The 55,432-nt window shown below is 39.2% G+C and overlaps 2 protein-coding genes across 3 annotated transcripts; both read left to right on the top strand.

Annotated features, from left to right (window-relative positions):
* Window positions 1–1,259: 1,259 nt before the first annotated feature.
* NUP42 (nucleoporin 42) lies at window positions 1,260–8,906 on the top strand. The gene is made up of 7 exons (XM_081932988.1): window positions 1,260–1,530; window positions 3,250–3,445; window positions 3,918–4,012; window positions 5,170–5,246; window positions 5,346–5,432; window positions 6,951–7,026; window positions 7,810–8,906. Exons 1-7 carry the CDS (start codon window positions 1,407–1,409, stop codon window positions 8,316–8,318), a joined length of 1,164 nt encoding a protein of 387 aa, XP_081789114.1. The 5' UTR covers window positions 1,260–1,406; the 3' UTR covers window positions 8,319–8,906.
* Window positions 8,907–17,672: 8,766 nt separating this feature from the next.
* On the top strand, window positions 17,673–55,208 carry GPNMB (glycoprotein nmb). Of its 2 annotated transcripts, XM_081933742.1 has the most exons (12): window positions 17,673–17,771; window positions 19,795–19,873; window positions 25,228–25,380; window positions 31,236–31,379; window positions 31,786–31,959; window positions 41,655–41,813; window positions 42,177–42,482; window positions 45,678–45,812; window positions 47,109–47,211; window positions 48,240–48,445; window positions 53,021–53,114; window positions 54,557–55,208. In XM_081933742.1, exons 2-12 carry the CDS (start codon window positions 19,795–19,797, stop codon window positions 54,708–54,710), a joined length of 1,707 nt encoding a protein of 568 aa, XP_081789868.1. In that variant the 5' UTR covers window positions 17,673–17,771; the 3' UTR covers window positions 54,711–55,208. The 2 variants fall into 2 exon arrangements, with proteins under 2 accessions (XP_081789868.1, XP_081789867.1); XM_081933741.1 differs by lacking the exon at window positions 17,673–17,771 and having other exon boundaries at window positions 19,674–19,873.
* The last annotated feature ends 224 nt before the right edge of the window (window positions 55,209–55,432 follow it).

Genomic DNA, 55,432 nt, shown 5'->3' with positions numbered 1-55,432 from the left:
ATACCATTTTTTTATTTAGTGTTTTGTCAGGAATATTGTTTCTGGTTGCTGCTTCAACTGTTTTCAATCTGTATTCTGTAAAACTGATACAGTACTATGCTGTGATGTTTGAAATCAAATATTAAAATAATTTGGCATAGGTTATCTTTGAATTTATGGTTTGTCTATTGAAGTAAAAAAACTCTTCAAAATAGTAGAGTAACACCCCCCCCCCCATCTTTATTGTCTTTTTTTGTAAAGTTATTTTTATCTTCTAGAAAAATGTTTTGTGACTGACCATATCCTTCAGGCACATACTTTGGTGCAGGAATCTAGTAATTCACTCATGCTAAGCTGAATGATTTTGGGCCAGTTACTTTCTCTCATCCCAACCTACCTCACAAGGTTGTTATGAAGAAAGTAGAGGAGGAAGGTATCTTCAGCTGTTGTTAGGACATAATTATAATTTAACTGTATGTTTAGAAAATAAAACCCTAACAAAAGTCATAAAGATAATAAAATACTGAAACATCACCATGACTTTTTTATATTGAACTAATTTTTAAATGTCATTGCTTTGGTAAGAAAAAGGAATTAGTAGTGCAAATTTTAAAATATGAAATAAGAAACTAAGAAAACAAAAAGGGAAACATTTATTTATAGTAAACAACTCAATAAAAACAGTTAAAACAGACCAGTCTTTCAATTTTGTTACTCAAAAGGAAGAACACAAATCAATCCAAGATTGCACTATTTCAGACTTACAATGTTTCTACAATAATAAAAACATTTTTGTTGCACCCAACGTTCAATACAAATCATTGCTCTTCCTTTATTTGTAACTTCCAAATTTAATTAAATATATGCAACGATTTCTATATCATAACCCTTGTAACCAACTACCATGTGTTTGGTTGCTAAGCTTGTTCAACAAATCACATTAAAATTTTTGGCCAGTTTATGATTGAGCATGTGTGAAATATACGTCTTTCTTCCCCATTTCCCCAAGCCTTCTAATTTCAAAATATAAAATAAAGTGGGATTGATATTAGCGGCACAATACGGAAACTTCCTGCTGTATCTATATTTGCTGAATTCCGCCTTCAGAGGCACATTAAATTCTTACCACCATATATTTGGATGCCTGTTTTTTTTTAATTAATCGTAACGAGAAATCTAAAATCCGATTTAAAAAAAACAATTACTTTTTAAGATGTTGGAGGGCAAACTGCCAGTGCATTTACTTCCGCCAAAGGTAGACTTGTCGTCATTACGTCATCACTAGGCGCCCTAATTGCTGCGTGCCCAGGCACGGCGAAGCCGTACTATAAATGCTGCGTAGCCCTAGGTAAAATCTTACGGAGCGGATACGGTAGTGGAAGCAAAGCGGGAAACTTGTACCGGCGGTGGTGAGACGTTGCCTTCCCATGGCTCACAATTCTGGTTCGGTTTGCTCTTACTACTTGCAGGGCAACTGCCGTTTCGGTGATAGATGCTGGTATGAGCATCCACGCGGTGGCAGAGCCAGCCAGGCCTTTGGCCAAAACTCAGGTGAGGAGGGAATTTGGGTTCTCCATTAGCCTCTTAAAGATTGCCACTTGAGGTTTCTAGGGTTTCTTCCCGCGGGGAACGTGGCTGCATAATGGACTTGCTAGGTAGAGAAAGGTCCGCCTTTGGCTGACAAGAGTGTTGGTTTTTAACTTGGTTTGCTTGTATTTCGTTCTTAAACCCCCCGCCCCAGACTCTTTTACAGTGACAAGTTGAAACCAAACTTGGCAGTATTTTTTTTTAAAATTAGGATGCTTGGTCTAATTTATTTACTGCTCTCCTTGCGAAAGAATCCCATAGCAGTTAACAAAGTTAAAACAGACTTCAAGAAATATTGAAATTCATTAAATAAGATTAAAACAAGGTGCGTTACAAAAGCAGTGTTAATGGGCAACACAGCCTCTTTCTGTAATAGTTACTATTCAGGCAATGTGTTTGAAGTTATTCTACTCATCATGAAATAAATGTGTTAGTCTTCTATGGATTTCAGTGGGATCTGCTTTAAGTAGAACTAAATTCATCCCACCTAAGTATCCTGTTCATTTAGGTTTCTTCCACTTCAGCTGCCAGAGCAACTTTAATTTGCAATTTTTGAGAAAAATCACCTGGTTTCAAAAATACTGAGATGCTATTAAAGTTTATTGGGCTTTTGGACACCCAGAGATTAAACAATTAAAGGCTGTTTCCATTTAGTGTAAACGATAGTTTATACAGATTGCTTTTCATCAGCTGTTGAAACACTGGCTCAATATGGTCTCATATTGCATAATGCAGATTCTCAGAATTTTAAAGTCCAGCACAGATAAAGATGCAAGGTCAGACTGCCTACCAAATGGCCAGCACCTGTGCTGCTATTGTCCTGTCTCTTTAAGGCGTCTCCCAAGCTAGCACAGTAATTGTTAGTTATAAAAACTGAGCAAAGATGCAGCTGGGTATGGTGTGGGGGAGGTGTGTGTGTACCTAAAGCAGCTTCTAAGCAGATAGAAATACTGTTCTTTATCAGTATTTGGAGGAGCAAGAGGGAAAGAGTGGAGCAGTGAATACTAGCCTTTGAGTGCTGTGTACTGAAATCTCCTGACTTGGATATATATATATATAAAAGAGCCCATGTCAAAATTGTAATTGGAATACCCAAAAGTTGAGATATCTAACCATATGTGTAGATGTGGCTTAAACTAAAGGAGTTCAATAAACACTCCGCAAAAAAATGTTTTGGCTAAAAAGGGGCTGTGAAAAGAGAATGGAGCTTGCCTCTCACAGGGCTCAGACTGCAGGAATCGACATGCATCCTGGCTGCAGAAACTAGACCTCTTATCAGAGTTTACACCAAATTAACATGAAAAAAACAGAAGGTCAGATAGACTGGAATGCGAAAGAGAGGCAAGAAGAGAACAGTGTAGGGCACTGATAGACCTCCTTAAAAGGATACAGACACCAGAAGGGTCACATTACAGGAATAAAGATGATCACAGTTGTAAAGTAATATGGTGGGATAGAAATATCTTAATTTTCAATGTAAAATAAGTATGATAAAGAGTACAAAACTTGTAATATTATGGATGATGTTGTCTAGGAATCTACATTTGAGTTATTTTCTATAGATTTTGGATTTATGCCCGTCTTTCTAAGCCCGTTTCTGTTACTTAATTCTGTGATATAGATTAAATTATTTCTACTGCAAAGAAGATAAATGTTTGATACACTGTGCTCTCTTTCATTCAGCCCCCAGCAGAAGAGGAGCACGGGGTGGACAGCAACATTATTCTGTTAGCTTGCAGGCATTTAATTACTCAAAATCATCTAAGTGGAAAAACAACAAAGATCCCAGATCCTCAAATTTTTCTCAGAATAGATTTGCTGCCTTAGATTCAAGTGAACATGTGAATAATGATACTCCACCTGAAGAAGAAAACCTTAAGTAAGTGGCATTTTTCCTTTAATTACTGTGAGATTTAAATATTCAGTTAAAACAACAATCCTAAACTCAATGTCTTCAGTTCTTTGCCATGGTTATTTATACAGTTCATTGAACTGAGTATTATAATTGCATACAGAATATGCAAACTGACTTGTAGACATTTTATAGGTATTCCTAGAGGCCCTTGGGACAAAGGCACTTTCCTACTGGTAGGGTTTCTTGATAGTAGAGCATCACTCCCATCACAATTTACTGTCAGTTGTCTAACTAATTTTAGATCACGTTCCATTGTTTGCATTTGGCAAGAAAAAGGATTGTGGTTAGTGTTTCATAAAATTAACTATGCTTTTTACTATGCTCAGTAAGTCTTGATTTGTCTCTGTGTTTAAAAACAGTGAAACCTTAAAATTAGCTTGGTTTGATTTTACATCAGTTTAGTATGGGTTACAACTTTCCATTATCATTTATTCAGTGAAATAATAATGAAAGACATGGAGATTTGGGAATCTTCTGGACAATGGATGTTTTCCTCCTATTCACCAATGAAAGAAAAACCTAATATTTCAGGTACAAATTACTCTATTGTCAGGTCTCATTGGATGAGACATTGCACATATCTGTGTAGCTAAGGCACTATGCATTAAGTGGGATATTTACACTTATTTTTATTTATTAAATTTATTTGCTGCCTATCTTGCAATAAGGCAATTCTGGGTGGCTTACAATGTAATAAAACAGTATTACTAAATATTAAAACAGTAAGTATAACATTAAATTAAGAATTAGCTAGATGGCAGGAATATACAATGGGGTGAAGGTGGATTAAATTCTATTTAATCCAATAACCACTACAGAAAGGAACACCCACATCCAGGCCTCAGGCTAACTAGCCAGGTTCTAAGGCCTTGTTGGAAGGCTGAGAGAATGGGGAGTGGATCTCCCTTCAGTGAGTGCAATGTTCCAGATGGTAAGAGCCACAGCAGAAAAGTGTCTTCTGGACTCCGCCACGCAAAATTCCTTGACCAACTTTTAAAAGGCCTTAAATGTATTTGGGACAAAACACTTCTGTTTGCAATGGAGAATATTTTAAATCTTAAAGATCTACATCTCCATGTCTCCTGATTCTCCTCCTGCAAATGTCTCTATTTCTGGATGGTGCCCACACAAACACACACTGTGTGGCCAGACTCTTACGCTCCATTGGAGGCTAGATACCTTGGGAGCTGTTCATAGGAGAAAATGGAAAGCATATGAGGTCAATCAGTTATTTTCCTTCAAATTACAATTGTCTGGTGACTATAGAAATCTGTCATTATAAAATGTATTTAAAAATCAGTCTAAAATAATTTGGACAAGGTACCTTTATTCTAATATGGGATCAGATTTAGGAGACATCCATGTGTGATATCCAGATCTCAAGTAGGCATTTCAGATCCAGAGTTTGCAATTGATTGACCACACTTTTTAGAGAGAGAAAAATCAACACCAGAAGACAGCAAGAGTTGTGAATGGCAATAGGGGTCACTTGCTGGAAGACTGGGCTAAATTTTTGCCTTGGTTGTACAGGGGCTTAAGAGACAAAATGAATGTATGTTAATTTGCTAATGAATTATTTGCCAATGAGTCTTTCTAAACCACAAATTGTATCTGTATGTATAGTTACTAGCCTTGCATTATGGGGATAAAATATTTCCCTTTCTGGTCTTTGATTGTTATCCTTACAGGTTTCTCTGACTTTCTGCCAGAAGAGTTGCGTCTTGTGTATTATAACTGTAAAGCAAACAATAACACACAAGTTTATGTAAGTGTCTATATTGTTTAATGTAGAAGGCTGAAGCACTTTTTAGAAAATTATTTGAAATGTGAAGCAGTAGTGAATAATCTTTCTTCCTCTTTTCAGATCAATTCAGTCCAGCAGCTGGTTAATCAGTGGAAAAGTAGATTGCATGAATTGAAGAATGCAACTCCCTCTACTAAAACGACAATGGTTAGTACAACTGGAAAGTATTTATTTTTTAAGAATGTTTTTATATTTTTGGTCCTGATTTTCAAACCAGTAATAACTATGGGCATTGTTAGCTTAATAATACTTGGAACTAACAGAGGAAAGCTTCAGCAATAAGAGGGATTGAGTTTACTGTAACTTGCTGTTCAGTTACCTGGGTTTAATTGGCAGCCTTTATAAACACATTTTAAATTGTAGGCAAAATTTTAGGTTATCTTTTCAGCATTTATTTTACTTAAAGGCATTTGGAGAATTATATATAAAAATAACTAGTGGCATAGAAATATAATAAATAATCAGATGGAATCTACCAAGTTTTTTTCTGCTGCAAATCTGTACAAGTTATATCCAAGGCAGATAAATGCTTGTCTGAGTTTTCATTCTGAGCTACTACCAAGAACAATCAAGTAAGATAGGTCTCTCTGGACTTTTAGGCAAAGGTTTACCAGTAAATGAAGGCTTGAACATCACATTCCCTCCATATAAATGTTGCTCCAGAGGTTTCAAAATTGGACTAGATTTCCAGTTTCTCGAATGTGAAGTGTTGCCTCACCTTCAGGCAGGGGGTAGACGCCTGAGGTCTTATTCAGCTTTCCTGCCTAGGTCTCTGAGAAAAAGTGCCTTTTCCCCCTGCCTTCCTGCCGACAAATTTATAAAAGAATTTTTTCTTCCTTCTTGATCTTAAAAGATGACAATTGCCAAATTGGAAAATAAAGGAGAACTATGCCCTTGTTTCAACAGAAACTTGGAATTTCTCTGGAGTTGAGGCCAGGAAAAAAATGCAACTTGCTGCTAAAGTAAATAAAAGTGAAATAAGATTTTACAACCATGTGACAAACCCTTTGCACTTATTCCTTTCCCTTTTAGTATTAAACTGACTACGGGCCTCACAGTTTATGGATTGCAATTTTAGTAGAGTACACTATGTGCAATTGAGAAACTGGCAATTTTATCATAGATTTTATCTGTTTATTTTATTCTAGAATTTTTAATTGTATATTTACTGTGTGTTTTTATTCTGGTCTCTGGTCTATGACTGTAATAAATTGAAACAATGTAAGTAGGAAATATGGATAATAAAAATTGATAATAAAAATCATTTTAATATAACTAGTTCTCACTTAGTAACCACAATTGAGCCCAGAATTTTAGTTGAAAGTCATTGTCATTAAGAGAGTCACCACATGGTTGTTAAGTGAATACATCCTCCCAAATGAATTGTTTTTGCCAGAAACAAGTAAAACACTTACAAATTGCAGTCACATGACAGTTGGAAGCTGCAATCAGTTATAAATAGGATCTGGTTGCCAAGTAGCTTTAAAAGTGGTCACATGGCCGGGGGGGGGGGGGAATGCAGCCATCATAATTAAGGGTAAGTTGTAACTTTTTGGGGTCCATCATAACTGAACAATCATTAAACATACCAGTATGCATTTCAAAATATTTAATCTGAAGCCGTAAAACAATATGAGAAATATAGAACATATGTTTGTTTTAAAGGAATTGAAGAATGTGTCTAGTCACCAATATCCTTCATTTGGGTTTGGACAACAGCAGACGCCACCTAGAACATCAAGTAAGGGATTTGTTTTGGCTGATCCATTTTACTGCATACTTCATTTTGATTACCGTATTTTTCGGAGTATAGGATGCACTTTTTTCCCTCAAAAAAGAGGCTGAAAATCTGGGTGCGTCTTATACACTGAATACAGTATTTTTTGCCTCCCGAAACCCCACTCTCTTCACCAAAATGGCCGTGCAGAGCCTGTAGGTGGCTTTCAGAGAGCTCCTGGGGGCTGGGAAGGGCAGAAATGAGGGGAAAACGGGCCGTTTTTTGCTCATTTTTTGCGAGTCCCCACCCCACAGGAGAACTCTACAAACCTCCTAAAGGCTATTCATGCCCTTTTTTTGACAAAAAATGAGCCCGTTTTCGTGAAAAAAGGTGCCATTTTTGGTTCGTTTGGGGGGTACATCTCCCAGGAGCATTCTACAAGCCTCCTAAAGACTATTTATGCCCCTTTTTTTTTTTTGGACAAAAAAAACGGCCACATTTTTGCAAGAAACAAGCCAATTTTGCTCATTGGGGGGGTACCCCACCTAGGAGCACTCTACAAGCCTCCTAAGGGCTATTCATGCCCTTTTTTAAAAAAGAAAAAAGGGGCCGTTTTCACAATAAACGGGCCGTTTTCTGGAGCTCTGCAGAGTGGAAAACCTTTTTTTTTTTTAAATTGCCTCTTTAAAACCTTGATGCATCTTATACTCCGAAAAATACAGTATCTTAGATTCCCCTTTAGTGCAGTTTTCTTTTTCTTAATATTGCATCTCTTCTTACAACTTTTTCTACATGCTATAATTGCAGGCTTTCCTACAGATGCATGGAATACTGTTCAGACCTTTTCTTTCAAACCTCCTGAACCTGCTGCTGGAAGCTTCGCTGATATCCAAGGTGCTGCACTTCCTTCAGCTGCTCCTCCTACAGTTGGCTTTAATAATATGGCAGATTCTTCAGCAAGTTCCTTTTCATTTAATATGGCTACAACATCAGATGGAGTACCTACACTTTCTGGATTTGGAAAAACCCCTTTTGCAAATTTTTTACCAGACATCACACCTGCAACAGGATTTGGAAAAGCAACTGCACCTCCTGTTTTCAGTTCTTCATATACACTCTTTGGAGAACCAGTACCATCTCTTGCCAGTAATATTGCAGTAACATCCCCAGCAATTCCAACTTTTGGCTCTTCAGAAGAATTATTCACTTCCCAGCTTCGACTGTCTACAGAAGAACTAAGACAGTTCAAAGGTATAAAATTCATTTTGGGGAAAGTCCCATTAAGACCGCCACCCATGGAATTTCTTAATATGTAGCACATGGCTGCAGGTGCTCTTTCTACTTGTTTTTTTTTTACATTTGTTAACATGTATACTATGACCAAATCCTTGGACTAAGTTTAATTTTTTTTATGGGTCACCACCAATGCTTCAGAATTATTGGATTTATTTTTACTAATGAATATTCTTACTAATAGAAAAATTGAAATGTTTAGTTTGAAAACAAACATTATGTTGAAAATAATAGTTATTTGACATTCATTGTTCAAACATCAGAACTCTGAATATAAATTTAGTAATAAGCCTTACTAATGTCCAAAGTATTGTATTTTCTTTGGCTACTACCTGTGCAGTTGCCTTTAGTAATCTGCCAGATTTATTAGCAGGTTTCTTTTCATTTAATGGTACATCTAATGTGGCTACAACATCAGATGGATTTGGAACACCTGTATTTTTTGGACATGGAAAACCTTTTTTGTGCTGCCTAGATTATATAATATTAGTCAGGCTTATTACTATTCTTCGTGATATAGCTATATGAGTATAAATGATAAATTTGCAGAGGGTTAGTAAGGCAGCTCTATTCAATGCAAAGAAAGAAAAATAAAATCACTACCGTTCAAATGTGTCCTGGTGTCCTTCATACTATTTGCATGCATCTGGTTGCATATTAGAATGTCCTATGAAAGGAAAGTTCAGAGCTAGTGAAGTGCTTTGCACCCTAAAAGATTGGGGAGTATCTAAATAGCTACCCCCTTCAGTATAAATAGAATGCCTTGACTTGCTAAAAATAGGGCAAAAGCTGGAAAGTGATTATATGCTGTTGTCCTTTATCTGTTTCCATGTGATTCCTTTGAAATTGCAACACTTAATGTTTGCTACTATGACCACTATGGAATAGTGGCTAAGGCAGTGATGGCTAACCTTTTCTGGACCAAGCCCCCAAAGCAGGGAGCACGCGCCTGAACCCCCAAAATGCAATGTGTGCACACGCATATGCTGTGCCCCTTCATGCATGCATGTGCCGTGCCCATGTATCTCCTGCATGCACCCCACGCATGTGTGTGTGCCCCCCTGTGCACACTCCTCCCCAACGCATGCGCACATGCCCTCCCTGCACGCACACACCGTGCATGCACAACAGAGACCCAACAGTCAGCTGGCCGCCGGAAGGCACACACGCATGCGTGGCAGAGCTGAACTGCAGTGATGGCTTGTTTACCCACAGAGAGGGCACTGCATGCCACTTGTGGCATGCATGCCATAGGTTCATCATCAGGGGGCTAAGGTGTTAGCTTTATTCAGGAAAATGCAGGCAAATTTCTAATGGAGCTTACTGTCAGCTTACACTGACTAACTCATGGCCAATCTCACTCAACTCACTTAGCTTACTATGTTACATATGTTGTTATGGTATGAAAATTAAGGGATACCATCTCAGCAACGTAGTGCAATATGAGTACAGTATACATAAACTAAGAATACTGTGGTTTATATGTCATTGTCTTGAACAGTATTTAAAATTACCTTTTTTTTCTTCCGTTCAATTGTGTCCAGTTCTCAGATACTGCCTGAACAAGTCTTCCTTTTTGGGGGGGGCAAGGATTTTCAGAAGTGGTTTGCCATTGTTTCCTTTCAGCATGTTCCATGCTAATCCTACATGTTTTAGGATACTGTATATCAGATATAGAAACTGTCATCTAGGGAGTGATTTATTGTTCTATAGCAATTTTCTCCAAGAGACTTGTTAAATTACATTTTCCAATATGTTAACTAGTAGAGAGGGCTCAGAGGGCTTGTTGTCTAACTCAAAATAATGGCATGTGGGGAGAACCCTGGGAGATGGGCAAAGAGATGCTATCTAGGAAAGGGTCAAATAAGAGACAGCATCGCCTGCAATTTATAATGGTTGGAGCAAGAGGCTCAGAAGTTAGCAATAGCCCTTAGATGTATATACTGTTCCCCATAGTACTTTACAGCCCCCTCTGAGAGGTTTATATGGTCAGCATTTTGCCCCCAACAATCTGGGTCCTCATTTTACCAACCTCGATGGAAGGTTGAGTCAACTTAAGCCGATCAGAATTGAACTGCTATGGGCTGAATTAACCTGCAATAGTTCATTCTAACCACTGTGTCACCATAGCAGCTAAAGTTCTCGGTGTGTAAATGCAGAGTGATGGCAGGAGAATTGTACTTTCAGAATTGCAAGATTCTGTTAATAATAGCTTTACCAGCTTATTTAGTCATGTCGTTTATCTGGTCTACCTGGTAAAACTCAACTAGAAGGCAAGAAATTTGGGAAACAGTTCTGCAAAGTTAATCACTTTAAATACATCTTTAAAATTGCTGCTAAAATATTGCGACAGCATGAATAGGCATTTTTATTATTTAACACACTCTTTTCCTGTCAGCAAGCTAGTCACATTTCTAGAAATAATTTATGAATTTTTCTTCTAGATCACATGAAACATAGTCCCAGCATGTGCTCTGTCATATGCTCAAGGTAATTAGATTACTTCTGATTACACAGTAGAATCTCAATGGCCTAGACACATTTTTTCTCTTTTGTACTTCTGCCAATATCCTAAAGAAATTGGTTTTTAAAAAGTCAGATGAGAAAAAGACAGTGTTAAGAGCAATTGTTCCACAGTGAGAGGGCACAAACATCCAAAACACTATAATGGATGGCATTGTGATCAATTTTGTACAGGCTACACAGGCACAGAATATAGATGGTAAATGTAAAGGGCCAAACAATTTGGTTAAATTGTTCATTATAATAAATAGTCCACTATCAGTATTTTACAGTTATATTTATTGAATAAAGCTGCTAGTTATGGGGAGAGCTGCTGACAAGCTCAACGGTTAAAGACATTGAGCTTGTCAGCTGGAGAGGTGACAGTCCAGGTTCGAGATCTGAGATACACACAATGGGGTGAGCTTCCATTCCTGCCCTAACTCTTGCCCACTTGGCAGTTAGAAAGCATTCAAATGCAAGTAGATTAACAGATACTTATTTATTTATTTATTTATTTTATTATTCACATTTATAGACCGCCCCCTCTCCCGGAAAGGACTCGGGGCGGTGTACAGTCATTAAAATATGTTATAAAATACATACATAAAACAGTTAAACAATTAAATACGTAGGTGAAGGAGGTTGTAAGACTGTAATAGAATAATACAGTAAATAATAATACCACTTCAATGGGAAGATATGAGCATTCTGGGCACCGTAGTCATGCTGGCCATATGATCAGAGAAATTTTCTTTGGACAATGCTGGCTCCCATGATCAAGAAACAAAGATCATCATGTCTTAGAGCAGGGGTGTCAAACTTGCATCGTCATGATGCTATCATGTAACGTATTGTGACTTTTTCCTCTGCTAAACTGGGCATGGGAGTGGCCAGTGCATGACGCATCCGGCCCGCGGCCCGCAAGTTTGATCACCCTGTCCTTGAGTCTGATACGACTGACAGGGAAACCTTTATTTTTCCCATTTAATCTTCCAAAAATAAGATCTATAAAACTATTTTTGGTTTCAAAGGTTCAAGATGCAACAGACTGCTATAATTAAAGTAGCTTTTTCAGTGCCTTTGTAACTTCAGACATGGTTGCATATCAAGGATTACATGTATAGCATTTAAAACAATTTACAGAGCATTTTTATGCTTAGAGGTCCATGATATTGAATCTTTCCTTTTTCTAACTAGAAAAAAAAGTTATAAATAATACTTATTGCTCTGTTCTGAAACTTTGCATGAATCTATAAGATGAAAATTATGATAATGGTGAACAATCATCACCATGTAGTCAATAAATGGTGTGGCATTCAATTGAGTATAGGATAGCTTGTTTTTTCTCTAAAGCTGAGTGATCTAAAACAGACACTCCAATATATAAAAGTACATCTTTCTTTTGAAAATATTTTTAAAGGCAAGGTACATAGAATACAGAGAGTCCTTAACTTACAGTCATTAATTTAATGACCCTTACAATGGCACTGAAAAAAGGGACTTATGATTTTTTTCAAACTTATGACCATCGCAGAATCCTTATGGCACATGATCAAAATTCAGATGCTTGGCAACTGGCTTATGATGATTGCAATATCCCACAGACATATGATCACCATTTGCGACTTTCTGACAAGTAAAGTCATGGGGAAGCCAGATTCATTTTACAACTGTGTTACTAACAAAACAAGTACAGTTATTCACTTAACAATAGTTGCAAGAAAAGTTGTAAAATGGGACAAAACGCTCTTAGCAATTGTCTCGCTTAGCTATGGAAATTTTGGCTCAGTCAAGGACTGCCTGTATAAAGCCTGCTACAGCTTATCCGTAGATTCTCAAACTTCCTCAGAAATGTATTAAACAAATTGTTCAGTTGGTATCTATTTACAGCATTTTCTCAAACAGTGGGAAATGACTATGGCAATTTTCGCCATGAAACATACATACCAAAAATGCCTTTGTGTCCGAAGAAGCATTAAATCATGGCTTTTTAAGAGAGAGTAGCAAATAATTTTTTTTCATGTTCAACGCTTTGAAAAGTTAATCCCATTAGTTCTATAAAACACATTACTTAAACTAAAATAATTCTTTCTGCCAACATGTGAGCCTCTTCCTTCTATAAATATACTACCTCTTTTACAAAAGGAAAAGGGGAGAAAAATTTTGTAAAGTGTAAATGATGAGCCAAAAGATATTTTTTCTTTAATAACTATTTTTTAAATGTAGAATATTTTTTTTCAGAAATGAATAGATTAATCTTCTGTTTTCCTTAATCAGAACAGCAAACAAGGCCTTCCCCCACAAGTGTTTGATCAATCTGTTACAGTTGGTTGCAGTTGAAAACATGAGATTAAGTTCTATTTAGTGCACTGGAACTTCGGAGGAGGTAGGGACAGAACTGAACTTTTTAACATAGTCTTAACAAAAATTGGCTTTTTGAGACTTGTGTGAAGCTGTAAAATGATATGTAACATAGCAGGAAAAAATGACAGAGAAAGGACTTGTGAAAGGAAATTTCTTTCCCTCCTTTCCATTATTTCATACATGAAACCAAAATGATTTAAATTTAACCAATTAACACTCTCAAATAGGGTACTAAAAAGCTCATTCATTAAAGTTAACACTAGCTTGGTAAATCAAATAACTAATTTCTCAATCTGTATGGGCAATATTGGCCAGAAAGTTAGAGTGTTTTAATCCCAACATATTTGGAAGGCACCAGATAAGGTGAGGATTTTATTGAAGATTTATAGGACTCTTATAAATTTGCCCCTAAAAAGCTTTTGTCTGCTTGTGAATTCAAAACCAATTGATTACATCTGCTTATTTTCGCTACCTCATCCTCCCCTCTCCTCATGATTTTAGGGTTAAAGCTAGGTACAAGGCTAGACAATATCAAATGTCAAGTGATTGACATTGTGCAAATTTATGAACTTATTGTATAATCACAAGAAGACTATTGCATTAACTGATTAGGCAAAAAAATGGATTTACATTTGTGGAAGACAAAAAAAATGAACAAAAGCCATTTGCAATCCTAATCTGGGGGATTTGAAGCTTGACTATTTTAAAAACACTCAAAAGAAACCATGATGCTTTAATATATCTCAAGTGGTAAACAGAAATGTGCAGCCCATTAGTTTTTTTACAGTCATTATTTAAATGAATGTTTCTTTATCAGTGCATAATTACAAACTATACATTAATGATGATTATACATTTTATGGTTTCATTACTTACTCTCACGCCTTATTTGAGACTAAAGTATTATTTCATTGTTCAGTTTTGTTATCTATATTTATAAAAACACAAGAGGAAAACAGACAATATTACAAGAAGATGGGGGGGGGGGGAGAATGAAAACTTTCATCTTTCACAACCTTTTTATTTTGCTATCTCCTTTTCTACTCCACTTGGGTTTTCTCCAGTTTGCCCTTGTAGGAGTTTTAAACATTATGTAATTGAGTCATATATCTCAACTCTGCCCATCCAGAAGGTGGAATATCTTCTAGGCCAAAACATAAATATTGAAATATGGCAAAGAGCTGCGTCTCCATACATGTTTGAGACTACAATTCCCAGAATTTCCCTCTAGGCTAAGTTACCTTGGAATTTTGGGAATTGCAGTCAATTTATTTGCAGGATTTGAGAAGAGTCCAGGCAGGAACCAGTAACAAATTTAATTTGTAATTTTCAGATTGTAATACTTCTGTGTTCTACCCAGCATAATATGAAGTGAATCTAATAATAAGTGGCTGAATTGTCTAGTAACTTTAGACAATTTGGACAAAAAGTGCAAGAAGAATTTCATTATTTAATACAGTTTGAAATGGAATTCAATTTTATTAGCAAATTTGTCTATTTGGTACTTGTCCTCACCTCTGCCCCTTGTTAAACTATTTTTCCTTTTATTATTATTATTTTGCTTTTAATTTGATTTTAATGGATGCTGTTTGTTCACACTGAACATTTTTAACTAATAATAAGCATTGCTGTTGTTTTTCCTAACAAATTTAATGAAATAATATTTTCCTACTTTTGTCTATTTTTGTAAAGTATTCATTTACATAATAGATACATTTAAATTTGTACTTTAATATAAAAAAGCTTTTTAAAGCTGTAGAATAGGCTGTGAATATTGCTTTATTTTATACATGATTCATCTGCTTCTGGCTTTAAATTCTTATCCACAGTATTAATATTTCTTCTATTAAAATATCTGTTTTTACTACATACAGGTAGTTCTCGACTTGCAAGCATTTGTTTAGTGACCAACTATTGCAGCATCCCTGGTCGGTGATCAAGATTTGGCTGTTTGACAACTGACATGTATTTTTGATAGTTGAAGTGTCCCAGGGTCATGTGATCACTTTTTGCGACCTTTGGCAAAGCACTGTGAGTGCTTTTGTTGGCAGTGGTCTTAGCAACTCTGCAAGAATTCCATCAACTCCTCAAACTTTGCAGTTTGGCAACTGGTTGAATGCTTCCTCCTCCAGGAGATCTAGTTCCATTTCTGGTAGGTCAGCTTCTCTTCTTATAGCTTGCCTTGTTTTTCATTTGTGTAAAGTTGTTCTGCATATTCCTGCCATCTTTCTCTGATTGCTTGTTGGTCATATAATTCCTGATGAATACATCCTCTGATCATAGCCTTTCTTGGTAGCCTCATATTGCAACAAACAACGACATACATTCAACTTTGCAGATACTAAGATTGTGGGACGAGCAGGCAGAAAAACAACCATGGAAGTGACTGAATCCTGGGAAATAGGATGCTCATCAATCAACAGGAATGCTGATTTATCCCACTTTATAAATTACTTGATAAAGGCAAGAGCTTGGCAGCACAAGGAAACGACGACTTAATAGCCAGCCCTCAATACGCCAGTCTACATCTAAAAACTTTTGCACAACAGGCACCATATAAATAACCTAAGGTTCCCAATTTCTTGTGGATGGGGGTACATCATGAATCTGAAAGTTCTGAAGACAAAATCTTTGGTCCTGTGACCAACCCAGATTGGATCCTGCAAACTTGTGACTGAAGTTTGGCTTCTAATTATAATAATGAGTTGCTATGGCTTTGCAGTTAGATGTTCCAGTGCTTGGGACAGAAATATTGAAATATTAAACTGTATGATTGCATGAATACTTTTTTAACTCCAACACTGGAGAGTCATATACAGGTGAAACTCGAAAAATTAGAATATTGTGCAAAAGTTCATTTATTTCAGTAATGCAACTTAAAAGGTGAAACTAATATATGAGATAAGACTCATTACATGCAAAGCAAGATAGTTCAAGCCGTGATTTGTCATAATTGTGATGGTTATGGCTTGCAGCTCATGAAAACCCCAAATTCACAATCTCAGAAAATTAGAATATTACATGCAATCAATAAAACAAGGATAGTATGTAGAACAATATTGGACCTCTGAAAATTATAAGCATGCATATGTAGTCAGTACTTGGTTTGGGCCCCTTTTGCAGCAATTACTGCCTCAATGCGGCGTGGCATGGAAGCTATCAGCCTGTGGCACTGCTGAGGTGTTATGGAAGACCAGGATGCTTCAATAGCGGCCTTCAGCTCTCCTGCATTGTTCGGTCTCATGTCTCATCTTTCTCTTGGCAATGCCCCATAGATTCTCTATGGGGTTCAGGTCAGGCGGGTTTGCTGGTCAATCAAGCACAGTAATCCTGCAGTCATTGAACCAGGTTTTGGTAATTTGGCAGTGTGGGCAGGTGCCAAATCCTATTGGAAAATGAAGTCAGCATTCCCATAAAGCTCGTCTGCGGAAGGAAGCATGAAGTGCTCCAAAATCCCTGGTAGACGGCTGCATTGACCCTGGACTTAATGAAGCACAGTGGACCAACACCAGCAGATGACATGGCTCCCCAAATCAACACAGACTTTGGAAACTTCACACTGGACTTCAAGCATCTTGCAGTGTGTGCCTCTCCATTCTTCCTCCATACTCTGGGTCCTTGGTTTCCAAATGAGATGCAAAAGTTGCTCTCATCAGAAAAGAGGACTTTGGACCACTGAGCAACAGACCAGGTCTGTTTTTCTTTACCTCAGGTAAGACGCTTCTGATGATGTTTGTTGTTCAGGACTGGCTTGACAAGAGTCTGTGTGTGGTGGCTCCTGATGCACTGTCTCCAGCCTCAGTCCACTCCTTGTGAAAGTCCCCAACACTTTTGAATGGCCTTTTCCTGACAGTCCTCTCCAGGGTGTGGTCATCCCTGCTGCTTGTGCACCTTTTTCTTCCACACTTTTCCCTTCCACATAACTTTCTATTAATGTGCTTTGATACAGCACTTTGGGAACATCCAATTTATTTTGCAATTATCTTTTGAGGCTTCCTCTCCTTATGGAGGGTGTCAATGATGGTTTTCTGCATAACTGTCAGGTCAGCAGACTTTCCCATGATTGTGATTCCTACTGAACCAGACCGAGAGACCATTTAAAGGCTCAGGAACCCTTTGCAGGTGTTATGGCTTAATGAGCTGATTAGAGTGGGACACTTTGAGCCTAGAATATTACCCCTTTTCACAATATTCTAATTTTCTGAGATTGTGGATTTGGAGTTTTCATGAGCTGTAAGCCATAATCATCACAATTATGACAAATCACGGCTTGAACTATCTTGCTTTGCATGTCTATCTCATATATTAGTTTCACCTTTTAGGTTGCATTACTGGAATAAATGAACTTTTGCACGATATTCTAATTTTTTGACTTTCACCTGTATTATTGCCGAACCTCTAAGAATCTTGTAAAAAGTCCTGCATCAACTGTTTTTCAGTATCTTTCGAAACATCTTAATAAGATTTATGCAACCTAATAATTTGTGTGGTGACATACTAGATGTGTTGTCCAGCATGAAGTCTGATGCCTATTGGGAATATCTGGAGAAGACACAAGTTACAGAGGACCCATCTGGACATGACAAAACAAATCATTTGATAACAAAGTAGGTGACACAAGATTGACTTGTTTTATTCAGAAGGATAAATACCTTATTTCAGGGTTATTTTCAGAGATGGGGTAGAAGAAAACTTTTGCTAATCAAATTTAACTCTGTCAAGCTATCACGTTGACTCATGTTTTGCTCCCACATGTCAGGATTTTTTGTTGTTAAGCTTATAAAGGGAGCCAATTTCCTTTCCCTTCTTTGGAAAGAGGAGGCCTTTTGTATTTAATAGTTAAGCTAGTAGTGTGTGCCATGTGACAAATAGCATTCAAAGACAGTGAAGAAAGAGGCATAATTTTTAGCCTTCTTCAGTCTAATAGAACTCTGATAAGTTGGACTCTCGGAATTTTCCCAGCAGGCTTTGCCTGTGCCAGCTGTCAGCTGATGGGATTTGTAATTCAGCACACCTACAGACAATAAACTGGATGATTCCCAGGGTAAAAGAGTGAGTCACTTGCCAATCATGTGAATGCCATCTAAACGTCTGAAGAAAGTATGCTTTATGTATGGGAAAGCATAGGAAACAGCTGACCATATACAGTTTCAAATTTGTGACATGCCACCACATTTTTTTTTTACAATTCTTAGTGAGCATATGTCCCTCCCCAATTTATGCCACAAGCTAATGATGATTTCTAATACAACACTAAAGGTAGCCCTGCTGAGCATTTAAGAGTGTTTCCTGTCTGAGAATGGTTTTTTTAAGCAACATGACAATGTTCAATAGACCGGAGTTAGCAGATTAAAATTAGTTAAAGTGGTGTCTCACAATTTTGTGTCATGATTTGTGATCCTGAATCTAGTATGGCATTTGGCTGGGTATTGTAGGGAAACTGGGTGATCTACTTAAGCTTTTAAACTTTATTAGACCTTGCAGCATTTTTGTGTAAAATCTACCCACGGGTCTCATGAAATGAAAATAACATCTGTTTCTAAAAAAGTAGGTGAGACACTGAGAAAGAGAAGGTACACATGAAGGCATGGTCAGAACACAAAGACAAATTCATATTCCAATGGTATGCTTCTCTTGGGTAGCAATTCTCAAAACATTTTGTTCGAAGAATCCTTTACATTCTTAAAAATGGTTGAAGACTCCAAAAACTTTGGTTGTGTGTGTTACATTTATCAGTATTTACTATATTAGAAAATAATGGTGAGACATTTTAAAATATTTATTAGACTTTACAGATCTCTGTAAGGGCAGGAACCCCAAAAGATCCTCAGACCACACTTTGATAACTGATGCTCAAGGGCAAGAGGGGTATAACTTTGTTTAAGGGCCTGCTTAGCTTTTGCATGGCTTAGTAGCTGCATTCCCAAAAAATCAGAATCAATTTTCAAAATTTTGAGTGGAACGTTCAGTTTTAAGGCACGCATTTTCCCCCTCAAATCTTTTGTCCACTACAAATGCTTGATTCATGTCCTGCTTGCCTTAAGGATGTTTGTATAAACTGCAAAACTAGGGTCAACATTGTGGTCCTGTGCTACATGACTAATATATAATGTGCTTGAATTGTATTTGGTCCCGGAGTATGTAACCCCATCTTGATAGTCCTAATTTTACTGTTACAGAACTCTTGGAAGCACTTGTAATTCTCAGCTACTCTCTTTTGTATAGACACCATTCCTGGAAGGTGTAGAACCTGCCCATCTTTGAATAATTAAAATATTAGCAGACAATACATGATTATGGCTATTCTGTTAAAGATGCGAAAGTGTGCTAGAAATGCATGAAAGGTAAAGCAGAGCTGCATAAAAATCCCAGTGAATATTAAAAGTGAGAGGAATGACTCATAAGCACATGAGCTGCAGGGGGGGTGGGAGGAGAAGGGAGGCAGAAAAAACAAAATCATGCATCTCTTCTTAATCCAGGCCCATCACATGATGAGCCCCAAGATCTTAATTTAACCAGAGGAAGAGAGGAGGGAATTGTTATTCCAGTCTTACTTTGAAGAGTTGAGAGGAACATCAAGTCAAGTTGTACAAGTCCTGTAGTGTGGTTGTCTTTCTCTGTCTATTCAAGATGAAGTGGATTTGCCTATTCTTCCTCCTTGGATACCTGTTTGTTGGTGAACATGTTCTGAGTGCTACAGCTTCCAAACGTGAGTTCCTTGCTTTTTCCATTTCTCCTCCTCCATATGAAAACTGGCTGTAGAATTGCAACTTCTGGGTGGGGGAATCAGATATAGAAATGATAGCATATTTGCCTTTAATTTATACTTCTAAAAGCACTATGTAGGAATCAAGTGAAATTGGGGGATGAGGGATTCTGCTTAAGAAAGTAGAGATTTCCCAAATTTAAAGAAAAACAAGTGTGAAAATTTTGTTCTGTTTGTACTGTACTGCACCACAAGATGGTCTGTAATTCTACACACGTTTATGTAGAAGATCTTATTAAGATCAGGAGGGACATTTCATCAGAAACCTGTAAGGATTACAAGATTCATGTTGGAACAAATGGTCAAAGACAGTTTCTTCTCAGCATCCTTTAGCTTTTATATTAAAGTCCTATGTGGAAAACACATATATGTTTATATTTTGTTTAATCCTGGATTATTCATAGTCAGGATTGTGTTCTATGTTAGGTATTTTCAATGAGGAATAAGAAAGAGAAGCAAAATGAACCCTACATTACAACATACATGTGGTGTGCATGTGCTGCAAAGCTACATTCTCTATGCATCCTGACACTTCACAATAACTGAATATGTAATGGTAATTGTACCAGCTGCAGACATGTTAAACACCTCTGACCAAGAATGTATGTATGGCAAATTATCACTCAGAAAGAGCATGTTTGTCTTGGGATGGCTATTGTCTCTTGCAAGGACTGACCCTGTCTCAAACAGTATGGCTATCTCTTTTCCTGGCAGTGTGTTAGAGAAATACCATACTTTCACTACCATACACCACATTTAGAAACTAAGATACTTCTTAATTCTTTGCACAGTACAAGCAATAATGGTCAAACATTTTCAAAGCCAGGTCATTTTGAGACAGGAAAATTTTAAGATGCAAAACGACATAAAAGCTACAGTTTGACACCTTACATCTCTGAAATACTTTTTGGGAAGACATGCATTCTAAATTCTGTGGTTTAAGAAATTGCTCAAGAAGTGGAAAAACTTCAAGGGGAAGGGTTAATCATACTCTTGGATCTCTTCTTTACTTCCAGTTTCTCCCCCCCAAAAGGAGTTATTTACTAATATTAAAAGTAATGGGGGCATTGTTTTTGCATTATCATATGACATTTTACCCTCTTAAGGATATATCTGAGGCCATATATTTCTGCTGCCTTCTTCAAAATAATTCTCAAATCACTGTTCCTCATAAACATGAGTCATGGTCTGGCCCAGAAATATATGGGCTGAATTCATTCAAGATACCCTAGAAATAATTATAGAAACCTGTGTGCTTCTAATTTACAGTATTAATCTCCAACAGCTAAAATCTTGTCCAGATTATATGAAGAACATTTTAATTTTCTGATTTTTTCCAAGTGGCCATCTGCACACGAGCTATTCTCAGTCAACTTCTATTTTCACTCCTAAGGGAATATAATCAAAGACCTAGTTGTCCTACCAAAACCAGAAGTAGGCATCTTAGGTACTATAGCTAAGGTTGATACTGAGCTGCAGCCATTATCTGAGGACTCATCCAGATAGCTGATTTCACATGCTTTTCCCAGGAAGCACAACTTGACATAGCACAGAAGCCCACCTCCTTCCTTCCTTTAATAGTAGCTTATCTGGACAGCTGACAAGTTCACAGGAGAAGTCAACTCCACCTGCAACCATTTTGACTCACCTTCTTTTGTATGAGATATGATGCAAATGCGACCAAGTGAACATAGGCCGTTACAGGAGAAGATGCCCCCAATGCTTAATAGTGGTGGTGTGTTCCGGCCTCCTGAGCTCATCCCCCAGTCCCTGGAAAGCATGCCCCTGGAGGCCCTGGGTTTGAGTTCCTGCTGCTGAATGCCAGGTTGGTCAATAATAAAAATCTTCTTGTTCAAGATCTTATTGAAGAGGAGTGAACTGATCTGGCATGCATTACTGAGACTGGAAGTGGAAGGTTTCCTCTCCGGGAGATGAATTCAGGTGGATTTCAGTGTTGGCACTAGACAAGATCCCAAAGCAGGGGAGGTGGAGTAGCAGTAGTTATCAGAAAATCTTTATTAGTTTTCAGGATCCTTGCTCCAGAAAGCTCTGGTTGTGGAACCCTGCTCCTGAAGTTGGGCTCACAAGATTAGATGGGATTGTTGCTAATATACCAGCCTCTCTGCTGTGCAGCAAACTTCTTGTCTGAACTGTTGGAGACCATCTCAGGGCTGGTGGTGGAGTTCCCCAAACTTATGGTTCTGGGTGACTTCAAGCTGCCATCCCTGAGTGCAGCCTTGGAAGCAGTCCAGGGATCCATGGCCACCATGGCAGCCATCTCAGATTTTCTGGCCTGACTTGGGACAATGGTCACATGCCACACTTAATTTTTTTGTCGGAGCAATGGCAGAGTGACCTGGTGAGGAGGAGGTTTAAGACTTTTCATGGTCATATCTTACTCTGGTGCCCCCACCAAAGGGAGGCTGGACCCATTTGGATGGTCTGACCCCAATAACTCATGGACCCTGATGGGAACTGAGACATATCTGGAGGTATGGCTGCATGATCCTGCTAAAACTGTGGCAGCGGCAATGGCTTTGGACATGATTGTGCCCATGCAGCCTCTCTTAACTCATTGCTTCCAACCCTCCCCATGGTTTATGGAGGAGCTACAGGTTCTGAAAAGGACCTAGAGAAGCCTAGAACGTCGCTGGAGGAAGACAAGGGATGACTCTGATGGGCATGACTTAGAGCCACTGTTAAGACCTACCTTGTGGCAGTAAGAGTGGTGAAACACCAGTATTTCTCTGCTCTTATTGCATTGTCAGAGTGCTGCCCAGAGGCTTTGTTTTGGGTTGCCCATTCCCTCCTAGGTCATGGGGACTCAGGCTATCTTTTTCAGGGGCAGGCAGAAGAGTTTGTTCAGCATCTGATGGACAAAGTCACTCAGATTCATTCCCAGTTGGACCCCATGCATGGAGATAGTCCATGTGAGATGCCACAGGAGAGGTCTTGCCATGTTATTTAGGAACAGTTTGATTCAGTTGGCCTGATGAAGTGGACAGGGCCCTTGATGCTGTCAGTGCCACTACTTCTTAGTTAGATCCTTGTTCATCCTGGATGGTGAAAGCTCAAGGAAGGTGACTAGTGGGTGGGTTCAGATGTGATTAATATATCACTAGAGGAGGGGACATTTCTAGATGCTTTTAAGCAAACCCGGGTTCACTTCCTCCTTAAAAACCATCACTGGATTCCTGCCTAATTTTTATCCAGTTTCCAACCTCCCATTCTTAGAGAAGGTTGTGGAAAAGGTGAATGCAGGACATGGGTGCATGGAAAATATTTTGAATAAAATAAGTCTCGGAAAATTCTGACATGCATCAACATAACCTAAATTTTGACATGTTGAATGAATTAAGTCTTTCTTCATCTGGAAAGAATTTGTATATTCTGACACGAGTTTTTATTTTATTGCAGCACTTTTATAACAAGAAAAAGTAAAGTTTTTTTTATTGAGACTTAAACAAAACCATTTTATGAAACATCCCATATTTTGAGGTTTTTAGGTTTTTTTAATTATTTATTTATGAATAATATAAGACCTTGACAATCTCATTACAAGGTGCAAAAGGTTAGAACTCTTATTATTCTATAAAAAATTTTGGGGGGGGATCGCTTGCACACTGGGGAATTTTGGAAGTTGGATTTTCACACCTCTTAAAGTTGCTGAGATTCATGCTGAGGCATAGGTTTATTTCCCCCCACGGTTGAAACTTTATGATAATATTTTTAGATCATTATGATGAGCCCATGCTTGGTTAGCTCTCATGACAGCTCTCATAGCTGTTAAGAAAACCTTTCCCTTCTTTCATAGTATGAAAATTGCTGGCAAATTTAAACTCTTGAAGCTTCATTCTCTGCCATCAGCATGCAAGGAACTCGTGTTGCAAAAACTTCTGATATTAAAAATCCATCAATAATGTGACCCACATGCTCCTGCTAAGTGCCAAGCTTAATTGCAGTTTTTATTGGAATGATGTTATTTTTCTTTAATCAGTTCATCAGCATTTGTCTAAAGTGAAACACTTTACTTGCAGTTATAAATTATATATTTTGTTCTTAAGTACACAACACAATTATCCCCAACTCACCCTCTTTATGTGTGTGAGAGATTCATAAAAGTGACACAGAGTATTTATATCAAAGACAGTAATTACCCTAATCTGCATTTGCAGTGGATTTCAGTTGGAGGGTCTCCTTCAGGCATCAAAACTTCAATTGCAGAATGTTGCTTAAAGCATTCAAGCACAGAAGTGCAATCTTTTTTCACACTGTCTTCCAACTGACTAAAGTGAAAGAACAGATGTTAAACATGTCAGATCTTCTAGCGCATTTGTCTTGGCTTCTGTTGGTGAAATTGGAAGGATTACTTTTTAATCAACCCTCATATAATGGCACAAAGTAATAATTGTGTTTTAAAATGTTAATTCAAATATTTTGAATAATAATGACAATTAAAAAGAAAAAAATAATCTTCTGTGGCACTATTGGTCTATTGGTCAAAATGGGAAATGCTTTAAACAACCTTCAAAACACTATATATAATGTGATTACGGAGAGTGAACAGACTTTCATCAGAACAGATATAGGATATATTTTCAAATTAGCGCAGTTGTACGGGTGTATATCAGACATGGTGGCTCAGTGGCTAAGACACTGAGCTTGTCGATCAGAAAGGTCAGCAGTTCAGCGGTTCGAATCCCTAGTGCCGTGTAACAGAGTAAGTTTCCGTTACTTGTCCCAGGTTCTGTCAACCCAGCAGTTCGAAAGGAAAAATGGAAAAATGCAAGTAGAAAAATAGGAACCACCTTTAGTGAGAAGGTAACAGCATTCCGTGCGCCTTCATTGTTTAGTCCTGCTGGCCACATGACCACGGAAACGTCTTTGGACAGCGCTGGCTCTTCAGCTTTGAAAAGGAGATGAGCACTGTCCCCTAGAATCAGAAATGCCAACACATATGTGCGAGGGGAATCTTTACCGTTACCTTTTATCAGTATACATGACTAAATACTGAGTGTATAGGAGTGCTAAAATTCTGTGAAGAAGGGATTGGCACAACGTAACCATATTTGCGGATTCCATATTGCCCTCAATATAGTGTGATCAGGGGTAAAGCAGAAGGTTAGTTTTGGCATCTCCCATCCAAAGGCAGAATTGCATAACTCCTGAAAAAAGCTATTTTTACAGTTTTCTAAATGAGGATCCATTAGCATGAACATGGGCACATAAACCTTCTGTTCATGTGGAATACAAATAAAATTCTTAACTTTGTTGATGTTTTGAATTTTTCTGTGTAGGATTTAGAGATGTGATGACTCGTGGAACAGCATATTCTCATAACAAGCACAACCACAGACTGGATCATTGGCATTCTGATCGTAATAACTGGAATGATAAGCTTTATCCTAACTGGGAGAAAGGAGACCCCAGATGGAAAAACTGCTGGAAAGGTAGCTCTATTTTCATGATAGGATGAAGATGGGGGGGGGGGGCAGGCAATTAGCCTGAAGTGAATGCAACTGTAGAATAATATGGATGATACAGTGTAAGTGGAGCTTGGCAAGAGTGATAATTTTGTTTTCTGTAGAATAATGAATTTTTTTGTTTCTGAAAATATGTGGGTGGTTTTTTATAATATATTTTTTTGTTTGTTAAAATGTTTAGCTATTTTTACACAAGTTAAGGGTATCTTTAGTAAATATTATCAAACTTCTCTTCTCTCAAACTGCACACATGACTTGGCACCATCATTAGCCAAATATTTGGAGTAACGAAAGTTCTGCCTTTATAGACTTCAACATGTATAACATGTTTTACAATTACAATTAGACTATTACAATTAGCATGCTTTTGAATTTATGTTTAGGATTTAAAATATCTATTGGAATTGATTAGAGTCTAAGTCACTTCCGGTTTGCTCGGAGGGTGGTTTTAAGCGCTCCGAAGGCATCAGGGAAGCCTCCGGATGGTCCCTGAACCCTCCGAGCAACCCGGAAGTCACTTCTGGTTTGCTTGGAGGGTGGTTTTAAGCGTTCCAAAGGCTTCAGGGAAGCCTCCGGACGGTCCCTGAAGCCTCTGGAGGGCCTCCAGGGGGGCGGGGGGCTCTTTTCGCCCTCCCCAGGCTCCTATAAAGCCTCTGGAGCCTGGGGAGGGTGAAAAAAGCATGTAAAAATGGGGGGTCGCGCGTTGTGCGCGCATGCGCACTGGGGGGGTCACGTGTTGCATTATGGGTGTGGCACGCCCGCACACGACCCTCCTGCGCTCCCCCCACTTGTGGCACGTGAGCCAAAAAAGGTTTGCCATCGCTGGATTAGACTTCTTGAGACTTGTAAGTAATTATATCTTGATGAACGATAATAGAATGAAAATTATTCTGTGATGCAACTGATTTTAATTTGGTACAGGATCCTAAACTTTCTCAATTCATGGCAGCTTTACTGTTAAAAAGATATAATGTCACAAATGAATGTTGCAAAATTGAGCTTTGTAAATGAATATCATAAAAAACATTTTTACAAAATATTATCTTGCAGTAGCTGATGGAGTACCCCAACACACAATTTGGAAACTACATGCTTTGGATTAAAATTTATTAATGGAATTAGACAGTTTTAACATTAGGTTTACTTGAGTTTGTTAGGCTGATGTTAGCATTATGCTTTATTTACTTAGGGCTACTTTTTATGCTCAGTGCTTCTTTTGGAATTAGTCTATGATACTTCAACGGACGTATCAAAATTTCAAAAAAAATTACTATAAATTCAGTGGGCGTGGCTAGGTAGGGGGCATCTGACTGAGTGGGCATGGCCAACTTGACATCACTCATGCCCATGCCCACTCAGTCACATGCTTCTCACTTAGTCATGCCCCTGCTTAGCCATGCCCACAAAACCAGTGAAGATTTCTGCCTCACTTTCCTCACAGCCACCGAATGGTCCGTGCCCTCCCCCTGCAGACTGGCGCCGCAGGAGGGAACGAAAGAAGCCAGTCTTGGGAGAGACCTTCTCTCCCCCTCCAGAGAGCCTGTGCAGGGAGAGAGGAGGCAGGCTGGTTTGAACACAGGTGGGCGGTTTGTGGCCGGCCCCTCCTTCACTCATTGGGGCAGGTGCAGCAAAGCGCCACCTGCATGGGTGAAGACAGCATGCTTGCGAGTGATTTCCCCCCCCCCCCCGCTTTCTCTCTTTGCCCATCCGCCTCCTGCTGCTTTTTCTCCTGCTCTTCCCCTGCATTACAAAGTCAAAACGGCCAAAGAAACGATGGCAGGGTGTTAAGCAGAGACAAGAGGATGCCTGGAGGGGCACTCCCTTTTGCCCTTTGCTGTGGGGGCTGCCTTATCCTTCCCTCGCTTGGCTGCTATCACCAGGGTGACGCCAGGGCAAGTGAGGGAAGGAGAGGGGCTGGAGAAAGAAAGAAGGCATGCAATAGCAGAGGGTGAAGGCACGCCCCTTCGCCCTTGATAGTGGGGGCTGCTTTATCACGCACCTCCTTTCTTTCTCTGGCCCCTCTCCTTCCCTCACTTGCCCTGGCAGCCTCCCGGCAATAGCAGCTGGGTGAGGGAAGGAGGCACGCGACAGTCCCAGCTGCTCGGCCACCGTTTTCCTGGCTGGTTCCCAGCTGACCAGGTGGGGCAGGCTGCAGCCAGCAGGAAGGTGCCCCACTGGTAGAGGCTCTGCATGGACGATGAGGGAAGGTGCAGCAGTGGGGGAGACTGGCCATCCCCCAAGCCAGCTCTCGGAGGAAAGAGGCAGGGATGATGGCCCAGGGCTTGCTTCCCTTACTGCTTGGTGCAGCTGCCCATGCCAGAAGGAGTGTTGGAGGCCAGGCCGGCCCTAGCCACCTGCCCGCTCACCTGCCACTTTCCCGACCAGCCACCCAGCTGATCAGGCAGGGGCCAGGTTGCAGCCAGTGGAGTGGGGCATGCAGGGGGGGTGAAATAGGAGGCGCTCCACTGGCAGAAGCTCCGCATGGATGGTGAGGGAAGAGCACAGAGGTGGGGGAGGCTGGCCATACTCCAAGCTGGCTCTCAGAGGAAGGAGGTAGGGATGCCGACCCGGGGCTCGCTTCCCTTACTGCTCAGCCCTGCCCATGCTGGACGGTCCTGGCCGTTTGCCTGCCACTGTCCCCGCCAGCTGAACAGGTGAAAGGTGAGCAAGGATCCTCCTCAGCATTTTTTCCCGCCAGTGGAAAAAGTGCTGAGGGCTCACCCCCAGTCCCCCACCACCCCACCACCTGCTTGGAGCTCCAAGGGGAGGGGGTTGCAATGACAGCGGCTTTGATGATGCTGGTCAGTGGGGAGGGGAGGTTAGTCTAGCGCAAATGCTTACCTGTGTGTAGGCAGGGGGAGGCAGTTCTGTGTATGCACATGGCGAAGGTGAGGCAGGGTGAGTTGTGATATGGTTTTTATGCAGAGGTGGTATTCAGCCGGTTTGCTCCAGATTGGGCGAACCAATAGTGGGAGCTGCAGTAGGTTCCACCCACCCACCACAACGTAATGCATGACCTTCTGCACATGCGCAGAAGGTGGTGCGTGTGTGCAGACGCGGCACGTATGCTTACATTTGCGAACCGGTAGGGAAGGTAAGTGAATCCCATCACTGTTTTTATGTGTATGGTTTAGAATATTGGCATTAACATGGATCTAAGACTAGGATTTAGCTTGTTTGAGATTTCTAGTTAAAATACTTTGAACTTGAGGATAGTTTTAGAGTAAAGTCTTATGCTTAAGGTTAGACTTAGAATTTTCCTATTTCACAAGCTATTTAAATGTAACCCTTGAGTATAAAAATGTTATTGGCATTAAAAAGAACTTTAAATTAGAAATAGTCTTCTTCCCTGAGATTTTATTCAAGTGAATCTTGGTTCAGGCTAACATGAATTTAGGACTTAGGGTTAGTGCTATCTTAAGCTCCTGATGCAAACTGATGCAAAAGAGCTAGTATTGGTAGCAGATGCATGATATTAGAAAAAGTTTTTACTAAAAAAAAGCTGCACTATTGCCAGAATTTTGGGAGAGAGGGTTTATCCCAGTTTAAAATACTGATTTCAATTATTAAAATTCTAAAGTATTTTGGGCCATAACCATATGACAGTCAGACCATTGCTGCATTGCTGTAAATGGAAAAGATCTCTTCATTAATGCTCTGCTTTTACTTACTTATTTACTTATTGATTACATGTATATCAAGGGTGGGTTCTAGCTGCTGCTACTTCTGGTTTGCTCAGGGACGCGCTGCATGCACACGCTTGATGCGTAGTACTAAAAAATGCTTCCGCGCATGTGCAGAAGCAAAAAACAAGATGGCGTCACCTACGGCGCCACTGAGAGAACCAGTTCGGGGGTATGGCAGGCCGAGTTACTAGCTACTCGGCCAAATTGGTCCGAACTGGTAGGAACCACCTCTGATTTATAGATTAGAGGACTAAAAGATTTATATGTCCAACTGTTCAACATGGAAAAGAAATGTTTCTTCTCTGTTGATTGTAAATTAAAAAATGTATTTTTTCCAAATTTGAACTTAGTCTGTACATTTTGTAGTGAAATGGCCCCAACAGAGGGATCCAAAAACTCACGCTAGCCAAGACCACATGATTGGAGGCTCATCCCTTTTACACTGGGACAGTCATAAACAAGAGATGATGCTATAGTCTCATGATCACAGTCATCGTTTTTATTTTTTTGATCCTCCTACTGACACACATACATCTCTGATATGAGATTATAAATCAGGCGTTTTAAATTATGTAAATAAGAATTTTCTATTGATTTATTTTTCAATTAGGTTTCAAACATTAATTGTTGGGCACTTGGCTGAGTGCCTGACATACAGTATGGTTTATCAAAGAAAGAGAACTAAGCAAGATTTGACTATATTCACTATATTCTATCAGATTCTTTAAACTTAAAGGGAAAAAACCCCTTTTTTACATCATTTTAAAATACTAAACTTTTCTTTAAAAACATTTCCAATGTTTTAGTTCTAATATATATTTTAAACTTCCTCTTAACATACATACTTTAAAATTCACTTCCAATAATATTTTACAAGCTTCAAAAATTATTCAATCGTTATATATGAAGGGGGAAAACCATTTTTAAATCCACTTTATAAACACAAAATTATACACACACACACTTTTTTACTTTTATTTAGATTTTTATACCGCCCCCTCTCCCCAAAGGGACTCGGGGCGGTGTACAGTCAAATAAAAATAAAACATATATCTATAATTATATATCTATAATTGTGTGTGTGTGTGTTGCATTTGGAAAACTTTTTGAATGTCCCAGCAGACATCCCCATCTTATGCATGGATGATTTTGTTGTCTAGCTAGCTTCAGAAAGTATTGCACAATATAATTATGCTATTTGCATGGAATATTTTAATTTATACAAACAGAATTTTTCATACTGTGTTTGATTTAACTTATTAAAATTAAATATCTTTTAGAAAGTGAAAAGACTAGTGCATGCTATAAAAACTCTAAGAATCATGAAACATTTTGGAAAGATGTAGTACAGGTAGTCCTCAACTTACAATAGTCTGCTTAGTGACTATTCGAAGTTGCAAAAACACTGAAAAAAGTGACTTATGACCATTTTACACCCTTATGACTGTTGCAGCATCCACATTGTCGCATGATTTAAATTTGGATGCTTGTCAACTGACTCACATTTATGATGGTTGCATAGGATCATGTGAGTCCCTTTTGCAACCTTCTGACAAGTAAAGTCAATGGGGAAACCAGATTCACTTAATAACCATGTTACTGATTTAACAACTGTTTGTTTCACTTAACAAATATGGCAAGAAATTTGGTGAGAAAAGCTGTAAAATGGGACAAAACGCACATAACGAATTTTTTCACTTAGCAAGATACATTTGGGCTCAAGTGTGATCTCAAGTTGAGGACTGTCTATATAATATTTATCTATGTGCATGTATGCATATTGATATCTCAATTTTTGAGTCAGCCCTTTTGACTTCAGTGACTTCGTGGACAAGTCCCTACAATTTTCTTGGCAGGATTTCAGAATTGATATTGCTTCCTTCTCAAGGCTAAGGGAGAGTGATTGGCCAAGGTCACCCATCTGGCTTTGTTCTAAGGCAGGGGAACATCTCTCAGTCTCCTGGTTTCTAGCATATTGCAACAGCAAACTGATTCCATAATGCATAAAATTGTAATCAAAATAAAATGACAGTGGAAAACATAATGGGGAATTTGGTGCACCGCAGTTTTCTGGTGCTCTGTGAAGGAAAAGGAGAATAGTAATGTAATAAGTTTATTTTATTTTTTGCTTTTCAGGGGGAAGAGTAGTAGCTAGTTTGACCTCTGATAGCCCAGCTCTTATAGGATCTAATGTGACATTTATTGCAAAACTAAAATTTCCCAGATGTCAGAAGGAAGATAATGACAGCAATATAATATATGATCGAATGTGCCTAAATAGTAAGTAATTACATTTTTTTTATTGCTGGCATGGTTTTATTGCTGTTGCTATTATTGGGTTATTTTACTGTAAGAGAAGGCGCAAGATGGGATTTTTCTGCTTCAGGGGGCCAGGTAATTTAGCTAGCTTTAGATACCATATGACTTTATTAATATGATTGAAATTGCGTCCAATTTGTTTTTCTTCTTAAGGCAATCTGTATTAGTCCAGGAAGTTCTTAATAACTATGTTTAGGACTGCAGCTTTGATAAACTTGATCCTTATTTTTCAATCTGAAGTTTTCCACATTCTATTGAAATGAAGGAACTAAATTCCAATATATGAAAGACACTAGTTTGAATAAAATGCTTTAAAAATTGTTCTGCTTCTCCCCCCCCCACCTATTTTTTTCATTTTTGTTTTTAGATTCTTCAGTTCTTTCTGATGAATATGTTTATAATTGGACCCAGTGGATTGATGACTGTAGCTGGATAAATTGCACACATAACATCAGCTATAATGTTTTCCCAGATGGAAAATCTTTTCCTTATCACCATGAATGGAGGAGAAGGAATTACATCTTCATATTTCACACACTTGGTTAGTCTTTAAAATGTACTTCTAGATATTATTTTATTTTTATTTTATACAGTTCTATCCAAAATTATTTGCAAGTGTCCTTATCAATGGTGGGATTCAGTTTTTTTTACTACTGATTCTGTGGGCATGCATTGGTCGGCGTGACATGGCTTGGTGGGTGTGGCGGTGAAGAATACTGTAAAATGTCCATTCCCACCCCACTCCAGGGGAAGGTTACTGCAAAATCCCCATTTCCTCCCGATCAGCTGGGACTTGGGAGGCAGAGAATGAATTGGGGGGGGGGGCAGTCAGTGGTGGTATTTACCAGTTCTCTATTCAAAATTTCTGCTATCCCTGCTGAATACTACCTCTGGTCCTTATTATTAGGGAATATATGAGCAAAAATGGAGCTCTCTGAGAAAGTCATTGCTTCAGAGCTGTTTTGAAAATTGAAAAGCTGTTTATTGACAGTTAGGTTTTGGGAAATAGACATATTTCACAGCATTTCAAGCTGAGGAAGGGTATGTTCACATCTCATAGCAAATCGTTCTTAATATTTTTCTCACAGAAAATTGTACAATTGATGCAGAGTTATAAAAAGACAATAACCTTGAAGAACTTTTCTGAAATGAATTATAATTATATTGATATTTTAAAAGTATTTTAAAATCTATAAATACTCAGCTACTAAATCATGTAGGTTTAAATCAGTGGTGGGTTTCAAATTCTATTCCAACCGGTATGGTTGAAATGGGCCCGGCGGTGTCCTATGCCTTTAAACACAGGTAAGGAGCACGGGTGGGCTCTCTGGAGCACCGTACCGGAACAGTATCCAGTTCTCCGGGTTGGCACCGGTACGCCCGTACTGGGGCGTACTGCCTGCAACCCACCATTGGTTTAAATTAGCATTTATGTTATAACTTCACATATCTTTAAGGGCTTTTCTGTCAGAAATGAATACTTTGTGTTTCCTCATTTATAAAAGTGTTTTTATTTTATGTAGTGTATTTGTTCTTTCTTTTTTTGACTTCCACGTCTGACAACATGCTAGGCAGCTAATGGGAGGGAGGGAGGGAGGACAAGTCTTTAAATGATACATATATGGGCATCTAAATTTTTAAATAAATAAATGCTAGAGACACTTCTTACCTGCTCCTTCTAAATGTTGAAAAAATTGAGGCAAATGAGACTACCAAGTGGGAGAATGACAAATGTGTCACAGAAAAATCAGATTTCCAGAGGTATTGGATTTGTTTTTATTATCCTTGAACACTGAAGTATTCTGGCTGGAGTTGAATGGAGCCATTAGGCTGCCTATCTCTTGTATATATTTTGGCCCAGAAAGAAATATTTCCCAGTCTTATTATTTGAAATCCATTTCATTAGCAATTAAATGTGGAACCTTCTATTTATGAAGTACTTTGATTATGTGCCGCTAAACTGACTCCTAGCAACCACAAGCGTGGATTTTATGTCTCCCAATAATATACTCATTACCTTTGTTACTGACTTTATCCATTTTTCTGCTGGTCATCCTCTTCTCTTTCTTTCTACCTTTCCCAGAATTACAGCCTTTTCCAGAGAAGTGAATGATTGCATGATGTGTCCAAAGTACGATAATTTGATCCTGTTCATTTGCTTAAATGAGAACTCTGGGTTGAATGATGTTATGTGCTCACTTTTAATTTATGGCTCCTCTCCTTTGTTTTCTGTTTCTTAATTCTTGTTGATTTTAGGAAAAGCTTAGAAAATGTATGAGTTAGTTAGACATTTGTTGTCTCTTTCCATTGAGAATAAAATAGTTTCCCATTTTAAGTATATTTTATGTTCCCCCTCCATTTTTCCATATCTTGGTTTAGATTACCCATAATTGTCTATAAATGGCAATCCTTACTGTTCAATATTCATTACAATTCCCTTATTTATTTATTTATTTATTTATTTACTGTGCTTCTAGACCGCCCCCTCTCCCAAAAGGGACTCGGGGCGGTGTACAGTCCATGCAAGGAATACATCACAATATAATAAATAGAAAAATTAAATATGTACAGTTAAATATGGAGGAGGTTAAAAATAGAGTTAAAAAGAACTGTACAGTTAGCCAGTATATATAAATATAATTTTAAAACCCCTAAAAAACACACAAATTAAATTAAAAACAATACCCCTAAAATAACCAGTGAATAATACGTCTACCAGGAGGTAACAGTTGTAATTATGCCAGGCCCGCTAATCGGAACAGGTGAGTCTTCAATTTTTGCCGGAAGGAGCGGAAGTCAGTGGTGGTTCTGATGTCGGGGGGGAGGTCATTCCAGAGGGTTGGGCCCATCACAGAGAAGGCCCTACTCCTTGGTGTCGCCCGCTGGCATTGCCTAGTGGACGGCACTAGGAGAAGCCCCTCCCTGTGTGAGCGAATTGGCCGCAGGGATGTGTGTGGGAGGATGCGATCCCGCAAGTAACTAGGTCCTGTGCCATGGAGCGCTTTAAAGATGGTAATCAGGACCTTGAAAGGCACCCGAAAAACCACAGGTAGCCAGTGCAGCTCGCGCAGGAGAGGTGTTACGTGGGAGTACCTAGTACTCCCCATCACAGCCCACGCGGCTGCGTTCTGAACTAACTGCAGTCTCCGGGCGCGTCCCAAGGGCAGCCCCATGTAGAGAGCGTTGCAGTAGTCCAGGCGGGACGTCACCAGCGCATGAGTGACCGTGCGCAGGGCATCCCGGTCCAGTAGGGGGCGCAATTGGCGCACCAGGCGAACCTGGTGGAACGCCCACCTTGCCACGGCTGCCGGGCATCAAGGAGGACGCCCAAATTGCGCGCCCGTTCCACAGGGGGCAATTGTTCGCCCCCTATGGCCAGTGATGGAATCAGCTGGTTGAACCGAGGTGCCGGTAGCCACAGCCACTCAGTCTTGGAGGGGTTGAGTTTGAGTCTGTTGTCCCCCATCCAGACCCCGACGGCTTTCAAACACCGGGACATCACTTCGACAGCCTCGTTGGGGTGGTTTGGGGTTGAAATGTACAGCTGAGTATCATCAGCGTACAAATGGTACTCAACCCCAAAACCACGGATGATCTCACCCAGCGGCTTCACATATGCGTTGAACAGGAGAGGCGAGAGGACCGACCCCTGTGGCACCCCACAAGTGAGTGGCCTCAGGGTCGACCTCTGCCCCCCTGTCAACACACATTGCTTCCGGTCGGAGAGGTAGGAGCCGATCCACCGCAAAACGGTACCTCCGACTCCCATCCCCTCCAACCGGCGCAATAGGATACCATGGTCGATGGTATCAAAAGCCGCCGAGAGGTCTAATAGGACCAGGATAGAGGAACAACCTCTATCTCTGGCCCTCCAGAGATCATCGACCAACGCGACCAAGGCTGTCTCCGTGCTGTGCCCGGGTCGGAAGCCGGACTGGCGTGAGTCTAGATAATCGGATTCGTCAAGGTGTCGTGGAAACTGCTGCGCCACCACATTCTCGACAACCTTCGCTAGAAAGGGAAGGTTGGAGACTGGACGATAATTAGCTAGCTCCGTTGGGTTGAGTGAAGGCCTCTTAAGTAAGGGCCTCACCACCGCCTCCTTCAAGGCAGTTGGTAAGGATCCCTCACCCAATGAGGCATTCACCAGGTCCAGAAGCCAGCCTCGAGTCACCTCCCAAGATGCCAGTACCAACCAGGAGGGACACGGGTCCATTAAACATGTGGTGGGTCGCAGCCGTCCACGCAACCTGTCCAAATCCTCGGGGGCAACAGAATCAAACTCCTCCCAGAATGGTCTCACAAGACTCACTGTTGACGGCCTGTCCGGTCCACTGAAGGGGGCCCATCCGCTCCGGATCTGAGCGACTTTGTCCTGCAGATATTCCCCAAACTCCTCTGCTCTGCCCTGCAAGGGCGCCCCCCGCGTCCTCTGCGATAAGAGGGAGCGGGTCACCCTAAACAGGGCGGTTATCAGCGGACGCAATAAGAGCGGCACAATATCTACATTTGGCCGCTCTCAATGCCACAAGGTAGGTCCGTAAATAGGCTCTTACCTGTGTTCGATCAGATTCGGAGCGTGAGGACCTCCACCTGCTCTCTAGACGTCTCCTATGGCGCTTCATCACCCTCAACTCCTCGGTATACCAAGGAGCTCGGGTGGGTCGCTGCCGCAGGAGAGGTCGCAAAGGCGCAACCCGGTCTAAGGCCCCAGCCGCCGCCCTATTCCAGGCGGCCGCTAGGTCCTCCGACCGAGCGGGGGTCAGGGCTACAGGTAATGGCCCAAGCTCCGTCTGGAACCTATCCGGCTCCATCAGGTGCTTGGGGCGGTACCAGCTTGGACAGTCTGGTCCCGCCTCCTCGCGGTGGGGGGTAGCGCCAGGGAAGTCCAGCCGGAGACATGAGTGATCTGACCATGACAGGGGAGTAACAACTAAATCCCCTATTCCCAGATCACTCATCCACTGCTCAGATACAAAAACAAGGTCCAGTGTGTGGCCACCTTCGTGTGTGGGACCCTGAATTAATTGGGTCAGGTCCATGGCTGTCATGGAAGCCATGAACTCCCGAGCCACCTCAGATGCTGCTCCCTTTGACGGCAGGTTGAAATCCCCCATAACCAAAAGCTTGGGGATCTCAACCGCCGTCTCCGAGATCAGCTCGAGGAGCTCGGGCAGGGCCGCTGATGTATAGCGAGGAGCCAAGTATACAATCAGCAAACCCCACTGCCTCCCTGGGCCCCATTTCACACCAAGGGACTCACACCCGGGTATCTGAGGAACAGTGAACTCCCTCGGCTCTAGACCTTCCCGTATAACTACCGCCACCCCACCACCCTTACCCAGGGCCCGAGGCTGATGGAATGCACGGAAACCCGGTGGGCACATTTCCACGAGGGGTAAACCACCCTCGTGGCCCAACCAGGTCTCCGTTATCCCTGCAAGGTCCAGCTCCCCCTCAGAGATCAACTCATTAATGAGGGGGGCCTTGTTGGTCATGGACCTTGCATTGCAAAGCATCAGCCGCAGGCCCTGGCTCTGTAGTTCCTGGCCACCTAGGTTGCGGGGGTTGGTACAAACGACCGGGCGTAGCCAGCAGCCACGGTCTCCCAACCGACCTTGTGATCTTCTCTTGTCCTCGCATCCCCCCCTCCCCGCGACCGTTGTAATCAAACAACCCTCTGTTGGAATAACTTGTTCCTTCTCTCCCCCCCCCCCACCCCGCTCACTTCCCTCCTGGACTCACCTGTTCGTCTGGCACTGGCTCCTCTCCCGGCCTGGTTAACCCACCCCCCCCTCCCTGGAACCCCTTAATAACAATAAAAAACATTTTGATAAAAAGCCCCTCAGCCTCCGTTTCTTCCACCTCTCGGGGTTCACAAACCCGTCATCAAGTCAGGCCCTTGAGAGAGCCAAGGGCCATACCTGCGAGAGAGGGGCCTCCCGCAGGCGGAGCAGGTCTAACCTCGAATAGATAATTAAAAGCCCAGTGGGATCAGGGTGCTGATGAAAAAAAGTTGATAGATGATGAGTTGGGGTCTTAGTAGGGGGAAGGAGATGTTAATGTACTTGGATGAAAAAAAGGGGGGAGGGGAATGATCGAATATCTCTTAGTTGTGTAAAATGGCAGAGATGACCAGAAGGTGGGAGACTATTCAAGATGGTTCCAGAGGCTCCCACCCGGCGCTCCAAGATTCTCCAAGGTTCAGGGTAAAGTTTGGGGTAGAGTTCTCCAAAATTCACCAAACTTCACAAAGGTTCACAAAGACCTTAATCTACTATATAGACTAATAAGCGGTACACATCTCACTTTGTTCATCATCTTAAAAGTTCTATTTATGTCCATGTTTCATATATTTTAACCAGTGATTAATAGTCCTTCTACTGTCATAATCAATTAGCAAACTCAGTTTAATTATCATGTATAAAAGTGAATCAGAAACCTCTGCTTTATAATCTCCCCATATCAGTTTCATATTTGTCCATATTCCATATGTTTTAACCTTTATTTAATTATCTTTCCATTATCATATTCAGTCAGTTAGCAACTCCAAAAAGACTTCGTATTTCTCCAGTTCTTGATTTTGTTATTATTTTTCTTTGATACTTTCTGCTTCTCATTGGTTATAATTGCTCAAAATTGGAACAAATTTGCATACAGCTAAATTCCGATATGTTTCTCTTCCCTCCTGCTTTTCCAAGTTCTGATTTATGGCAGTTGGTTAATTAAAATTTACCACAGAGGCAAGATTAGGTTATCAGTTGTCAGCAAGGAGATGGTGCTTTTTTCTTGATCTTTCTCCCTTGTTGCATTCCAGTTCTCATTAATTGGAGTTCCTTAAGATATGTTAGTTAAAAGACACTCGGATGAAGCAAATCTTCACGCTCCTAGACTCCTTTAAAAACACAAACTTTTCAAGTTCAAAATCAAATTTAGAGTTTGCGTTTAAGTGGGTTGTGTTTAAGTGGGTTTGTCACTTCTCTTTTTTTCTCCTTTCTGTCCAAATTATTTCAAGCAAATGGCCCTCTTTGGGGCTAGTGATTCAACCCTCCATTTTTCCCCTTCTTTCTTTTCACAAAAATCCCGATCTGTCCATCAATATTATTTATACTCTCAAGGTTCTTTGCCTTTTCCGGACTTCTGGTTAGCGCCGCAATGAGACAGACTGGGAAATGGCTCCTGAGGAACCTGTGGAATCCAGGCTGACAAACCATTGCCTCAGAGTCTTTTAGATCAGATCCTTCTTCAAGTGAAGGTGAAAAAAGAGTGGCGTCTCGAATGGCCAAGAGGGAAGAAACTGGTTCCTCGAATGCCAGAGATTAGCTCTATGACCAGGCAATGGGGGAAGCAGATATGGCAAAATGTCTGTCATAAAGTTGGAGGCAACCAAGCTAAGCACGAGAGCAGGAGTGGCAGTTGGACAAAGTGACAAGATCGGGTGAGAAGATTTAAAAACCCATCGATAGAATAAAAGTGGAGTTGTGATTAGGAGAGAATTCAAATATAAACTAGCATAAATGGAAGAATTGGGAACTGCATAACAAAACAAAGAGAAAGGAAAAAAGATGGCGGTTTAAAAACATTACAGCCCAAAGAGTATGGAATGTTTATCCAGCTTAGGAGGCGGAATTAAAAGAAGGACTGAATATTTTATTAATACAGAAAAAAAAGATTAAAGATTAAAGTTTACATTTAAAACTTAAGATATCTGACTGGGGAAAAAAAGAAGTGGAGGCACTTACCAGAAAACAACCATTACCAGGCAGAGACGAAATTGGGAACTGAAGGAATGGGCAGCCAGAGTTTAACAACAAAAGCTAAGAGCATTGCTTTCAACATGATTTCAACAAGATTTAAAATCCAAAGAAGAAACTCCCTCCCTCTCCTACTCCTTTGTTACAATTTGCATTTTTGTGTCTTCATAGAGCTAAAGGTTACATTTACGTTTACATTTCTACTAGAAAAAGCTCATTCGGAAGAACAAAAGAAAACGAAAGAGCTGATTTTGACAGGGAATTGAATTGAGCACAAGCAGTTTAACTACTTTCTTTTACAATGAAACCCTCTTCCTTTTTTGTTTGAAGTGGGGAAGTTTGAAATATAAAGAATTGGGAAATGACCTGAAGAAGGAAAATAGCAAATTAAAAGTCGGGCACTATGGAGAGGGGTGGGATCTTAAAGGAATATACGAAATGTTGAAAAATATGCGTGAATCATTTGGATTGAGAAAGGATGATAGCCTGGAAAACATTGAAAATGAAAACCCACAGACAGAAAAAGCAAGAGAGAGTCGGGGAAATAATAAGCAGATAAAGGATCTCATTGGACTTAATAGGAACACAAGGAAAAGGGAAGAGTGTGTCGCAATAAAAAAAAACAAAAGAAAGGAAAAGAAAAGACTGGAGCAGACAGGCAGCACGATAAAAGAAAGAAAAAGAGTTTATTACAGGAAGGAAAATATAAGAAAAGAAAAAGGGAAACTAGACTGAGGAAACAAAAGGAAATCCTGAAGAGGGCACGATGAATGGTACAGCAAAAAGCTATTAAAAATATTGGGAAGAAAAGATATATAAATAGCAGGAAAGGAGAAGTTCAGAGATTGGGATTTAAGATTTTTTAAAAATAAATGGAAGGTGAAATAAAAATTGGTAGATGAGAGGGGAGGAAAGGTGGAGAATGTTTGTAAAGCATATGCTATTGTGAACTTTAATTAACTGTAACACTGAAATGTAATATGTGTTTATGGTATAGAAAGGATTGCAAGCAAAAAAGAATCAAAGGTAAACTAATTAAGATGAATAAAGATAGTAGGTTAGCTGATATGTATTAATAATGAAAGGTGAAATGATTATGCCGGGCTACAAACAAGAAAAACATTAGCTAGGAAAGTTATTAGAGGAGGGGGGGGAAATGGAGGGGAAAGGTGGAAATATGCCTAATAATATATAGTTAAAATCATAAGATGAGATAAAATAGGGGCGCTTAATGTTCTAAAAGAATGTAACAGCATTATGAGGATAGCGGGAAATTTGAATCCATCTTGCACTGCATCCAAAAAAGAGGTTGTTACGGGGGGGAGGGGAAACAAATGGAATTCGTATAAAGTTATACCTATAAAAGGTTCTTTGCCTTTTCCAAATTCTGATTTATAACTATGGGTTAATAGATCTTATCAGGCTTTCATCTCACCTTTGCACGCTCTTATTCAGCTGCTTTGGACTGGAGCCAGCTCTTGTGCAGTCACGTTCCCATGCTGCTGCCCTGGCTTCGATTCAGAGGGCAAATCTCTGACCTACGAGGGACCTGTTACACTCCTGGGTCTGATGAGACACTGCCCCTTCTCCCCCACCCCTGGGGGGGGGGGGTTCTGATCCAAAAACGGATCTCGGAGACAGTTTGTCAGACAGAGTTCATGTGAGACTCTTCAGAGCTCATATCCCCCACGTCTGTCCAGCTGGAGAACTTCAGGTCGACTCCCCAATGAGAATAAAATAGAATGGCAAATACCTGATATGCTCAGGCATAACTGGGATTTTTTAAAAAAACTATATTATCTGGTGGTGAACTACATAATGGCACTATCCTTATAACTGTAATAGATGTAAGTGTATGGATATAAGTGTATAAATAGTTCGTTAATCTTGAAAAGAGTTACTGCAAATCAAAGTTAGCCCAGTTTAGTTGAAAATTTTACTATTGCTATGAGTTGCCAAGTGGTTTGTGCAAATGTACAAGACATGGAAAAGGAACACAATTATGATACTAGACATAAAATGACAGAATCATGTGCAAAACTTTTGGGCTGTTTATAAGGAGGACTAACAAACATGCAATTCATTCGGAAGCATTATATTTATTCATTTTGCCCTTTTGATAGAGTAAGATATCGTGTTTCCCCGAAAATAAGACAGGGTCTTATTTTCTTTTGACCCCTGAAATAAGCGCTTGGTCTTATTTACAAGGTGGTCTTATTATTTTTGAGGTGCAGGAGGCAGCGAGCACAATCACCTCATGACTGCTGCTGTGTTGCAATATTTTGGGTGAGGGTTTATTTTTTGGGGGGGGGGTATTTTAGCACATGCGCTCAAAAGCCCGATTGAGCTTATTATCCGGGGAGGTCTTATTTTCAGGGAAACAGGGTATTTCTTTCCTTTGCAAAGAGCAATTATATAGAAACCCCCCCCCCAAAAAAAAACCCATAGTACTACCATCTTTTTTATGTTTTACTTTTTTTAGGACAATATTATCAAATAAAAGGAGGTTCATCAGTTATGATATCAATCAACACAACAAATATCACTGTTGGTAAACAAATAATGGAGTTGGCAGTTTACAGAAGAGGTTATCGCTCATTTGTACCTGTAACCACATCAAATGCTATTTATGTTGTAACTGGTGAGTCCCCAATGTTAAGTTATAATTAATCAAACGTGGACTATTTATGTTACTTATGGGCTGATTTTAGCTTCCAGAATTCTTAGCAGAAGTCTACACAATCAGAGAGCCAATGCTCTCTACACAACCTTCCTTCCTGCTTTTTATCAGGTTTTTACATTTTAAAACTAAAAAAACACTTGAAATGTTGTGTGCAAGGGTGGAGAGATGGGAAAGGTTTATGCAACACATTAGGCAAGCAAATGAGACACCAGTCCTTGATACATCAGTACTTCTCTAGGAAGAGCTAGTACATGAGTATAGTGTTATCTATTGTATGTAAAGCTACAATTTCATCTTTTTTTGGATATTGTTGACATGCAGATCAAATCCCCTTCTATGTGAACATATCACAGAAGAACAATCGCAATATTTCAGACTTGATCTTCATCAAGGATATCCCCATTATATTTGATGTTCGGATTCATGATCCCAGCCACTATCTGAACCATTCTGCTATTTCTTATCACTGGAATTTTGGAGATGGTAGTGGGTTATTTGTTTCCAACAATTCTATTTCAACAAAGACATACACACTTCTGGGAAATTTCAGTGCTGACTTATCTGTTCAAGCTATTATACCTGTACCTTGTGGACCAGTGACAGCTTCTCCTTTATCTACATTTCCAGGTAAGTGTGTATGACAATTATGGTATCCATCCTACATATTTGCTCATGGAGACACATTGGTTTGGCTCATGAAAGAAAATAAGATCTAATGTACACTGTTTTGTTTTGACATAGTTTGTTAAATAAACTCACCACCACAACCAGAAACATTATGTGCGATATAATATAGTGCAAATCTAATACTTAATTTGATGGCTAATATATTAATCCAGCCACTGATTGCTTTTTATAGGAGTTAATTATCTCCTGTCCTCCACCTCTCTATAATTTGCAAATTAGCAATTATAAATATTTGATTGATTGATTGATTTCTTAATGTCTATGCTTACTTCATCATTCTGTGCTGTGATCTTATACCAAGAATAAGAAAAGCCGTATTTTTCATCTGGGCTTTGCTTTAAGAGGTAATTTTAAATTTAGGCCTATGATGATCAGATTGTTATTCTTTGGTTACTGGAAAATCCCATTGTTCTTCTGGCCATTGCTGAGCATGAAGGAAGAATGATCAAGGAAAAAAACCAATCCTCAAGTAAGCTTGAATAAAATGGAATGACAACACGTGTTGTCTTCAATTTACAACTATTTGTTTAGTAACTATTTGAAGTAGCAACAGCACTGAAAAAAGTGGCTTATGACTGGTTTTCACACTTACAATCACTGCAGCATCCCCATGGTCACATGATCAAAATTCAGATGCTTGGCAACTGTTTTATAAACCTCTGAACAGTGAGGACAATTAACTAATGGAACAGCTTGTCATCAAAAGTTCTGGGTGCTTCATGACGGCAGGTTTTAAAGAAGAGACTGGAGAATCACTTCGCTGAAATAGTATAGAGTTTCCTACTTGAACAGAAGATCAGAAGATCTTCAAGGTCTCTTCCAGCTCTATTATGATTGATTCCTATTTATGACGGTTGCAGTGATTTGTGCAATTATCTTTTGTAACTTTCTGACAAGCAAAGTCAATTAACTTTACAACAGTGTTACTAACTTAACAACTGTAGGGATTCACTTAACAATTATGGTAAGAAAGATTGTAAGGTGGGACTTAACAATTGTCTTGCTTAACAACAGAAATTTGGACTCAATTGTGGTTGTAAGTTGAGGATTACATGTACAGTTATTTGCAGGACTGCTTCTCTCTCAGGGCATCTGCTCATCTTACTAGTTTGGACAGGGTGGTTGGATTCTGCTCCTGTGGATGATATCATCCAATGGATCCTTGAATTGAACTTTTTTCATATGTGCACCATCTCTTTGGAAGAACCTCTCCCTGAGATTTGGGAGGACTTTATTCTTTTAGTCTTCCAAAAGGTTTTGAAGACTGGTTCTTCTCCCAAGCACTGGGCTAGGATAGAATTGAGTCGGGATATTAACAGTTGGGAGAGTTCTGGCATCTTGGTGGAAAGAGTGTGATTTATTTTTATATTGTTTTTATTGGTTACTGTGAGCCACTTAGAATCACTGTGTTTGATAGATGCCATACAATATAACAAATAAACAAATAATAAACAAACAGATAAACAAGTAAGTAAAGAAGCTTTCCTCTTCTGTTACTTGCATTAAACTTCTGATGAGTACCAGTAAATTTCCAAAACACATAATGCCAAAATCAAGGGACTTAAAAGACAAGAGCCAACAGTAGGAATTTTTATTCCAAAGGGAACTACTGTATTTGTTAATAAATGGAATTATTTTCCTCATAGTGAGAAAATAACTTAGCTTTGCTTCCTGAGAACAGGTGTATGGTATATGAGGGATCCTTGGTGCTCTCTAACTTGCTTGTTTTCTTGCAGATGTTTCATTACCCGAATTAGGTAACTTCATCAGTGATAGTCACTAGCACTGATGATGTTAGTAGTTTGGGTAATGAAATATTCTTGTCAAATAGACAACAAGTAGTCAAAATAGGGAATGCCTCATCAAACCATGCACCAGTTAACAGCAGTGTTCCCCAAGGCAGCATTTTAGGACCTGCACTCTTTATACTTTACATAAATGATTTTTGTGATCATATTGTAAGCAGCTGTGTCTCTTCACTGATGATGTAAAACTATTCAACACCACCAACAGTGCTGTTAAAAAGCGACCTTGACTATGTGTCAGAGTGGTCAAACAATCGGCAACTCCAAATCTCAACCAACAAATCATCTGTCTTACACATTGGCAAAAAAATCAGAACACCAAATAAATACAAGCTGGGTGGATATGACCTCATAGACGACCTTCACTCTGTCAAGGACCTTGGAGTAGTAATCTCAAACGATCTAAGTGCCAGAGCTCACTGTAACAGCATTGCCAAAAAGATATTATGAGTTGTCAACCTAATCTTGCGTAGCTTCTTTTCCGGTAATATTGTATTGCATAGTAGGGCATACAAAATCTTTGCTAAACCAATTCTCGAATACAGCTCATCTGCCTGGAATCCGCACTGTATATCAGATATTAATACAATTGGGAGAGTCCAGAGGTATTTCACAAGAAGAGGACTCCACTCCTCTACTCACAACAGAATATCGTATTCCACCAGGCTTGAAATTTTGGGCTTGGAGAACCTAGAACTATGCCGCATACGGTCTGATCGAAGTACACAAAATTATCCGCTACAATGTGCTACCTGTCAATGACTACTTCAACTTCAACCACAATAATACACAAGCAAACAATAGATACAAACTCAAGGTAAACCGCTCCAAACTTGATTGCAGAAAATACGACTTCAGCAACAGAGTGGTCAATGCCTGGAATGCTCTACCTGACTCTGTTGTTACATCCCCAAACCCCCATATTTTTTACCTAAGACTCTCTACTGTTGACATTACCTCATTCCTAAAAGGTCTGTAAGGTGTGTGCATAAGCACAGTGCCTACTGTCTCCATTTATTCGTACCCACTTACTGTATTCGTATTTATGTTTATACTTATGCATGTTATCTTTTACATGTTTGACAACTAACTAACTAACTAAGCTCAGATAGCATCAAGGACCTCTCAGGTCAATCTTGAGCTACAAATATTCTCCTTTATTAGTACCATGTATGGTATATATATGGATGTAAGTCTCTGTATGAAAATAAGACGATCAAATAAATGTAATACACATTTTATCTTGGTATAAACAGAGGGTACAAAAACTATTTTTGCTCTATGATGCAAATCTAAAAACTCTTTCCACAATTATTCTTTCTTTTTTTAGCATTCACTACGCAGTTGCCTTCTAATACAACCCCCACCTCCCCTAACGCAACTGAGGTGCCCACAGGACAACCTCCTGTTGAAAGGTGCAGTATCACTCGATATGGAACTTACAAAGCAACACTTACCATTGTAGGTATGCATCTACATCAGTAAGCGAAGAATATCATTTTCATAGATAGTGTGTGAAGTGTTCATTACATAATTAAAATGGCTTTTGGGTTTCAGCTATGGTAGAATTTTTTCTGTAAACAAAGGACAGAATATCTGAAAGCTTTTAGAATCCATTTTGAAATGAAGACTTAAAATAATATTATTTTGTTTGCTTTGAAAATCATATTACCAATAGTGTTACGGATAAAGACTTCCATCCATGAACAAAAAGAGATTTCTTTGTACAGGTGGGATTTCTTCCATTGGAGGAAGATTCCTTTTGTCCACTAGAGTTCTTCCATTAATAGAAAAGACCTTACTCTACTATCCGTTGTGGAATATTTAACTAAATAGCTCATCAGTAATATTTGTGTTTGCTAGGAATGTTCTTGTCACTTTGCCTAAGTATCACCATATATATTATTTTAAACCAAATTTCAGTATTATTGTTGCCATGTTCAGTTTGGTCACCTTGTTCAGGAAAAGTACAGTCCCTGGATTGATACAGCAAGTTCAAATATAAGAGTCATTCTGAAAGTATGATGAATATACCACTGAATTAAAAAAACATTTAATTTAAAAGAAAGATGAGTCTTAATCTTAAAGTTAACATTCTTAATATAACGACATACATATCCTTAGTAGAAGTACCGTAATGAACAAAATTATCAAACTCTACTCCGTTTTTTGCAAGTAGACATATACAATACATATACACAGTATTGAAGAAACTCAATCCAAGGATTTAGTTTCAGTATTGAAAATGATCATAATAAACTTTTTTAAAGTTTCCAATTTCCAACTTTGTGGTGGTGTGGAAGACAGGGAGTAATTCTGTTGCTGTTTTTTTTAAAATAAGAATCAGACACTATTATCTTTTGCAACAATAAAAACCTATCCATAGCTTCAGACCTATCTTTTTACTCTCTTGGTTATAAATTATGGATCATTCATATTCTTTAGGGCTGGAATTTAAACATCTAATGATCTGAGATGCTTTAAAATGTCAAATGCCTGAACCTCTCTCTAATGATTACATGTCAACAAAAAATTTAAAAAGAACTTTTCTGGGTGACAGAAACAAAAACACAAATATGGTGACCAAAAACAAATAAAATTTGCTGACTCTGCCTATTTTTGCGTCAACTAATCAGAAACTATTGTTAACAAGAAACTATAATTCTCTTGTACTTACGATTTAGAAAAAATACCTCTTTTCCTTGTCAAATTTTGCACCCTAAAAAATCTTGGTATGTTATCATTGGTTTATTTTTGACAGATGGGATCCTTGAGGTAAACATTGTCCAAATGACAAGTGTCCAGACGACAGCTACTCAAGTTGGAAGTTCCGTGGTTGATTTCGTAGTAACTTGTCAAGGGAGGTAGGCTTTTCCAAATATGCCTACATATTCTCCTACATATTCTGGCATCTTATACTATACAGTTAAATAATTCCTCTCAGTTAACTGAAAGAGCTCTATATAGAAGACTCAGGAATACCAGTATAACTGAATTGTCCTATTGTGGTTCACTGTGTTGGTGTATTGCTGCACACAGAGACTGAGAAACAAGAGACCTGCAGTCCAATATCCATGGATACTACTAGATGTAGAGGAATATGGAGTTAATCTTGAAAACATTATGCATTTATGGGAGATGAAACTCCTATTCATCCTGGCAAAAAAGGAAGTGTGAGAAAGAAACTTAGAATAACCCTACCATGATTATCTTTGGTGTAAGAGGGGACAACTCTGTCAGGTTTTCAATATTCTGTTATTATATCTTAGAACAACAAAGTAGCATTCTTGTAATGCCTGACCTGATCTGTTTCCTGACGTGTCCTACCTCAAAGAACTGCCATTGGGCTGGAGACAATTGAATCCACCATTCAGGAGCCATGTTAATTCTTCTCCAGAGCAAAGAGGATGAAATCCAGGAGATGTTCTTTTAAACTGGATTTATTATTTCTAGGTAGTTTGTAAGATTCAATTTACAAGATACAGACAAGATTCTGAAGGTTGCCACATGGAAAAGCCCCTATGAATTGTCTTTTGCAGTTGCAGCTTTCTTTGTAATACATTCAGTAAACTCTGTACTAGGATTTATAAACAGAAAGATTCATTGGAGCATTAATATTTTTAGAAGGTTTAAAAGAGTTATCCTTCCTGTGAATAATAATGATCATAGCATGATTGCAGTATTTTACTTCTCCCGTTTAATCATCTTTATTGTTTGAACTGAAACTGGATTGTTTTAAATACATATATGCTATGCTTAAAAAAGAATAATTGATCTGAACTATTTGGGGCATGTTATGAAAAAAGTTACATGTCATCAATTAGTTAATTGGTTCTATACAATCCAAACTGGTTAACTACCTTATCTCTTTTTGTCTCTTCCCCCTACCTAGTCTACCTACAGATGCTTGCACATTAATTGCTGATCCCACATGTACGATTTTACAGAGTGAGTCATGTCACCCTGTTGATGTTGCTGATATATGTTTCCTAACCATAAGAAGAGCCTTCAATGAATCTGGAACCTATTGTGTCAACATCACACTGGCTGATGCAACAAGTCTAGCACTCACAAGTACTGTGATCTCCATCAATGGAGGTAAATCCTACCTTTTTTTATCAGAAGTTGGCATGGTTATTTCTCAAGAGTTGTTAAATTTTCAACTCTAAGGGATGCTGCATGTTTGACAGATTAACAGATGCTTGTAAAAAGGTAGAACCTTTCCATATTCTAATATTACACTAATATACAAGTTTAGAATGCCTGAGATAAAGAAAAGTGTGCTTCTTATGATAAATATGCATAGCAAACTTTTTCATCTTGGTCATTCCTAACTCTATCAGCCCAAATCTGAATAATGATTCTACTAGTGCCACACTTTCCCAAATGCCTGCATTTAAAGAAATGTAGAATGAAAGAGACTCAATTATTACTATCAATTATCAATTATCTGTAATCTGTGCTCTCCAAGCAGAAACTAGGTGTCTACTTCAGCCATTTCACTCTATGGCGATGCCATGCTATCAGCCCCCTCTGCCACAAAGATCTTGCAGGAGAAGAGCAGTCTGGACAACCGTGGGATCTGGCAGGTTGAGAGCTGTGAACCATAAACACAAAGCTTTTGCTGTGACCCAGCAAAACAGATATAGTGCCCTTGCTGACCTTAATGGGGACACTAAAGAGATAGGTCAAGGTAGTTGTGATAATGATGACTCAAATAAGCAGGGGATCGTGGTCCAAAACGAAGAACTTTCTTCGGAAATGCGAAATGGGGAACCAGGTATCACACATCAGTCGCAGAAGAAGATCAAGGTATGTAAAAAGAGAAGTCACCTTCTGGTTGGTGATTCAATCGTAAGGGATGTAAATTTAGGAGAGGATATGGAGGTTTTAAAAGAGGTAAGGTGTCTGCCAGGTGCTACTGCCAGCAGAGACAAGAGGCGTATTCTTAAGATAGTCAAGAATGCAAGTAAGGACTGTGATGTTGATGCTATTATACATCTTGGCACTAATGATCTATCCCAGAAAGATGTACTTTCTGTGCAGAATGATTTCCAGAACTTGGGGTATGAACTTAATAGTATAGGTTGTAGGCTTATCTTTTCAGAGGTTTTACCTGTATATAAGGAACAAAAAGGGAAGGGCCAGCGTGTAGCAGAGTTTAATGTTTGGCTAAAGGAGTGGTGTAAAAGGGAAGGCTTTGGTTTTATTAGTCATGATGCCTGTAGCTGCTCCAATGAAAAACTGTACAAAAGAGATGGGTTGCACCCATCCAAGAAAGGGACTGAGTTACTTGGCATTAAATTCACAGATTTTCTTGATAAACATTTAAACTGAAGAGTGGGGACAGAGAATTAATAGATACAGAACATTTCTGTCCCCAGCAAACTAAAATTCATAGGGTTATAAGTGCATGTAACATAGATGTGTGTGTGGGTAAGATTATCACTCCTGCTGTCAAGCAAAACCAAGCATTTAATAGTGATTGCCATACCATGTGTATGAATCACACAAGTGGCAAGAAAATAGGGGCAGTCAGGCATAACACAGGTTATGTAGACAGTAAACACAAGGTCAATCAAAATGGACTCAAATGTCTATACACCAATGCACAGAGTATGAGGAATAAACAGGGCGAATTAGAAATTCAAGTAAAAGAGGGCAGATACGATATTATTGCCATTACAGAAACTTGGTGGGATGAAACCGACAAATGGAACATACAGCTAGAAGGATTTAAATTATTTAAAAGAAATAGACCAAATAAAAGAGGAGGTGGAGTTGCACTATATATAAGAAATAACTACGTCTCTACAGAAATAGAGCACAACAATGATGAGAACTATCTTGAATGCATTTGGGTCAATATTAAAGGTTGTGGGGGAAATGACATTGCCATAGGTCTATACTACAGGCCACCCAACCAAGCAGAGGAAGTAGATGAACTTTTTGCTAGTCAGCTAACTAAGGTATGTAGGAAACACACCACAATAGTAATGGGAGATTTTAACTACCCTGACAGCAACTGGGAAACAAACTCTGCACCAAGTGGAAGATCCAACAGGTTCCTAACAAACCTAGCAGACAGCTTTGTTTTCCAAAAAGTAGAGAAGGGAACAAGGGGATCAGCCATATTGGACTTAATTCTCACTAACAGAGAGGAAATGATAGAAGGTGTTGAAGCCATAGGAACCCTGGGGGCAAGTGACCATGCAATATTGGAATTCAACATTATCTAAACACAAGTAGTAGAACAAAGTCAAACTAGAGTCTTGGACTTTAAGAGAGCTAATTTCAATAAACTTAGAGAGAGCTTGGGAAAAATTCCATGGATGAGAATCCTCAAGGGGAAAACAACTCAAGAAGCTTGGGAAATTTTGAAAAATGAGATTACAAAAGCCCAGTCTAGCACAATACCAATGAAGAAGAAAAATAACAGCTCCGAAAAGAAACCAGCATGGCTGCATAAAGAACTATCTGACAAACTGAAAGACAAAAAAGCTAAGTATAAAAAGTGGAAGGAGGGGGACATAACTAAGGCAGAATATCAGCAAATAGCCCGTGCCTGTAAAGATGAAGTGAGGAAAGCTAAGGCTCACAATGAAGAAAGGCTTGCCACAAAAGTAAAAATTAACAAAAAAAGCTTCTTCCAACATGTTAAAAACAAGAAAAAGGTTAAGGAAACGATTGGTCCATTGCTAGGAGAAAGTGGCAAGAAGGTGACAAGCAACAGGGAGAAAGCAGAACTATTTAACTCATGTTTTGCATCTGTCTTTACACAAAGGGATAAACAGTCCAACATATCAAAAATAGCACCACAAAAATCAGATTAGGAACACAAATTGAAATAGGGAAGAAAATGGTAAGTGAGCACCTGTCTACCCTAGACGAGTTCAAATCACCAGGACTGGATGGATTACACCCCAGGGTTCTGAAGGAACTAGCAGACGAGATCTCAGAACCACTGAATTATATCTTTCAGAGATCCTGGAACACCGGGAAACTACCAGAGGACTGGAAAAGAGATGATGTGGTTCCCATCTTCAAAAAAGGGAATAAATTAGATCCAGGAAACTACAGACCTATCAGCCTGACCTCAATACCAGGAAAGATTCTGGAAAAAATAATCAAGCAACGAATTTGCGAACACCTAGAAGCAAACAAAGTAATAGCCAAAAGCCAACATGGATTTGTCAAAAACAGATCATGCCAGACTAATCTTATTGCATTCTTTGATAATGTGACAAAATTAGTGGACCAGAGGAATGCCGTCGATATAGTTTACTTGGACTTCAGTAAGGCTTTTTATAAGGTAGACCATAACCTACTACTAGATAAAGTAGAAGAATGTGGGTTAGACAGCATCACCACCAGATGGATTCGTAACTGGCTGACCAACCGCACTCAACGTGTAGTCCTCACTGGAACTGCATCTACATGGAGGGAGGTATGCAGTGGAGTACCCCAAGGCTCTGTTTTAGGCCCAGTACTCTTCAACATCTTCATCAATGATTTGGATGAGGGAATAAATGGGGAACTCATCAAATTTGCAGATGACCCAAGCTGGCAGGAATAGCCAACACTCCAGAAGATAGGCTTAAGATACAGAAGGATCTTGACAAACTTGAACATTGGGCACTATCTAATAAAATGAAATTCAATGGTGAAAAGAGTAAGGTTCTACATTTAGGCAACAAAAATGGAATGCACAGGCACAGTATAGGTGGTACCTTGCTCAGTAGTAGTAACTGTGAAAGGGATCTTGGAGTCCTAGTGGACAACCATTTAAATATGAGCCAGCAGTGTGCAGCAGCTGCCAAAAAAGCCAACACAGTTCTAGGCTGCATCAACAGGGGGATAGAATCAAAATCACGTGAAGTGTTAATACCACTTTATAATGCCTTGGTAAGGCCACACTTGGAATACTGCATTCAGTTCTGGTCGCCATGATGTAAAAAAGATGTGGAGACTCTAGAAAGAGTGCAGAGAAGAACAACAAAGATGATTAGGGGACTGGAGACTAAAACATATGAAGAACGGTTGCAGGAACTGGGTATGTTTAGCTTAAGAGAAAGAAGGACTAGGGGAGACATGATAGCAGTGTTCCAATATCTCAGGGGTTGCCACAAAGAAGAGGGAGTCAAGCTATTCTCCAAGGCACCTGAGGGTAGAACAAGAAGCAATGGGTGGAAACTAATCAAGGAGAGAAACAACTTAGAACTGAGGAGAAATTTCCTGACAGTTAGAACAATTAATCAGTGGAACAGCTTGCCTCCAGAAGCTGTGAATGCCCCAACACTGGAAGTCTTTAAGAAGATGTTGGATAGCTATTTGTCTGAAACGGTATAGGGTTTCCTGCCTAGGCAGAGGGTTGGACTAGAAGACCTCCAAGGTCCCTTCCAACTCTACTATTGTATTGTATTGTATTATTGTATTACTATACTAATAATTATTATTACTGATATTATTAATATCAGCAGTAACTGCTGCTGGCCATGGACATGCGCACCGGCCAGCTGCTCTCTTCTGGGTTCCAGTTCTCCAGCATGCACGCACACAATCAGATTTGGCACTTGATGCCGAAAAGGCTAACCATCACTGAGCTAGAGCATTATAAGAATATATTATTCACTGAGTTCCCTTTATTCTGTTTTCTTTAATTTATTCTTTAAGATGAAGCATCCTTTTCAAGAACAGCAGAAGGAATTCTGATTACAGGTGGTTTCTTGGTGGTGCTTGGTAGTTTACTGATTTTCTTCCTTTACAAGTAAGTCACTTGGTAGAGTCATTAACATGAATCAGACCATTGTTTAGTGATTTATAAAATTTTCAAACTCAAATAATATTGATGTAAAAATAACAGAAGATGGATTCTATTTCCCATAGAAAAAAGCAAAAATCCAGTAGCTTTCCTTCTCTGACCAACTTACTCCTCAGATATAAAACACCCCAACCCATCACCTCCCTCATGTTATTTTTTATATTTATATTCGGTTTTCTTCATGTTGCTTTTTAAATTATTCATAGAAGCTCCCAAATATTACTGGATGGAGCATACAATATATTTAAGATTGTTGAGAATAAGGTCAAAGCTTATCTCTCTTCTTTTCTGTAATGGGTTGAGCAACTCTACTTGGGTGTGCTATTGAGGAGTGAAAAATAATAATCCAAAAATCATAGATATCCCTTAATCAATAGAAGAGAATGTTTGCAGTTCAGAGTTGAACTGTGGAGCCCTTAGTGCTTTCTGAGTTCAGTTGTTTTCTTGCAGACTTTTCATTACCCAACTAGGTAATGTCATCACTACTAAAAGGAGATGAGGTTTCCTCTCTTGTTCTTTACAAGTAGTAAACAATAGTCTAATTAAGAAACTATTAAAAACATTCCTACCAATACTAACAGGGTAAGCCACTTGTATATATATAGAGCTAACAGAAAGCAAACTCCGCTCCCATGTAGTCGTGAAGATGTTTCTTAGTGGGAAATAAAATGTTTGCAAGAAAACAACCAAGTTCAGAGAATACTAATGACGCCACAGATCCCTCAGTCTCAGGAGTGAAGGACAATTTGAACCACAGTTGCTGACTCTGTAACTGCAATATCCCATTGTCCTGATTTTTAAAAGGTTTCACATAAAGAATATATCTCGCAATGGCATAATATATTTTTTCTTTATGGAAGAACTCTGAAAACATTTACTTATTATCCTGTTTTCCCGAAAATAAGACCTCTACAGATAATAAACCCAAGCGGGCTTTTGAGCGCATAAACTAAAATAAGCCCTCCCCCCCCCCAAATAAGCCCTCCCCCCAAAATATTGCAACACAGCAGCAGCCGTGAGGTGACCACGCTCACTGCATCCTGCACCTCAAAAATAATAAAGACTTCCCTGAAAATAAGGCCAAGTGCTTATTTCAGGGTATTTTCGGGGAAACACGGTACTGTAGTATATTTCGTTAGTGATGCAATACATTTCTATAAGCACAAAATAGATAGATTTCTTTTTTGGTTTCTCTCTCATTTCACTAATATACATTCTCAGCAACTGTTGTCTAGAGCTGTACTAAAAGCTTTTCCCCACTGATTTTTTCACAAATATAAATGTGCAATAACAATTTACAGAAAAGAATAATGCAATCCAGGAATTATTGGGTTTTGTTCATATAACAGGAAAACCTTTTAATAACTTGACCTTCACATTTTTTTCAGGAGATATAAAGAATATAAACCTATTGAAAGAAAATCAGGTCAAGGAAAATCCAGCGAAGGACTAAGTGTTTACTTCAATAATGTCAAGGCTGTTCTTTTCCCAAGAGGCAATGAGAGAGATCCTCTGCTGAAAAGCAAGCTGGGAATTGTCTAATTCTTCAAGTTAACATTTTAAAATTGCATGTTAAAATTTCAAGCTTTATACTGAACTGCAATTCACTGTAGGAATGCTCTTAAAAAGGGAGGAAAGATGGCATACTTGCATTACATACAAAATAAAAGCTATTGTTCAATACACTTGAAATTATAAAATATCAGAACATAATGTAATATTTTAGTAGATTTATCTTGGGTATGTTATAATATATCAGTTAATGAACCATTTATAAGATAAGATAACGTTTATTTTCATTTTTTTACTGTGAGCACACCCGCCCACATTAAGAATGTGGAATTAAAAGTTCTGTTTCCTGCTCTTCAAGAGACAATGTATATCTACCCAAGCACATAAAACACATACATTATAATGGGTACATTATATTGGGTACTATATTCAGTATATTGGATTATTGCAGAGATTTGTCACTGGGAATCAATACTGCCTGACAAGCAAATAAATAAATAAAATTATTTACTCCTGAGGTTCAATAAATGTCTGCTTGGTTGAGTGTTTTTCTTTTACTAAGCAATTTAAGCTTGCAGTGAATTCTACTGAATTTAGAGGAATTTTTTTCTGTCCCAGCATGCTAAGATCATGCTTCAATCCAATTTTCCTTCATCCTGTATACTCAGTCAGCTTCAAGTTAACAAATTTTAAAATTAGTTTGAAAACTAGAATAATGCTCAACTTACAACAGGTGATTTAGTGACTGTTCA

This window comes from Natrix helvetica, assembly GCF_964273705.1.
Source record: "Natrix helvetica genome assembly, chromosome: Z".
NCBI classification, from domain to species: Eukaryota; Metazoa; Chordata; class Lepidosauria; order Squamata; family Natricidae; genus Natrix; species Natrix helvetica.
This window is presented reverse-complemented; position numbering and strand designations above follow the sequence as displayed.

Excerpts from the sequence above, each read along its gene's own strand:
- GPNMB (XM_081933742.1), top strand. The coding sequence starts at position 19,795 with ATGAAGTGGATTTGCCTATTCTTCCTCCTTGGATACCTGTTTGTTGGT. Across the intron at positions 19,874-25,227 it reads GAGTGCTACAGCTTCCAAAC|GATTTAGAGATGTGATGACT; the intron begins GTGAGTTCCTTG and ends TTTTCTGTGTAG. Across the intron at positions 48,446-53,020 it reads TGTGATCTCCATCAATGGAG|ATGAAGCATCCTTTTCAAGA; the intron begins GTAAATCCTACC and ends TTATTCTTTAAG.
- NUP42 (XM_081932988.1), top strand. The coding sequence starts at position 1,407 with ATGGCTCACAATTCTGGTTCGGTTTGCTCTTACTACTTGCAGGGCAAC. Across the intron at positions 3,446-3,917 it reads CCTGAAGAAGAAAACCTTAA|TGAAATAATAATGAAAGACA; the intron begins GTAAGTGGCATT and ends TCATTTATTCAG. Across the intron at positions 7,027-7,809 it reads GACGCCACCTAGAACATCAA|GCTTTCCTACAGATGCATGG; the intron begins GTAAGGGATTTG and ends CTATAATTGCAG.